The 70,768-nt window shown below is 46.6% G+C and overlaps 2 protein-coding genes across 8 annotated transcripts; one reads left to right on the forward strand and one right to left on the reverse strand.

Moving 5' to 3' along the window:
* Window positions 1-4,615: 4,615 nt before the first annotated feature.
* On the reverse strand, window positions 4,616-17,873 carry RWDD4 (RWD domain containing 4). 7 transcript variants are annotated; one of them, XM_081084589.1, is made up of 8 exons: window positions 17,574-17,862; window positions 12,812-12,892; window positions 12,200-12,309; window positions 11,973-12,120; window positions 10,816-10,933; window positions 7,651-7,700; window positions 6,808-6,879; window positions 6,026-6,254 (listed from the first exon to the last, which is right to left on the reverse strand). In XM_081084589.1, the coding sequence occupies exons 1-7, from the start codon at window positions 17,595-17,597 to the stop codon at window positions 6,847-6,849; spliced, it is 564 nt and encodes a 187-aa protein (XP_080940715.1). In that variant the 5' UTR covers window positions 17,598-17,862; the 3' UTR covers window positions 6,026-6,254; window positions 6,808-6,846. The 7 variants fall into 7 exon arrangements, 5 of the variants coding, with proteins under 5 accessions (XP_080940715.1, XP_080940716.1, XP_080940714.1 ...); XM_081084590.1 differs by having other exon boundaries at window positions 6,026-6,517; window positions 17,574-17,832; XR_013995590.1 differs by having other exon boundaries at window positions 4,616-6,879; window positions 7,523-7,700; window positions 17,574-17,832.
* A 168-nt stretch (window positions 17,874-18,041) lies between these two features.
* On the forward strand, window positions 18,042-50,259 carry TRAPPC11 (trafficking protein particle complex subunit 11). Its single transcript, XM_081082981.1, has 30 exons — window positions 18,042-18,206; window positions 19,803-20,027; window positions 20,792-20,961; window positions 21,798-21,868; window positions 23,336-23,450; window positions 24,514-24,613; window positions 25,225-25,298; window positions 27,709-27,805; window positions 28,823-28,956; window positions 29,928-30,075; window positions 30,795-30,888; window positions 31,557-31,636; window positions 31,734-31,812; window positions 31,894-31,948; window positions 32,266-32,411; window positions 32,826-32,887; window positions 33,004-33,136; window positions 33,706-33,836; window positions 36,737-36,892; window positions 38,835-39,022; window positions 39,122-39,270; window positions 39,417-39,538; window positions 40,161-40,280; window positions 42,609-42,674; window positions 42,766-42,922; window positions 44,871-44,982; window positions 45,159-45,250; window positions 46,212-46,345; window positions 47,785-47,952; window positions 49,322-50,259. Exons 2-30 carry the CDS (start codon window positions 19,824-19,826, stop codon window positions 49,364-49,366), a joined length of 3,402 nt encoding a protein of 1,133 aa, XP_080939107.1. The 5' UTR covers window positions 18,042-18,206; window positions 19,803-19,823; the 3' UTR covers window positions 49,367-50,259.
* Window positions 50,260-70,768: the final 20,509 nt, after the last annotated feature.

The following is a 70,768-nucleotide window of genomic DNA, read 5'->3' on the forward strand; positions in this document are numbered from 1 at the left end:
GCTTGGGCGAGGTCTGCCTCCCCCAACGATTCCCCATTGAGAGCTGCAGTGCTCGAGGCTGAGAGGAACCCTTTCTTTAAATTCACACAGACAGGGTGGTAGGTCACACCTGCTACCACACTGGCTTGGTTCCGACGCCAGTGCCCCTTTCGTCTGCCACGCAGCCCCTAGTTGGTCCCCAGTTCAATCTGGGGCCTTTGGCTCAGGAAACAGCTAAAGACGCTAACTGGTACTGAGTACGGACAAGTCATAATTCGGTCCTTATCCATGCACTCGGACATTTCACACACAGACAAGTGTAGAGGTGGGATGTTCCGACAAGTGGAATTTCTGGGCCAAGGGCTGGTGTGATTGGGATAGATACTGCTAAACTGTCTGTCATCGAGGCTGTGCCAAATTACACTCAGAACCTTCGCCAGGGAGAACCGTTTCCTCACACCTTCCAAAATGAATGGTGTTACCAAACTTCTCAGTGTTTGCCAATCCCATGAGAAAAATAGAATCTTATCACAATTTTATCTTACATTTCCTTTTCTGAAATTATCACATACTCTGCTCATTTTTCTATTAAGTTGTTCTTTTTCTTGATAATTTCCAAGAGCTTTACATGTGTATGCACATATATGTAGAGGCCCGGTGAATGAATTCGTGCACGGGTGGGGTCCCTAGGCCTGGCCAGTGATCGCCAGGCTGATCAGGGCCTGCTGGCCGGGGGGGGGGGGGGGGGGGGGGGCGGGGCAGGGGGAGGGACAATGGGAGGTTGGCTGGCTGGGGGAAGGTTACCGGCCCTGAAGAGGGAGCTAGCCCTTGGCCCCTCGCCGCCGCGAAACCACCATGGTGGGTCGGTGGTGGGCTGATGGGGGCTTGCTGGCCAGGGGGACTGCGGGAGGTTGGCTGTGGGAGCACACTGACCACCAGGGGGGAGCTCCTGCGTTGAGCATCTGCCCCCTGGTGGTCAGTGTGCATCACAGTGACTGGTCGACTGGTTGTTCCAGTCGTTCCGATCATTTGGCTGCACCGATCATTTGGTCATACCGGTTGCTTAGGCTTTTATATATATATATATAAAAATAATGTGCATATTGAAAGTAAGTTTGTTGTTTATCTTATTTATGTAATTTTTTTCCAAAGCAGGCTTTTTTTTTTACTTTTATGTCATCAAACTTAGCATCTTCTCTATGACTTCAGAGTTAAGGAAGGTTGTCTCATCCTGAGATACATTTAAAATTCTTCAACATTTCCTTTTTTCTCCATTTATCTGGAAGTTACGATGATGTAAAGTGTGAGGTAGGAATGTCTTCCCTTTTCTTCCTCCTACGTGGCTATCCAGTTGTCCTAACACCATTTATTGAAGGTACTATATTTTCTAGAGTGATCACATGTCAAATTCCTATACAGATTTAGTCTGTTTCTGCAGAATATTTCATGTCATTGATGGGAGCAGGTGCCAGCACCTATCACTTTAATTCTTGTTGTCCGAAATAATTGGTAGAACTAATCTCATTTTATTACCTTTCTTTTTCAATATTTTTTTCTAGCAATTCTAGTATTCTTAATTTTCCTTAAGAACTTCAAAATAAGCTTTTTTTGGTAAATATATTTTGATTGATTTCAGAAAGGAATGAAGAGGGAGAGAGAAAATTGAGCCATGACCTCCTGGTTTATAGGTCGATGCTCAACCACTGAGCTACGCCAGCTGGCAAGGTTGCTGTGTGTGTGTGTGTGTGTGTGTGTGTGTGTGTGTGTAAAAATCCAGTTGCAATCACTGGGATTACTTTAAATTCCTAGAATAATGTAGGGAGAATACATAATTCTATCAATTGCTTTTTTGCACTTGCTCAGGTCAAAACCTTGGAGTCATTTCTGATGCATGTCTATTTCTCCCACACCCTTTGATTCATCAACCAGGGTGTGGGCTGGTTTAAGCTAAACACTGTTGCGAGCAACTACCTTTGTGGGGTAGGAGTCAGTAGGAAGAGTGTGGCAGAGAAAGTGATCTTTTTATGGTAAAAGCCATGTAGAACTATTTGACTTCTAAGACTACATATACGTACGACTTTGATAAAAATAACGAATTAATAAGGAATTTAAAAACATTGACATACAAAATAAAAATATAGAAATGAAGGGAAATTTAACACAAGGCATTTGTCAGCATGTCGTGGGAGTTACAATTTTCTTTAGCAGATGGCTGGCCACTGGTATAACCAAAACCCCTGATTTCTGTTATCACCAACGTTCTAAATGACCAGCACCCATCAATGTAAAACTACTTCTGAGCAGCCCCTGGAAGGTAAGGAATGTTCTAGTGTAGTCCGTGTTGGTCAAGTGAAATGGCAAACTGGCAAGTTCTAGACGGAGTGATCGTTAGAGAAACAAAACAGAGGAGGAAACGGTTTCAACTTTCATGTGTGAAAAAAGTAACAGGATTGGGTAGAATTTGAAAATAGTGATTTTTAAGATTACAATAGTCAAAAGAATGTAGACATTAATAAAGTGTTTGCTTCCAAAGAAACTTCAGTGGTTTTATTTTCCCAGGATACAAGGGTCCAAACCCGCGCATGTCCCTTCACAGCTAAGGTGACAGTCATTCAGAATAATGCCCCCCGCCCCCGCTCCCCCTCCCCGCCCCTGGCCCCGGAAAGCCAGGGCTGTTTCACTTCGCAGCAGGAGCAGGAGTGAAGTCTCAGTCCACACAGCGAGGCTTACCCGCTGGAAGTCCACAGTGAGGAAACCTTTCTCCTCGTCTCTTCCTGTACTCCAAATTAAACAACTAAACAGTCCTACTATCAAACCATCAGCGCTTTCCTCCCTAAGTTTCCTCCTTTTGTAAGTTGCGCTCTCTTTTGTTGATGGAAGAAATTGGGCAGAGATGGGTTGTTCCTTAAAGTATCGAGTGTCCCAACAGGCCAAATATTTGTGGGAGCCACAGAAAGGGGCATATGACAGGTTCAGAAGGCCTCACAGAACACGCAAGATCACCTACAACTTCCCAGACACCAGCAGCAAAATAGGGAGAAATGGGCAGCTGAAGTATTTCCTGTTTGGTCACCACCATCTGACGATTATGACAATTTAATTTGGGAGCTGGATTTATATAGAAAACCCAGGAAGAAAACAAGTATTCCTCTAGAAATGGTGGGATAATTGAACTAATTTTATAATTCTTGGTCCCTATCTGTAAGAAATTAGCTATTAAAATTATTTATTCAGGCATTAGCTCTTAGATGTTCTCAGTTCTTCAATAAGCAAAAACTATCAGGCAAGGATTTTCATCATTATAAGTCGTTGAAGGATCCTACTCAAAATCAGATGTTTTGGTCCTCTCCCATTACACTATGCAATGTAGCTTTACTGAATTGGTCTTTGGGAAAAATGCAAAATCAATGATTAATGTTCCTGACATGTTGAACAGCACGTGTTGCATTTCCAGCCCACAACCCGGGTGTATACTGACAGGGAATCGAAATGTGACCTCCTGGTTCATAGGTTGACACTCCACCACGGAGCCATGCTGGCTGGGCCTGACACACACACTTTAGATCATACATATATCACTTCGTTGTTGTTCTATCGCTTAATGAAAACACACAAGGTCCGGGTGGGGCACACCTGTAGTCGGAGCAGAGCTCTGTGAAGGCACGACCCACCCAGCTAATCTAAAATGGGGGGCTGGTGAGAAAGGATGCGGAAGGACGGACATGCTAATGCTATGATCAAAATAAGAGCGAGTCCAAAACCCGATTCCATTCCGCAGGGCATTTATACACTTGGCAAGCAATGCTTCATCTGCAGCTTGAATGTCATTCTTTTTCATTTTGATAAGTTCTATTTGGTTCTTTTCCAAATCTACTTGATAACTTTAATAGCTTGTTGTTCCTTACTCAATCTCTTCTGAATAATTGAGTATCTACTCTTGAGGCTCTTACTCCCCCGCCTGTTCCTCCTCAGCAGGCTCTCACAGTGCCTGCGTTGGTGCGCTGTGGGCTGTGACTGTGAGAACACAGTCCGGGGCTCTATGGGCGGGCTTCTTCGGAAGGTGGGTTCTTCCAGAGAGAATCTGCGGTCGTTTCTATGGTGTCAAGGGCGCTAACCACTTGATGCCACTTCAAACGGAACTCCCAGCTTGAGGTGTTTGTTTGCTTTCTCAGACGGTCCATATGGGGAGGAATCTGGGCTGAAATTCGTGAGAGGCACCCTGCTATAAGTGGTCAGGAGAGCACATGCATGCATATTCACATTTTACCCCTCCATCAACAACATTCAAGGTGGAAGCTTCCCTCGGGGGACAGTGCTCAGCCTCAAGCAGGGAGGGATGGTGTATGTGTGATCCCTCACCCCCGACTAGCCCTGGACTTCACCTCCTGCCTCTGGGCCCCTGAGGCTTGAAAATAAAAAGCTGTCCTCAACCTCAAGGGCCCAGCTTTCACATCATGTTTCAGACTGGGTACTCCTTACCTTCCCATCAGCTCATTTAAAAAACATTTTTTTAATCCAATAGCTTGAACAGTTTCTAGTAGGAGGGTACACTTTGCACTCTAAGACTAAGCACGTTTATAAAATAAACAATTCTCCCTCAAGTCATTTGAAATAAAACGTAGAAACACCATTGTGTGTAGTCCAGATTTTATTGCTTATTAATTATGCCATTCCATACAACTTTAAGTAAACAGTTTGAGAAAATATACTGGGAGTGTTGAACAGTGATGGCACTATTGATGAGAGAATGTTCAAGAGTCACATAAGGAGGTAAGAGGCACCACTGCCACCATTGCCTCCCGGAATCTGTACATGTCATATAAAAAGAGTAAAAATAGTTCATTGGCATTTTACTAGCGTTATTCTTTGTAATCTATGAACCGTGATAAGCTTGAACAGTTTCAGACTCTTCAGAGCAAAACAAAGGCTTTTCTTCCACTAGCAGATGTAGTAGCTTCTTTAAAAACAACAGACAAATCAACACAATAAAAAAGTACAAACACAACCCCAAAATAAAGTCAGCATATTTCAGTAGCCCTGAATGTTAATGTTTCTATCATATTACCTCTATATAAAAGCCCAATATGCAAATTGTCCCCTTGGGAGTTCGACTGCTCGCTATGATGTGGCTGACCACCAGGGGTTGGCACGGGCGGCAGTGGAGGTGCTGACAACCCCGATGGGCCTCAACGAGAGCGGGACCAGGGCGGGATGGTGGAGCAGGTGAGTGGGCGGTGCCAGGCCAAGGCGGGTGTGAGCGGGGGCCCAACTGCCCTGCCAATTGCTCCGTAGATGGCAACCAGCAGCAGCGGTGGCAGGGGCTTGACCCTGACGAATCGCCCCGCAGATGGCGACCAGTAGCGGTGATGGGGGGTGGGGCTGCTACCTGGCTCCCAGGTGCTAATGGAGCCGGGCGGGGTGCCAGGTAGGGCTGCGGGGCTGCGAGGCTGGGGGCGCGATCTGGGGCCCGATCCCTGCAGGCCATCCTGAGGGACCCCACCTGTGCACAAATTGTGCACTGGGCCTCTAGTTTCAAGAAATAAAATGCTACTCAGCTTTTAAAAATGAGGTTAAATTTCTTCACCATAATTATAATTATTTCATAATTTAACTGAAGCCAGTGTTAGCTCAGTAAAAACCATGAACACAACTCAGACTGCTCTTATGCTAAGGAAACTTTTGAAAACCATAATTGTTCTTCAACAGCGCAGACCCACACCGCACAGTGCAGCCGAGGAACCAGCAACGTCTCTTTGGGACCCTGCAGCAGCAGCCCTAAGTATTTTTAAAGCTGGGAGCAGAAACAGAATCACTGTAAAACGCACAAAGGCATCAGTAACCCCCTGGAAAAACTGCACTAACGGTTTCCTCTTTTAATGATTAAAAAAACAATCAAGCATGTACTACAGTTCAGCATTTGAAATACTTCTATTATTACGACGATGCTTGGGGTGAGAAATGCATTTGAATACCTGGAACAAAACATGGAACGTGGTTGTATGCTAAGTCATGTACAAGACCTCAGTTACCAAACAACAAACGATATACGATAGCAGATAAACAGGAATTTATTAAGACCACTGGCTCCAACAATACAAAAATTAAAGATTAAGGCATCTTGTACTCCTGTCTTGGTAGTGCAGTGAAGAGAAACGTTTAAATTGGAACCAGCACTTCTGTTCAGATGCTGTCTGATGTATGAGACAGATCCGTTTTTATATTCTCCTCTTCCACACACCATGGAAAGCTCTCATGATCAAACATCATGATCCAAACTGAGAGAAAAGCATAAACCAATATTCACTTATTACAGGGAAGCAGTTCACCCTGGGGTGGGGGTGGGAGGCAGTACAAAGAATATTATGTGTAAAGCTCAAATCCAGGATTTAAGTTTCTCTGAAGCAAGTCATGCCTCAGTAATGGGGAGAGAGAAGAGATGAACACTTGATTAAGAGGAGAAGCTTATGAATCTGGATCATGCTTCAGAATAATTGTTCACTCAGTGCTCTATTCCCTGGGACAGGAGTTTTGGAAAAGTCTTAAAAAAAAAAAGTAATCACATCCATTAGAATAAGATCATATAAGATAACACTGATTACTTATTATTCCTCTTATTCCACTGACAAAGCTCAAAAGGCTTCCAAAGTATATTAAACAGTAACATTTCACCTTTTATTAAGGCAAGTTTGTGAAAATAATTTAATAAAACCAAATCTCTTCATGAACTTTCAGCTGAAAACATTTTTATGTAAGAAACATACAAAAAAATTGTTTTATAAAAAGCCACCTCAATGCCAGAAAAGAGTGACGAGTTTGAACCCAGTTTACTTTTTAAGGATGTTCTTCCCTTGTTTCCAATTCCAAGCGCTATTCATCATCTTTAGTGCCACTTTTGCTTAACTATGAAAAAAGATAAAAGAAATATTCAACAAGTTTAAGCTATCATATTGAGTTATTTCCACTTCATATCAAAGGTAAGCATTTACAGCTCCTGGAACCAGAGACAGAAAGGTTTGGGAACTTAAACCACCTCCAGCTTCCACCCCCTATTTTTGTATTACATACTAGAAGCACAAAGATTATTTTAAACAGTTTTTATGGAAAAGGCATCCCATGGCCCAAACAGCTGACTTTAAAATAAACTGTAAGAATATGCCCATTAGGTCCTCACTAAAACACTATCTTTAACTCTCCTTGGATCATATTAGTTAAGTCTGACAAGATTGGCACTGTGTTAGGTCTCAGTTTAATACATTTGAAGCTACAAATTCGTGCAAGAAAAATACTGAGAGTAGTTGGCAGAAAAATTCAAAATGGAAGTAAACAACAAAAACAGAAAATCTTTCTTGATAACGACAGGAAACTACAACTACGGCCTGACCTAAGTAAAATGCCTAATTTCTCCTAAGAAACCAAAGCATATCTTCCTGTGATGTGTTTCTTCAGTTTCCATATGGTCATTAATTAGAGTCATAGTTTAGCAAGCCCATTCTATGGTGTACGTACACAGACATCACACCTCACTGCAGTTACAAATACTTACATGCTGAGTGTAGGAGAGGAAACAGACGTCCCAGGGAAACCCAGAGGCGGGGGGAGAGAACGGGAGAGAAAGCGTCAGTACTGATGGCAATGCCATAGGGCGTGAGGCGGGAAGTAAGGATTGTGTACCTTCACCACGTCCACCCAGTTCCAGCCTCGAGGGAGCTCCCCTTTGTGATCTAGAGGAGAAAAAACAGGAACTTTGTTTCTAAGACCAACCAGTGATTTTTAAGTGAATATTCGAATACATAGGATGTAGGCCCCATTTGCACAGCAGATGAAGTTTACGTATCGTTACTGTGCCTGGAAGCAGTTTCCTGGGCGCACAGCCAAGAGCTTCAGGGGTGTCCTCTGCCAGTCCCCTAATTTCATTCTAGACAAAATCTGGTCTCGGGGAAAAGTACGGAGGTGAGCGGGTAACGCCAGGGAGAGAAACCCATCCACTTGTCAGCTCCAAGGACTTGCTCAGAGAACCTGCTGCTGTCACAGGGCACGGCGTAGCTCCGCGAGAAGCTGTGTCGCTACTGTTCCATGTGCCAGTGCTTCACTCCAGGAAGCTGTGCTCAAGGCAAGAGGCCTCACGGACAAACGTTTGGCTCAAGATTAAGAGGAGGCCTGGCCAACTTACCAACTCCTGTGTCCTGATAAAATGGTCACCAGTTAATCTGACATTTTTAAACAGGGCTTTAATCTGTTGGGAGTGCTTAAAGCAGGCTGGACTTTTATATAAGAATTTACAATATATAAAGTAAAAGAATTTCATTCCTTTAATAAAATATTCAAATTTAAAGAATTCTATCTAATAAAGAGGGAATATGGTAATTGACCCTCACACTGTCACAAAGATGGCGGCACCCACAGCCAATAAGGAGGGAATATGCCAATTACTGCCCCGCCCTCAAAGATGGCAGCACCCACAGCCACAAGATGGCGGTGCCCAGTCCCCTCAGCCCCACCAGGGCGGCAGGCGCCCCCAGGCAGGCCCGACCTTGCCGCCCGCCTGCCTCTGGAGTCCCCCAGTCCCCTCACCCCCCTGCTTCCCAGGGCCGCCCAAGGCTCAGGTAACCAGGGCCAGCGAGGCTTGCGCTGCCGGCCATGGCAGCAGAGGTGTGATGGGGCATTGCCTTCTCCTGATCGTCAGGTCACCTCCCACCCCTGAGGGCTCCCGGACTGTGAGAGGGGACAGGTCGGGCTTAGGGACCCCCTCCAGTGCATGAATTTTCATGCACCGGGACTCTAGTGGTTTAATAAATAGATACACTTAAACATTTTTCAATTTAAAATGGCTTGATTTCCTTTATGCTTGATATATTTGTATGTCTCATTTTAGAAAATGTACAAAAATCTGTATTTGAAACAAGCACATTAATTTTATAGCAAGGGAAACAGAAAGCAAGCCTTTGATTATTACAGGAGAGAAGCAATATTACTGGAGCTCAATTTTAGATGCTAATGGTTCTTTTCTCCTTCATGCCAAGAAGAGTCTTATCCCCCGATTCCTGGTTAGGAGGGAATGGAGGCAGCTCACCAGACTTGGGAACCAAAACTCACTCACAGTGCCAGCCATGGCTGTCCCATTACAGCTCTATTTAGAATGTGAGCTCCAAGCCACAAGCCCCTGTGCTGTAATCACAGGGAGATAACGGCTTTTAGGCGGGCACCATCAAGGAGATGGAGGTAGGGGTACAGTAAGAAAAGGGAGTGACTGAGGTCATCATGTATGAAAGCAACAGGTAATGAACTGACTGACACAGATGCTAAACATTCCAAAAAGCGATGAACCCAAGTTCTAGAAACCAGGCTGTTACAGCTAACAACTTACTGCTTTAGTGGTTGATGCTGTATTTATGCTGCTTTGACTTTGGTATACATAATGGATTCCCAGACTTTATTTCACAAACCATTACAATTTCAAAAATGTATTTTGAGGGTTAATACAGATTGCTATCTTTTTATTCTGCCACAGACATTAAACAAAATATAGATAACCAGAAAACTACCAGCACTGTATTTTAAAAAGGACACTATTTTAAACTTTATCACCAAAGTAAAAGGGTCAGTTCTCAATAAAGAGCAGCTGTAACCTCGCACCAGTAACACACACATAAAGACGTAAACATATGCACACACGTGTACATGTATATAAATGTCTACAAGCACACACGGTAATATCACTCTATTTAACTAGGAAAAGATTTACAGGTTGATATAATTTGCCAATTTTCAGGTTGAAGAAAAGGGTAAAACATTATTGCTGATATAAGCTGGGGTTTACAATACCCTTCTAAAGGTCCACCTGAAATGACTCTGGTTTAAGACACACAGAATTCCACCTTTTTGCTGCTGTTGCTAATCCTCACCCAAGGATATTTTTCCATTGATTTTTTAGAGAGAGTGGGAGGGGGAGCGACACAGAGAGAGAAACATCCATGTGAGAGAGACACATCAGTTGGCTGCCTCCTGCACGCGCCCCAACAGGGGCTGGGGATCGAGCCTGCAACTGAGGTATGTGCCCTTGATTGGATTTGAACCCGAAGCTCTATCCACTGAGCCAAACCAGGCAGGACAGGAATTCCATTCTTAGATTTCATTGCTGTTGTATAAGTAAGTCAACTATAGACAAAAACATTAAAGTACTTATTGTGCTAAGATCAAATGGTGTACCAGACTTCATTTCATATGAAAGCTGTATTTCAAGAAGTTTTCAATAATACACATATCTGACATAGAGGTAAACAAACAGGAAAATCCCACACATGACAGAGAGGGTACAAGTAGGACACACACTTGTATGCTATTCTTTTTTTTTTTTAACATATATTTTTATTGATTTCAGACAGGAAGGGAGGAGGAGAGAGAGATAAAAACATCAATGATGACAGAGAATCATTGATTGGCTGCCTCCTGCATGCCCCCTATTGGGGATTGAGCCTGCAACTGGGCAAGTGCCCCTGACCGGAATTGAACCTGGGACCTTTCAGTCCGCAGGCTGATGCTCTATCCACTGAGCCAAACCAGCTAGGGCCCGTATGCTGTTCTAATGCTCCTGAAAGTCAGGACTGGTTTATAGTTACTTTGCCGCTCATCTACCTTCTTTTCACATGGCTCTCTCTTGTGGGGAAGGAGAAAGTATTTTCAATACACATCTGTGCCCTGACAGTCTCTGATCCAACTGTCCCCAGAATAAAGAGTGGAGACTAATCCTCTAAATGGAAACATAGTTATTAAGTACCTACAGCGCAATAAAAAGCAACACATTCCTTTATGTCATAAAAAGAAAAAACAAATACAAACCTGTTTTATCTGCCAGCTTGCGTTTCTGGGCTTTTGTAAGCTGTTCCTTCTTGTCTTTTTTCTTACTGGATGGGGCTACATTAGGAGTTTCAACTGAGAGGATATTGCTTATGGATGTCTAGGGGAAAAAAAGAATTCTTAGACCCATGTCTTAAGCTTATTGAATTACACAAAATATGGCTACATCCTGAAACAGGTTAATAATTTTTAGACTTGTGAAGTAAAAGAAACCTCCACTGTTAGATTCGTTTATTAGTACAGGCGAACTAGTGTACTGGATTCACTAGAATGCACACTGATGGGCACAATACTAGTGCGACTGTTGCAACCAGGACCCTCAGCAAGAAGATCTGACACCAGCATTATGCAGAAGCTCTGAAGTTCCATGGTAATTTTACAATTTAGTTAATTTGCTATTACTTGGAAATTTAAATAAGTCTTTAGAAAAATACTTAAGAATACCCTACTTCCCTGAAATGAAGGAAATATTTAAAATAGAGCTGGGCAAACTGCTTCTCTAGCTGTCTCTCAGTGTTCTGTGCTCTGCTGGGCACGTGGAACCCAGAACCGCTCAAGTACAGGACGTGGCCTTTGCTGTCAGTGTACAGCTTGGTTCACGGACAAAACTCAGCACTGGCCACAGACATTTTTTAGTGCAGGACGTGGTGTAAAGGGGCTAATACACAGATGCTCATGGTCATCAAAGATGCTTCTTCCCTAAAATAATTCTAGAAAAAAATGTATACTTTTTCCATATAATAAAGTCTCCTTAAACTGCTATACCTTCAAACTGACCGGTGGCAAGACCACTTACAATGAAATAATCCTCATAAAAAATGTCATACATATTTTAGCTCTACGTAAGAAACCCCCTTTCTGAGTTTTATGAGGAAATAAACTTGAAAATATGGATTCTACAATATCAGTTTTGGTGGGTACATGAAGTATTCTAGTCTTATAGGAAGGGTAAAATCTGGAGAGTAAAATTTTTAAAGTTACATGGAAGCTAAGAAATCTAAAATTCATTGCTCTTATTTAACTCAGATATAATTCACTTTAAACCAACAATCTCTTTCCAATTAAAAAACTAGTTCAAATTAACTAACAGTGAAATCGAAACAATAAGAAAATGTGGCAAAAACAAACGGCACACTCACCGCAGAGTTCACGGGATGGTGATTCTCCATGAACTGCTCCTTGTTGTCCTTGGCGTACTCGAACAGCGTGTAGGTCATGGCAGTGCCGAGGTTGGCTTCCACCGCTTCCTGTAACTTGGCTAATATGCTCTCCTTCACGGCTGAGGATCTGGAATGCACAAGAAATATATTGCTAGCAGAAAAGCAAGAGTGTAAGAAAACCCCAATGAAAATAAAACCCTACTCACATGGTGTTGTTGAAGAAAGCGTTCATGGATATGATTGGAGGGGTCTGGGGATATGTTTCTGTCCAGGAAACCTCTATGAGGAAGGCTTTGGGATCACCATTTTCACCTATCTGAAGAAAAGGGAACTCTCAGGCTTGTAAAAAATGATGCAAAGACAGAATATTTAATTATGATCTTTAGAATGAATCCCTTCCAATGCTCATGGTCAGGTCAGTGGTTAGAGCATCAGCCTGCACACCAAAGGTCATGGGTTTGATTCCTGGTCAAGGGCATGTACCTGGGTTGCAGGTTCGACATCCTCCCTCGTGTGCCCTCCCCTCACTAGGGAGCATGAGGTAGGCAACCAATTGATGCCTCTCTCTCTCTCTCTCTCACCCCTTCCCTTCCACTTTCTCTAAAAATCAATGAAAAAAATATCCTCAGGAGAGGCTTTAACTAACTAACTAAATAAATAATTGATGTCATGGTGATGTGTCTTCATTTAAATGCTTTAGAAAATCCAAAAACATGATAAATCCAAACCACTAAATTTAAAAACAAAATCAGCATTTATAGCAACCTTTAGTCTTCTTTAGTAAAGTAGTAAATGCTCCTACTCATGTCATGTCTTACCCTATATTGAAATGAAACTGGACTTAATTCCCGGAAACTTTCATCTCCTTCATATATAGAACGTAATGCTTCCAGTTCCATCTGAAAGAAATGAATCAAGTGCATTTTGTTTAGTGGTACAAATGGGTTAGAAATAGAGGGCCTGATTCAAGCCCACTTCACTATGTAAAAGTTGACTGACGTATTTGGCCTTAGATGTTTATAATATACACTAGAGGCCCGGTGCACAAAAATTTGTGCACTCGGGGAGGAAGAGGGGGGGTCCCTCAGCCTGGCCTGTGCCCTCTCGCAGTCTGGGACCCCTCGGGAGATAACGACCTGCTGGTTTAGGCCTGCTCCCAGGTGGCAGAGGGCAGGCCCAATCCCTAGGTGCAGCCCCTGGTCGGGCTCAGAGCAGGGCCGATTGGGGAGTTGGGGCGCCTTCCCCTGTCATGAACAGAGCAGGGCGGATTGGGAGGTTGCGATGCCACCCTCAGTCACGCTCAGGGTAGGGCCGATTGGGGGGTTGGGGCACCGCCCCCTGCCACACTCAAGGTAGGGTCGATGGGGAGGTTGCAGCGCCACCCCGTCACTCACAGAGCAGGGCCCATCAGGGGGTTTGGGCGCTGCCCTCTATCACCCACAGAGCAGGGCCCATCAGGGGGTTGGGGCGCCGCCACTCTCACACTCAGGGCAGGGCCGATGGGGAGGTTATGGCTCTACCCCATCACACACAGAGCAGGGCATGTGTGGGGGGTTGGGGCGCCTTCCCCTGTCATGAACAGAGCAGGGCGGATAGGGAGGTTGTGGGCCCGCCCCCTGTCACACACAGAGCCGCAGGGCGATCAGGGGGTTTGGGCGCTGCCCCCTGTCACACTGATCCCGGTGCCGGGAGGCATATTACCCTTTTACTATATAGGATAGAGGCCTGGTGCATGGGTGGGGCTGGCTGGTTTGCCCTGAAGGGTGTCCTGGATCAGGGTGGGGGTCCCCACTGGGGTGCCTGGCCAGCCTGGATGAGGGCATGATGGCTGTTTGCAGCTGGTCACACACCCTTCAGGGTGGGGGTCCCCACTGGGGTGCCTGGCCAGCCTGGGTGAGGGGATGATGGCTGTTTGCAGCTGGTCACACACCCTTCAGGGTGGGGGTCCCCACTGGGGTGCCTGGCCAGTCTGGGTGAGGGGCTGAGGGCTGTTTTCAGGCTGGCGGGTGACTGAAGCTCCCAACTGCTTCTTTTTTTCTTTTTTATTCTGGGCCAGCTTTAGCTCTGGCTCCAGCTCTGAGGCCTCTGCTGCTGAAAGCAGGTATCTGGTTTCCTTGGGTTCTATAATCAAAACAATGTATAACTCCAGCTCTGAGATCCCAGCCGGCTGAAAGCAGGTTTCTGGGGTTTTGTTTAGCTTCTATATTTGTTACAATGTTTCAAACTGCAAGCTCAGAGGCCAGCAAGGCAGGTGGGGAACGTTGGAGTCCTCCGTCACTGAACCAAGCAAGCCTCATGTTCGCTTCCAGCTGCCTGGCTGCCGGCCGCCATCTTGGCTAGCAGTTAATTTGCATATCGCCCTGATTAGCCAATCGGAAGGGTAGCGGTTGTACGCTAATTACCATGTTTCTCTTTTATTAGATAGGACTAGGGGCCCGGTGCACGGAATATGTGCATGGGGGTGGGGGTGGGGGTGAGGGGTGGGTCCCTCAGCCTGACCTGCACCCTCTCCAATCTGGGAGCCCTCAGGGGATGTCCTACTGATGGCTTAGGCCTGCTCCCCATGGTTCTCTGCTCTCTGTGGACCTGCCTGCTTGATGCCACCGCAGGCCCTGGTGTCTGCTCTCTGTGGGGACCTTGCGGGGGACTGCTTGCCCCTCACTGCCACGGCCAGGGGCAAGCAGGGCCCTGCTGTCTGCCTGCTTGCTGCGGGGGACGTTCCCGCCCTGCCCCTGGCCGCTGCCAGCTCAGAGTGTCTGTGTCCTGGGGATGTTCCCACCCCACCCCTGGCCACTCGGCACCTACACATGCAAATTAACCCACCATCTTTGTTGGTTAATTTGCATACTCACTCCTGATTGGCTGGTGGGTGTCGCAAAGTGATGGTCAATTTGCATCTTTCTCTTTTTTTAGTGTAGATGGACATACCAACACAACACAATAATACTGATACTAATCCTTCAAAATTATGTGCCAGGCACTGCGAAGCATTTGACAGTGTGTTACCTCACTTAAGTCTCACATCAGTCCTGTGAAGAAAATCTCACTATTTTCCCCTTCCAAACGGGGGTGGGGGATAAGATTAGGTTTAAAGCAATCCCAGAGCACGTGCCTTCATCACTCTGCCAAAGAGTAGCTTGGACAGAGTGTGAAAAAGCATTACTTACACATTTTATACTTGTGACCCTCCCCACAGAATGATACACAACTTGTAAAAACACTGAAGGACAGTAAGAAGAACAGTAAAACATTTAAGGACAGAAAAAGGTTGGCAAAGACCTACCCAAGATGGGAAAAAGGGTAGTAAGAGTAATCCCTGCCTGGAAATATGTCTTAGGACCGTGTGGCTTAGAGGAGAAGACTCGCTGCTGTTATGATTACTGGTGAACACTTGAGAAGCAAGGAGAGACTGCACTTGATACATATTTTAGTTTAAAAAACACGCAAGTCATGAATTCTACAAACTAAAGATGGGAGGATCTGATCTATGTGGACAACATTTTAGAACAGGTTATTAAAGAAAGTGGTTTTTTTTTTATTATTGATTTCAGAGAGGAAGGGAAAGAGCTAGAGAGATAGAAACATCAATGATGAGAGAGAATCATCGATCGGCTGCCTCCTGCACATCCCCTACGGGGGGCTGGCAGGGGGGATCGAGACTGCAACCCGGGCATGTGCCCCTGGCCAGAATCAAACCTGGGACTCTTCAGTCCACAGGCCGACGTTCTATCCACTGAGCCAAACCGGCTAGGGCTAAAGAAAGTGTTTGAGAGTAAGAAGTCATTCCTAAGACCTAGCAAGCACATGAAAAACAACGTCTATGTCAACAGTCCTTCCTAGAGAGGGTCACCTGATTACAGGAAGGCCCCACAATTTCTCTCGCTACTTTCACAGAAATTCAAACTAGAGTCAAGAATAACTGAGCAGCACCCGGCCAGTGCGGCTCTGTGGGTTGGAGCATCGTCCGTAGGCCACAAGGTGGTGGTGGGTTCGATGCCCAGGTCTCAGGTCCGTCCCCAGCCGGGGCGCAAGTGCGAGGCAGCCAACCAATGCGTCTCACATTGATGTTTCTTTCTCTCTGTCCCTCCCCACTTTTTCTCCCTAAATATCAGTAATAATAACAACAAAAAAACCCCCACTCAGATTAGATTGGAACAAACGTACTCAAAATATAGTGCTACTCCGTGGATCGTTCAGCCTTCCTATATTTCCACTACTGACCTGGACAAGCACGACAGCTGAGGGCAGCCTTGCCAACTTAGCGGGTGACAATTCGATGGGACAACGAATCAGGCAGGTGGCAGGACGAAAATTCAGACAGTCCTTGCCAGACAAGCTGGCAGGGTGACACTGGGGAGGGTAAAGTCCTCCGAGGGCGAAAGGCCAACGGCACTGCATAGACTAGAGCCACGGCGGGCCGGGGTTAGCTGACCGTAAATCTAACTGCAGAGGACTGTGCCCCACCCCTGGGAAACAGGACACAGACAGGCGTGTCATCCGCCCACGAACACATGAACCCAGGGGAATCTTAAAAAAATGGACACCGAGAAAGGCTCAAATAAACCCACCGAATGGCCCACGGGCCAGACCTGGAGCAACATTACACCCTGCGCTCCACGCTTCCCAGTGAGAACTCTCCATGCCTTGGCTTAGAGCAGCGGTGCTCAACCTGTGGGTCGAACGACCCTTTCACAGGGGTCACCTAAGACCATCGGAAAACACATATATGATTACATACTGTTTTTGTGATTGATCACTATGCTTTAATTATGTTCAATTTGTGACAATGAAATTGGGGGTCACCACAACATGAGGAACGGTATGAAAGGGTCGCGGCATCAGGAAGGTTGAGAACCGCTGGCTTAGAGGATCCCCTGGCAAGAATATCTCAGCAAGGACCCAGGCGCCCGCTGGCTAGCGATCCACAGGCTCCATGGCCTCCATCAGGCACAGGCGCTAACTCTCCTCCACCGGGTTCTGAACGAACAGGGGCTCCCGGTTGTTTCGGAAACTCCGATCGATCGGTCCTGACTGCCGCGCCGTAGACCTCTCTCCATCCGCCCCATCACAAAATCAGAAGGCCCCCTCCCCCGCTCCCCGATGACACGGAGCATCCCCTTCAACGGGGTGTGTGCTCAGAACCCACAGCTGCCAGACGGACAATTCCAGCCAAGAACCGGCCAGACCCCGGGGACACCAGCGTCATGTTTCCCTCCATCAGGGATTGAACTCTACCACACGCCCGTGGCTGTGAGTCAGAGGCGATCGGGCTTCATCAGGCACAACTCAGCCCACAAGCGTCAACCGTGCGGACCCAGGACACGCATCCCCGCCGCCGGGGAGACAGGGCGACCCCGGACCGACCAGACGGACACCTGCGGGGCATGGGGCGGCCAGAGGCGGCGCGCGTCCGGCCGGGCTCGCAGGGCACCGGTCAGCCGGGGGCATCAGCCTCACTCTGTCCGCCGTGGGGGCGAGGGCACGTGCGGGGTCGTTCGTCCGGGCGCCGGGAGGCAGCCACGCTCCCTCGGGCCGGGCACCGCGCCTGCGCGCGGAAAGGGGCGTGCAGGGCGGACTCACCTCCTGGTCCTCGTTGGCACCCATCGCGCGGGGCGCGGGCGCCTCCCGGGCGGTCGGGCGGCGTTCGCGACCACGAAGGGAAACGCGAGCGGCGGCCCCGAGGCCGGGACGTCCCTGTTCCGCGCCCTCGGCCGCGGGAGGCACGCCCTTCGCCCCGAAGACCGCAGTCACGCGCACCCCGGGCCCTCGGGCCGCGCGAAGCCGCCCGCGGAAGGGCTGAGGGCGCGGAGCCCGAGGCCGTGGCTGGCGGGGCGCCGGTGCGTGTGGAGAGAGACAGCCGAGCCTTGAGGAAGAGGCCCCGCCCCCTCTTTCTTCTCGCTTCTCCTATTGGCTTCGCCTCGCTCCGCCCAGCTCCAGCACCTGTAGGAAATGGAGCGCCTTCCCTACGTCTTGTGGATCAGCGTAAAGTTCCCGGGTAGCGATTGGTGGAGAGCGCTGTCACTCAGGCCCAGAAAGCGCTTCCTGTGCATGCGCAGGTGGGCGGAGGGACGTCCTGCTCGCTGGAACCGGCTGTGAGGCGGCGGCTGCAGGAACTGGCCTGGCGGTCTCAGGCTCCCCTGCCCGCTTCCCCTCGTCCTCCCCGGCTGGAGGCGACCGGCCACAGCTGCAGTGGGCCGCTTGCACGCGGCCTGGGTGAGTCCGGGCCGGAGACCTGCGGGCCAGGCGACACCGCCGCGGGAGAGCGCTGGCTCCTAAGGCTGATGTTAGGGCCTGCGTTTTCCAGCGGTGTCAGCGGGTGCAATGCTGGCGTTCCTCGTTTAGCCCCTGGGCACCTGTTTCTAGGGCCTCCGGGTTTAAGGGGGGCTGGGGAGGAAGGTAGACCTGCTTTTAGGGCTCAGCATTGCTTCTCCGCCTTTCCTGACGTACGCGATCCTGGGGCGGTCCCTTTTCTTAAGGCAGTTGTTGGGTCACATCCTCAACATCAGCTTTTTTTTTTTTCTCTCCCCATTATCCAAGCCTCAAACTGTCGTTCCTATTTTGGTCGTTTTGTAGTTGGACTTCTTTGAATCTTATCCTCATTCGCCTTGTGCTGCACCCTGAACCTCCATTAATTAAAAAATAGTGACCACATGCATTTACCTTCCACTTTGAGCAGGTCGCCTTCCTTGGCATTGCGTCATCATTCTTTCCGAGAGTCTTCCCTGTTATCGTGCATGCCGGCTCCCACATTATTCCCTTGCACTACGTGGTCCCCGTCCAGGGTGTTCGCTTGCTACTTCTGCGCCTCCGTCCATCCGTCCACGCCCGTGGCTTCCTCTAGGCGAGGCTGTCATCGAGGTTCATAGGCCTCTGTACCTGCCCTTTGCCATCCCAGTCCTTTGCTGCAGAATAAGCACGACCCATTTCAAGTGCCAATGCTGTTAGGATAGAATGTGCAAGAATTTCAGGTACAATTTTCATTATTTGGGACAGAGTTGCAATAATTTAGAGCTGCGCTGCCCAGTATAGTAGCCATATGTGGCTACTGAACATTTGAAATAGACTAGACCAGATTGAGATGTGCTTTGAGTGTACAATACACACCAGATTTTGAATACTTGGTACAAAAAAGGAAAATATCTTGATAACAACTTTTATATTAACGTTGAAATGATAAGTATTATTTTGGATATATCGGTTAAATAGGATATCATTAAAATTAATTCCACCTATTTCTCTTTTCTTGTGTGACTGCTAGAACATGCATGTAGGCTACACAGTAGGGTTGATTGAATCTGCTGATGTGGTACCCGAGATACGGAGGACCGACGAGATAATTAGCACATCATTTTAATAATATCTTAGGAACTCAGAAATTAGATGTTAGCAATTAGAGAAATTATAGATAATTACAGTTTTTGTATATCTATGTCAATAATTTTTCTTTATAGCTGAAGTAGGTCATGAGACCTATTTTAATTTGATGGCATTCTGCTTTCTTGCTCTGCTCATTCCAAAGTTCTGTATGGATTTTTGAGATGTTACTGAAAATACTGATTCGTTTTAAAGTTGACTACCTTTGTAATATGAAAGATTTTTTAAAAATACAGTACCAATAGTTACCAAATGTCAATAGGTCAATTTAGGAATCAAAGTTTTAAAAAACTTTTGATTTCTTTTGTATTTGAAGACACTTCAGAGTCTTTTGCCTTTTTGTAATGTTTTCTAAATGGTGGCGATTCACATATTAGAAATGGATTTGGGATTTTAAAAAATGAGCTAATGAATGTGTCAACATTTGTATTGTAGGCCTTTCAGAACGCCTTGAACATGGGGCCCACACAGTGGGACTTCCCTGTGGAGTTATGCTGTCGGCCGATGGCCTTTGTCGCTCTCACCGGCCTGGATGTGGTGTATAATGCTGTCCACCGAGCCGTCTGGGATGCTTTCTGTGCCAACCGGAGGGCGGATCGGGTACCAATTTCTTTCAAGGTGCTCCCAGGGGACCACGAGTATCCCAAATGTAGACCCAAGGTAACGGCGTTATGATTGCATGGGGGCTTTCCTTCTCCCTCTCCCTCTCTGTATGTGCATATATCCTTGTTGTTCCTACTGTCTGAGCTTGAAAACCCCTGAGTTTATTAAAGGGATGGTTACAGTGATGGGTAGAGAAAACCCTGGTTTTTGTCAAGTCTAATACACTGCAGGTGTGTTTAATAATGGGTTTTTTTTTTTTTTTTATACAGTGAGCCTAGTTTTTTCTTTTTTCATCTGTTTTTAAAAAACCCCAAATCTCCATAAAGGCCTCTCTATTTGGGAAGGTTTCACATTCCCCGTTCGTCATTACCAGTATTGTAGGACCCATGGTCTTCACAGTTTACAAGTAAAGCGAAATGCCATCTTGGCAGTATGTCTTGCAACAAATGAAGCTATGTTGGATTTCAGATAATAGTTTATTTGAGCAGCTTTTACAAGAACAGACACTTGAAATGGTGAGGAATATAAGTCAAATTTACCTGGAAAAGGGCTGTTTGCTTCCAGGGTATTTGAGAGCCTTAATATCATTAGAAACACTTGGTTTTGTTCATGCTTTAGTCACAGCGCTGGGGTTGAGATCCCATCTCTACTACTTTCTGGCTATTTGGTCTCCGTAAGCTGGGATTTCCTCATCTTGTTAACAATGGCTTGGGTATACACTGAGTGAGTCAAATGCCCATAAAGTGCCTGGGGCTCAAGAACAGGCAGTTTCCGCTGCTGTTGTCATCAAGTAACTCTTCACCTTTTGCCAATATTTGCAGAGAACTTCCTACGAGTGGTACATTCCGAAAGGGATCCTGAAGACCGGCTGGATGAACAAGCATCTGAACCTGGTGCCAGCCCTGGTGGTTGTGTTCTACGAGCTGGACTGGGACGAGCCGCAGTGGAAGGAAAAGCAGTCCGAGTGCGCCACCAGAGTGGAAATAGTCAGGTCTGGTCTTCGCGCTCGTCAGGTCGGCCCGTTAGGTTGATGGCCACTGGGCACTGTTTAGGCTGCAGTGGTCACTTTGGGGATTGCTGAACTCCAGTGAAACGTGTTCAGTTCCAAACAGGAAGCATTCACATTAACTTAAATAATGCTGAGCAGGATGAAGAAATTAGAAGACGAATTGGTCTGAGTGCTTTTTCAAATGCTTTTTCTTGCATTTCTATTTTTTGAAGATACTGTAATTTGCTCGTTAGCCTCATAATACTTTTGCTGTATCACCAGCTCAGTTTCAAAATAATTCTTTTGAATGACTACTGTAATGTATCACTATAAGGATATTGTATTATAACTTTTACACAAAAGTACATATTAAACTTTTACTTTCAAACATACTTTTGTAAGGACTCAAAGCTTGATGTGAGATTATATTTTTGAAGTTGAAATCATATGTTTCTTTGTATGCAGGGGAAGATTTCCTCTAATCTTGTAGATTTTTTAGTTGAAATTTCTTTGAATTATCAAATGTATTTTATGTAAGGTCTTGAATACATACATGTATTTAAAATATGTTTTTATTGATTTCAGAGAGAGGGAGAGTGGGAGAGAGGGATAGAAACATCAATGATGAGAGAGAAACATTGGTCGGCTGCCTCCTGCACGCCCCCTAGTGGGGATGGAGCTCCAACCTGGGAATGTGTCCTGACCTGTAATTGAACCATGACCTCTTGGTTCATGGGCTGATTGATGCTCAACGACTGAGTGACACCATCTGAGCTTGAATACTAGTATATTTCTAAAAAACAATTTAATTATTTAATGTTATAATTTTTCCATTGCAGGCAGAGTTTACAAGGGAGAAACACAAAAGTTGCAGTGGTTCTGATTCAGAAGAAAACCCCGTTGCCCCCAGGTATCAAAAAGTTAATAATGAATTAATTGTTTTATGCCTCCAGTTCTTATTACCAAGAAGAATAATTGTTAATGTCGAAATCTTTTATGCATTCAGTTATGGGAAAGGTAGTGTACTAGTAACACATGCATAATGCTTATTGTAAAAATTTAAGAATATTTAAGAGTGCAGATCTTCTTAAGTCCTGCTCCCTGTCACTTATCTCTTGATGTAGGCATATAGCAATTGACAAAACAGTTAGCACTTGATTTTTAAACAACGTTGTTTACTTACTTATCTGAGATTTGTTTAAAATTATATTCCTCGTGTAATATTTTTTTTCTTAATTTGCAATAGGGCCAAGAAAAATGCAATAGTATTTTTTTTTAAACATTTTTTAAAATATATTTTATTGATTTCTTACAGAGGAAGGGAAAGGGATAGAGAGTTAGAAACATCGATGAGAGAGAAACATCGATCAGCTGCCTCCTGCACACCTCCCACTGGGGATGTGCCCGCAACCCAGGTACATGCCCTTGACCGGAATCGAACCTGGGACCTTTCAGTCCGCAGGCTGACGCTCTATCCACTGAGCCAAACCGGTCAGGACAATAGATTTCTAATTTCTCATTAGAAAATGCCTAGGTTTTGCCCAGCCACAGTGGCTTGGTTGCTTGAGCATTGTCCCATGCACCGAAAAGATGACAGGTTTGATTCCTGGTCTGGCCACAAATGTACTGAGAGGCCAAAATATTTTTTGTTTCGGTGTTGAAACTTGTAGCATCCTGAATCCACTTTCATGAATTATTTCTTCCAGTTTTAGTTACGGTTTTTGAAATAGTAATGTGGCTTCTGTGTTGGCATAACTTAGTGTATCTTGGCTCAGGAGAAAATTCCATAGTATTTTCCTGACAGATAATGTACTGTGTCACTTCTAAGAACCTGCAGTGCTCTCAAGGGTGCCAGGAATCCCACTGGCATAGTGACAGTGGTTTGGGTTTTTATTCTTAATTAGAGGCCTGGTGCATGAAATTCATGCACTGGATTGCGAGAGGGTGCAGGTTAGGCCAAGGGACCCCACCGTTGCACGATTTGGGCAGACGAGGGATGTGGGAGGTTGGCCAGCTGGGGAGGGACCGCAGGAGGGCTCCAGGGTGTGTTCAGCCCATCTCACTCAGTCCCAATTGGCTGGACCCCAGCAGCAAGCTAACCTACAGGTCAGAGCGTCTGTCCCCTGATGGTCAGTGCACATCATAGTGATTGGTTGACTGCCCCCTGGTGGTCAGTGCACGTCATAGCGAGCGGTTGAGTGGCCTTACCGTATCATTAGCATATTACGTTTTGATTGGTTGAATGGCTGACTGGACGACCAGACACTTAGCATATTAGGCTTTTATTATATAGGATTATATTGCTCAGGTTTGGGGAAATGCTCATTGGGAAGAATGCATTAATTATTTTTTCTATCTTTGTGGGCCGTGTCAACAGGAGAGGATGTTATGGCTTCAGAAAGGGCTGCAGCTTTATGTAATGCGTGTGAACTCTCAGGAAAATCTTTGTTTGTCCTGCCCCACACTGACCACCTTGTGGGTTATATTATAAGGTAAATGAAGGTCTTTGAAATATTTTTCTTTAGATTGTTTATTAGGCATTGAGAAATTGGAGGTTTAGACCCATTTATAAAAAAAAAAAGTAGATGTTCTTGGGGAAAAAATTCAAATGGTGTTGAGGATATGAGATAAAAAGTAAAATCCCCTTAGTCAACTCTTTAACTTTCTCCAGTTCCCTGGGATAACCACTGTCAACATCTTACTACACTTGATCTTCACCAAAAGGCTGAGAAGTGATTCCACTAGCAATGACTTGTTTCCTTCCTAAAAATGTCTTTCTTTATAAAAATAAATATAATCTTACAGCATATACTGAACTGCCATGTAACATCACCTCATTGACATCATATGTACCTCTAGGTCAACTTCATTTAAAAAACTTTTCCATATTTTAAATTGTACTTCTCAGTGACTACCATATGGCCTTTTCTGACATATTTTTCCTTTTATATGACAGTGTCTCTATTTCTGGCCCGTGTTTTACTTCATTTTCAATGTTTATGTATGTCCTATCTAATAAAGAGGGAATATGCTAATTGACCCTCATACTGTCGCAAAGATGGAGGCGCCCACAGCCAATAAGGAGGGAATACGCTAATTGACTGCCTTGCCCTCAAAGATGGCAGCACCCAGTGTCCTCAGCCCCACCAGGGTGGCAGATGCAAGGCCAGGCCCGCCCCTAGGCGCCTGCTCCTAGAGTCCCCCAGCCCCCTCAGCCCCCCAGCCACCCAGGGCCAGCCTGAGGCTCAGATAACCTGGGCCGCCTGAGGCCTGCGCTGCCGGCAGTGGCAGCAGCAGAGGTGTGATGGGGCGTCGCCTTCCCCTGATTGCCGGGTCGCTTCCCACCCCTGAGGGCTCCTGGACTCTGAGAGGGGGCAGGCTGGGCTGAGGGACCCCCCTCCAGTGCATGAATTTTCATGTACCGGGCCTTTAGTATTTAAATAATGTTTGAAAAGGGTCTGAGTCCCATCATATCTTAGCCTGCAGATAGAGCCTTATCTCACAAATTATGTGACCATTGTCCAGTTCACAGAGCAACTTTCTGTTTTTTAATAGATTAGAAAACGCCTTTTATGAACATGCACAGACCTATTACTACACAGAAATCAGAAGAGTGAAATCTCATAAAGAATTTTTGAATAAAACAACACACCAGGTATGTGTTTTTCCCTTAAGAAGGAAATAATAAAGATTCTAGAGCAGATTAATTTGAGGGAGATAGTGAATGTTTTTAATACTTCGATGTTTTTAAAGGGCTTCAGTACTTTTAAAGTTTTTTTTAAGCATTTATTTATTTACTTATTTATTTTGTTAATCCTTACCTGAGGATATTTTTTTCATTGGATTTTAGAGAGAGTGGAAGGGAGGGAGGGATGGAAGGAGAGAGACAGAGAGAAACATCGATGTGAGAGAGATACATCGATTGTTTGCCTCCCAAATGTGCCCGACTGGGGCTGGGGATCCAGCCTGCAACCTAGGTACATGCCCTTTACCAAAATCGAATCCGTAACCCTTCTGTCTGCAGGCTGATGCTCTAACCAGGCCAGGGCGTTTTAAAGCATTTAAGAGCTAATTAGTTTTTGTATCCTTTGCCCTTAATGTTCTTAAATGTAGACTTTTATAGCCTTCTTAACTATACTTATTTGTTGGAATAATTTTTGAACTTTGATTTTGAATATTTTCTTTTGTGTCTCAATAAAAATTATTAAAAATTTTATATTTTTAAGAGAATATGTGTAATGATGTTTTTTTCTATTCTTTTTTCAGCTTTTATTTGTTAGACATCAGTTTAAAATAGCTTTCTTCAGTGAGTTGAAACAAGATACACAAAATGCACTGAAGTAAGTTTCTAACAGTTGTCAAACTAAATTTTTCTTATCTTGATGTTAATAATACAATATTAATGGCAACTTCTGAATCACAACCAAACTAATTTTAAAATGTTTATGTTAATTTAGATTCAGGTATATAGTACTTAGTTTATCTAGATATGAGTGGAATATTATATTTTTAGATTTAAAAAAATTCTGTTATTGTAAGTAAATTTCATAGTTATAAGGCTTTCTGGTCTACTTTCATTAAATGACATGAACTAAAGAAACAATATTAAAATATTCCCACTTTCTACTTATTGTATATTCAGTAAAATGCTGTGTTAAGACTGCTTTCTTCCAAAGTTAAATATACATATAAACATTATCTAAATCAGACTATGAATTTGAGTTGTATAGTGCATTTACTCAGTTAAGCTATGATTTTGTTTATATATTTGTGTTTTAATTGATTTTATAGAGAGGAAGGCAGAGAAAGAGGGAGAAACATTGATTGGTTGCCTCCTGCAACCTGGGTTTGTGCCCTGACTGGGAATCAAACCCACAAGCTTTTAGGTATACAGGACAGCACTCCAGTCAAACCACACTGGCGAGGGCATGATTTTATTTTAATTAAAGTTGTTTTTTAGTTTTTAATGCCTGACAATAGCATCATTTTTCATTCAATTCTCTGCTTAGCGCTTTCATGAGCAGTTGGGGATGTGTTGGCAGAGGGTAAGCCTTTCATTCCTTTGCCACAATTTAATAAAACATGATCTCTTTCTAGCTTTGGCAGTGGCAGTATAACAGAGGGATAAAAACAGCAGTATATTCTCAAATTGAGGACAGGCTAAGTGTACAGGGAGAAAAATAGAGAAATAAATAAAAACATGTCTATTTTTCAGAGGAATATTGAAGATACCTCTTTTGTGTGATTATTGAGGCGCTAAGTACCAAATTGTTCTCTAAATCTCAACAAATTCAGATAATTAGAGCTGAGTTTACTATAGTGTATTTTGAATCCAGGGTATTAGTTGAAAACCTTCCATTCCAATTCTGTCCAAAAGCACTGCTGGGAAGAAAAGTGTCACCTGGTGCAGTTAGGAGCAGTTTCTTTGGAGAAGACTGAGATTTCCTCCTGGCCGTCCATGTTCAGGGAAGGCCTCCTACGGCCAGGCTCTCCTGTGTCCCCCGCGCTCTCCCTCAGCGCCAGCCGCCCTGGAACATTTCCCCTCTCCAGCCTGCTCCCGAGACCAGTGATACCCACCTAACTTGGAGAGACACTTGGGTTTAAACGCTACTGACCTGTGCTGCCCTGATAACACCTTTCCTAGAACAGTTTCTATTTGCTTGAGAAGTTTGTGTGATGCTTTTAAGAAATAACTTATTTTTAAATAATGCTAATTTAAAAACAAATATTGATTTCAGAGAGGAAGGGAGAGGGAGAGAGATAGAAACATCAGTGATAAGAGAGAATCATTGATTGGCTACTTCCTGCACGCCCCCTACTGGGGATTGACCCCACGACCCAGGCATTTGCCCTGATCAGGATCACTGTGACCTCCTGGTTCATAGGTCAATGCTCAACCACTGAGCCACACTGGCTGGGCAACAATACTAATTTTTAAATGTAATTCTGGACAATTTTCCAGTTTTCTTTAGTTTTTCAACTTTTTTCCTATCAGTTATTGACAGATGTTAATGACAGAGCAAAGTGCATGTGATGGTACTGTTCTTTTTTTTTCTTTATTGATTAAGGTATTATACATGTGTCCTATTGCCCCATTGCCCCCCTATCCCCTTACTCATGCCTTCACCCCCCTGATGTCTGTGTCCACTGGTTAGGCTTATATGTATGCATACAAGTCCTTTGGTTGATCTCTCCCCCTTCCCCCTCACCTCCCCCTACTTTCCCTCTGAGGTTTGACGGTCTGATTGATGCTTCTTTGTCTCTGGATCTGTTTTTGTTCATCAGTTTATGTTGTTCATTGTACGTGATGGTACTGTTCTTAATGAAAAGTCATTGAAGGTTCTCACACATTATTATTAAATATATTTTATTGGTTTCAGAGAGGAAGGGAGAGGGACAAAGAGATAGAAACATCAGTGATGAGCGAGAATCATTGATTGGCTGCACGCCCCTACTGGAGATCAAGCCCACAACCTGGGCATGTGCCCTTGACTGGAATCGAACCCGGGACCCTTCAGTCCGCAGGCAGACGCTCTAGTCACTGAGCCAAATCAGCTAGGACTCACACATTATTAATTCATATATCACTTTTCAGGAAATCAGAGCTTAATATGTATATGTTGTTGAGCTGTTGAGTGCTAAGAAATGTCAACTCTCCATTCTCTTTGTTATTTTAATAATTTTGTTCTTAGGAATCTTTTCAAAATTAATTTATAGCGTAATTACTCACTTCCCTCATGTTTTTCTTAGGAATTATCGGACCGCCTATAATCTTGTACATGAATTGAGAGCCCATGAAACGAATATTCTGGAAATTAAGACCATGGCAGGATTTATAAACTACAAGGTAAGAGTTCTAATTCCAAATAAAGAAAATTTGTTTTTAAGTATCACATTATCTTTTTAAAGTTTAAAAACCAAAATCAGTTACTTGTTCTGAAAAGTATTAGATTAGTAATGTACCTCCTTCATGTCCTTTATCTCAAGGACACCTGGTGCTTAGCAGCCTAATTGTAATGCCTGGTTTGAGTTTTATGGGTGTCAGAGTCCTAAGGGGGTCTTTTGTCTGTTTAAGTGGGAGCAGGAAGGAGGGAGAAGAAAGCTGCCTGTAGTATTGAATTTTAAAAGGTTTGACATGTTAGAACCATACAAGGCTTCCTTGGTTTCATGCACAGCCATAGGAAAGGTGTATCTGTTCACCGTAGTGGAAACTTTTATTCATATTATTTACGCATTTTAAGTTTATCTGTGGTAGAAATAGATGCCCCCAGAAGGCAGGTGAGCGCTGTTTGTTTTGGTTAATCTTCCCACACCCAGTATTTTAAAGATGGCTGGCGCTGGGCTGGTGATGTGAGGGCAGATGGCAACTTTCATTCATCGTTTCTGTAAGTGTAAATTGGTCCAACTTCCATAGAGAATAATTTGCAATGACTGTACAAATTTCAAGTGGATGTTGCCTTTGATCTTAGCAATTCCATTTCAGGAAATTTATCTGACATGTGTGCTAACTTGCAAATCATACATATGAGGATATTTATTGCATCCTGTAGTAGGAAAAGATTGGAAACCCAGAAATAAGTGACTGGCTAATATAAATGATAACTCCAGGGTTTTTTTTAAGGTATAGAATAGACTCAGTATAATACTGAGTAATTTTATTCATTTATCAAAGGGGCATAGCCTCTGGTTTTAGCATAGAGAAAATCTATATTGTCATAGAGAAAATCGATTTTATCTCCAAGAACTTCAGAGAAGGAAGCTCCATAGTCCTTGAAGGTTAGTCTCAGTGTTTACATATTTTTAAATGAATATGCCTTTGACTTTGATTTTCTTTTTCTTTTGGGGTTGATTTTACATTTTGCAGATCTGTAGGCTGTGTTTTCAGCACAACACCCCATTGGATGCAATTGCTCAGTTTCGAAAACACATCGACTTGTGTAAGAAAAAAATCGGAAGTGCGGAGTTGTCCTTTGAGCATGCTGCATGGATGTCTAAACAGTATGTTTTCAATTGTACTTTTAGGATGCCTTTTTTTTTTTTTTTAATACTTGGGAGGGGGAAATGGAAGACATCTGTAATACTGTCAACAATTTAAAAAAATACGTGTGATATGGAGGGCTAGAATTGGCATGGACTTTCATTTAAATTGAGCAGAGTTTTATCAGTAAGTAGGTTTTTAATGGTCTTGCATAAGTATGTTTCTAGTAATCCTATATAATAAAAGGGTAATATGCAAATCAGCGGAACGGCAGAACCACCTATCGTTATGATGCACAAAGACGCAGGAGCTGCCCCCTGGTGGTCAGTGTGCTCCCACAAGGGACCGCCGCTCAGCCAGAAGCCGGGCTCATGGCTGGGGAACATGGCGTTGGTAGGAGCCTCTCCCGCCTCCGTGGCAGCTTTAAGGACCCCTCGGGGGATGTCTGACTGTTGGCTTAGGCCCACTCCCTGGGCTGTCAGACATCCCCCAAGGGATCCCCAACTGTGAGAGGGCGCAGGCCGGGCCGAGGGGACCCATCCCCCCCCTCCCCCCAGGCACAAATGTTGTGCACTGGGCCTCTATTGACTTTCTAACATGTGTCTAGGTACTGAGAATGTAGCAGCGAACAAAACAAAATCTCTACGGACATGGAACTTCCTACTTGAGACCCATGTTTAAAAATTGCTAAAATGAAGTTCCCAGAGTCACGGATGTATTTGATGGTGGCAATTATGTTGGCATCTAGTTTGGCAGGATATTATAAAGGGTTGCAGCTCAGAAGAATGGACTTAGATACAAAATCTGTTACCTGTAATTGATTAGTGTGTATTAGTGTTTATGCAGGAAGTCCCACTTACTTATAGTTGATCAGTAGCACTATTTTAATCCAGTCTGGTGAGGTTATGGTTCCAGGATGAATAATTATAAAAGTAAGCTTTTTCTTTTTCTTTTCATTCTTTGTTTATTCTTTGATTTTTTTTTCTTTAAGATTCCAGGCCTTTGGAGATTTATTTGATGAAGCTATTAAGTTAGGGTTGACAGCTATTCAAACTCAGAATCCTGGTTTCTATTACCAGCAGGCAGCGTACTACGCCCAGGAGCGGAAGCAGCTCGCAAAAACCCTCTGCAGCCCTGAGGTAAGTTACCGACCCCCATGCCATCTGCCGTTTGGGAAGTTGGTTCCTCTTCTCTTGAAAGAGATAAAACTAATGGGTGTGGGCAATTTTTTCCGAGCCTTTGAATATAATCGGCTCCATTTCGCCTGTGAAGCAGTTTTTCTTTGAAGAACTGACTTATGATTGTCAATAAGCTAGTGACTTAGACAAGAGAAAATTACTTTAAAATAAAAGCCACAGCTCAGCCGGTGCCACACCAAGTCCAGTGCTGCATTTCTGTGCGCGCGGCTGTCGGAGCCGGAAGGGCACGCAGACGTGAGCACCATTCTGACCCACCGGAGAGGATGCCTCTGGACTTTTCTCTTCCCGAGGTTTCCCCGAGGGAGGACTCTCAAGAATCTGAGACATACTGTTAATTGCATAGTTTCTTAACGTGACATTTCATTTTACCTTTCTCTTGGATGATTGTATTTAAACACCGGTTTCCCCATAAGCACCTTTAAAATAAGCACATGGTGGGAAGTGTGTGTATATATTTACATTCATATAGTGGTGTCAGTTTATTTTCACTTGGAGTTCCGTTTTCTTCTCAGAAGGTAGGTGAATATGATCAGCAGTCCCACTTTGTATTTGAATGTGTTGGTGTTTGTGTTATGGACACTTTTCCTCTGTCCGATGAGGGAGAGCTGGCTGTGGTGGGTTACATGGACGCCTGTCTCGGGTCGTGTTTTCATCCGCAGGCTTCGGTGACGTATCCCAGTCCCGACCCCTTGGAAACACAAACAGGCGCTCTGGACTTCTACGGACAGAGGCCCTGGCGGCAAGGCGTACTAAGTAAGCACTCCCCTCCCTTTCTCGCAGCCTCAGAGGGCAGGTGGCTCTCATGATTTTTCTCTTGGCTGCTTTAGGCAGAGCAGATTACGTTGAGGTGAAAATGTGTGTTTTTAAAATACTTTACAAAAGATTTTTCGTTTTTTAGTTTTTAGAGTGTTTGTATCACTACATCTGAGAATAATTTAAAATTAAAGATGGGATAGGATTAAGATATTTGGACATCTGTTGCCTTAACTTTAATGGTTTGTTTGATATTTTAAAACAGCATTTGTATCACCTTAAAAATAATCCCTCTGCATCTTTTTTTGTGTTTTATGCATACTTAATTCAATTGGAGCAATTTCTGTGGCAAGTGTTGAGAAATCATTTCCTTTCATCTCCAGGAAGAATATTCTGTGTAGAAAATGATGCTGGTGTTACTCCTCAGGTGGCTGATTCCACCTGGCAAAGAATATTGAGCTCCGTGACGTTCTCTCTAACGGAGGTCACAGAGAAGTCGCCATGCTAATAAAGCTGCCTCTGGCAATCTTTAAAGTTCTAGAATGTTTGAGAATTGTAAATTCATTATATTGAAGGAAAGGATTCGAGGAGTGTGCACACCCCCTCTTCGTGTGGAGGAGTTATGTTCAATGTGCTTTCTAAAATGGGTTGGGTCTTACCTAATACAGGTTTTGACCTTTCGGATCCTGAAAAAGAGAAGGTGGGAATTCTTGCCATTCAGCTGAAGGAGAGAAACGTTGTTCACTCGGTAAGTTTTTCCCCAGTGCCAACTATTTTGTACCGTATTCAAGTAAAACATGGGATTGTTTTTGTTAGGACGTCTCACACTTTATCTTTTCTAACAGGAAATAATAATAACTCTTCTAAGCAATGCTGTTGCGCAGTTTAAGAAGTATAAGTGTCCGAGAATGAAAAGTCATCTAAGTATGTATCCATAACATGCCACAGTTTCATCAAGTTGGAATGCTTTTACATTATGTACATCAAATCTTTCTTCCTTTGTAGTGGTCCAGATGGGAGAGGAATATTACTACGCAAAGGATTACACCAAAGCTTTGAAGTGAGTCATGTTCACTGTATTTTTACAAGTATTATGATTACTTTACAGCACAATTAGAAATTTGTACTGAAGGATTTAATATTTCCCTATTTATTTCTACTTCTCTTACACTCCATTTCTGTGATATTTTTTTAATTACTATCTGCTATACAATCCTTTTCAAAGTCTTAGGGAGCTTCAGATTTAGCTAAATGTGAGAATACTTGTTAAACTATTTCAGTAAGATTTTCTGAAGTTTGGGCACTTTATTTTCTCCCGGAACTCTTCCCACCCCCATCCTATGAAGTTGTTCAGCCTGTCTTTCCATCATCTTCCAGGTTGCTGGACTACGTGATGTGTGATTACCGGACCGAAGGCTGGTGGACTCTGCTCACGTCGATATTGACGACAGCTCTCAAGTGTTCCTACCTGATGGCCCAGTTAAAAGATTACATTACTTATTCCCTAGAACTCCTTGGAAGGGGTAACTTGCTGTTCTTCCAGTTAAATTCTGAATTTTTAAGATTATTCAGCAACTCGAAGCTTCTTAAGATTGGAAGAATGATTATGTCCAATATCCGGTAGTACTTTTGCCGTGTGCAGGTCACTGCAAAGCGAAGGCATTCATACCTTTTGTGGAATTTACAATAGCTGAGGGACTTGTAGTTGAGAAAAACAAAATTCTTTTGCCTCTAAGGCTTGTCAGAAAGTAAGTTTTCACATAGACTTCAGTGCAAGTATATAAAGTGTGGGGGTTGGCTTTAGAAAGCTGTCCGTCAGTTTTCTGCAATCGTGCTTAGCAGAGACATTCTGTGACGTTTTAGTGCCCTCATGGGGGGCGGTGGGCGGACTTGCCTGTCTTACAGTTCCGGTTTTTTCTCCTCTTCCTTCCTATTAGCTTCAACTCTGAAAGATGACCAGAAATCTCGGATAGAGAAGAACCTCATCAATGTTTTAATGGTAGGTTGGAATTCTTCCTGTAAAGCGAGTTCCAAGGCTGTGTGCGCTTCGATCTGAATCCTGCATGTGTGTGTTCTGTAACCAGCTGAGCGAGTGTGTAACTCTGTGTTGTGCAGAACGAAAGTCCTGAGCCTGAGCCTGACTGTGACGGCGCCGCGGTGAAAACTGCCCAGAAGCTGTGGGCGGACCGGGTCTCCCTGGCCGGCAGCAACATGTTCACCGTCGGGGTGCAGCACTTGGTGCCATTTGGTGGGTAGCCATCATCTGCAGTGTTATTTCAGGGAAAGTATCCTTATTTCTACACAATGAATAGGTGCAGAATAATAATTATAGAAATCAAAGAATTTCCAAACTATAGTCATCTTATAAATAAACTAATTTTATTTATTTTTCCCCATTGATGATCAAAATTTTTAATAGTTTATGTCTTAAGGTTACTTTGTTCAGTTGTAGTTCAGATGTTATTTGAAAAACATTTGAAGAGTCTTATTTGAAACACATGTGCTTTACTGTCTAGGGCAGGTATTTTGGAATAAATTAAAAGCAACAAAATGGTTCTTTTTCCTTTAAAATACTATGTTACATGTCAGGAGCAACGGTGTTTTTAAGATTAATGCTGGTTTTGGAACTGTAGTTTACTTAAATTTGGTTTGTTTTTAAAAAGTGAGTTCCCTTTGTGTGCATCGAAGCACTTCCCACATAGCAGCCGGTGAGAACATGCATGTGGGTGCGTCCTTCCCGCAGAGCGAGGATCGGAGAGCCGTGTGTGAGGGCCCGGATGTGCTGGTGTGTGACTCGGTCCCTCTGTTTCTTTCCAGTGCAATGCAAAGCCAAGTTTCACGCCCCCAGTTTCCACGTTGATGTGCCTGTGCAGTTTGATATTTATCTGAAGGCTGACTGTCCGCATCCCATCAGGTTCTCTAAGCTCTGTGTCAGCTTTAATAACCAGGTAATGGTGCCTGCTCAGGGCCTCACCACGTGTGAATCTTACTGCCGCTCCCGTGACGTTAGACGGAGTGAGCTTAGCAAGCTTTAGGTCTTAATGACTTTGTGGGAAATTAAACAATGTGTGTATTTCTCAACTTCTATATCAGCAATTCAAATTTAACATTTTCCTACTATTTTTGTTTTTCACTCCATGCTTATGAAATCTAAGAACTTTTGTCTATATATTTTTGTAATATGTAACTTGAATTCCAAATAAGATATATTCAGAATGAATATAATTTTCAAAATCATTTGCTCTGCATATAGCATTGATATTAGTTTTTCATTATTAAACTACTAGAGGCCCAGTGCATGAATTCGTGCATGGGTGGGGTCCGGCCGGGTGCCTGGATCGGGGGTGGGGCTGGCCGGGGGTGGGGGGACATGGGAGGTTGGCTGGCCAGCCCTGCCCCCTGGTCGAACTCCCGGTCGAGGGGACAGTTGCATATTAGCCTTTTATTGTATAGGATTATGTGCTTGATGTTGAAGAAATTGAGGTGGGATAGATATAAATGAAGAGTAAATATGTAAACCTGTGCCCCTCCATGTCCCTCCCCGGAGCTCACACTGTCTCCTTCTTGAATAGTCGCATTTTCAGCAGCTTTTCTCTGCAGAATGGGGACTGCGCTGTATTTCCCACGTGTGAACACTTGTGTGGTGCGATAGTGTCCAGTCAAGTGCTGTGTTACGTTCTAACTTTCAGTTATAAGCTCACTTAGTAGATAATTACCTCGGTCACCTGGAAAGCATATGGAGCCTTTAACCAGCAAGCACTTACTGAGAGTGACAATATTCTTGATATCATGGTGAACCTGAGAAGTTGGAGAATTTTAAAGCAAAAGCTTTAAGAAATTTTATTCCAGTAACAAAACAGGGGAAGAAATGTTATGGAAACCAACTGGAGGTCTTTTCTGAAGGCAGGTGCAGAGGCCACCTCCCCTGATGCACCTGACCCTTCCTGTGAGGAATTGGAGAGGAGCTGGTGGTGGGAGGTGAGGATACAAGACATTCAGTAAGGCTGGGTTCCTGAGTGTAGACAGAGGACAAAGAATGGGGTAGGATGAGTAAAGGGCAGGGCCTTTGTAAAAAGAGCCAAAACATTTTATTTACTTTCTGATGAATTAATTTTTATAGCTTTTTTTTTTTTTAAAATATATTTTATTGATTTTTTACAGAGAAGAGGAGAGAGGGATAGAAAGTTAGAAACATCGACCAGCTGCCTCCTGCACGCCTCCCAGTGGGGATGTGCCCGCAACCAAGGTACATGCCCTTGACTGGAATCGAACCTGGGACCCCCCAGTCCGCAGGCCGACGCTCTATCCACTGAGCCAAACCGGTTCGGCTAATTTTTATAGCTTTACTGAGATAGGATATAAACTGTGTAACTTCAAAGTGTACAACATGATGCTTTTGTCCCCACGTGTATTACGACATCACCTCACGTAGTCCCCGTGTGTGTGTGTGTGTGTGTGTGTGTGTGGTGCGCACACTGAGGACCTGCTCTCTCACCTCTCCGTGATGCGTGCAGTGTTGTTCATTATTGTCACCACGCTGTGCGTGAGAACTTACCCGTCAATAATTGGAAGTTAGTGCTCTTTTTTTTAATCCTTATAGTTAAAAGTCTTACATCTGTCCCAAGTTAGTGCTCTTTGACCAGCTTCTCCCCACTTGCCCCACCCCTTGGTAACCACCATTCCGCTCTGTGTCTGTGAGTCCTGTTTCCATGGTTACAGATTCCAGCTGTAGGGAGATGGTGCACTGTCGGGATGGGGCATTTGCATGTGCTGCCTCACCTGCTTGGCCTGGCTTCCCTGCTCTCTGTATCTGCTCAGTTCCTGGTGTTGTAGCCCCTTAAAGCCTCACTCCCTCAGGGACACCTCCCTGACCACGTGACCCCTGAGCTCGCCAGGCTCCACAGCCCTGCCCAGGGCTTGTCACAGGTGTGGCTTCGCTGTGGGGGATTGATTGTTCGGTAAGGACTGTTTTCCTTTCTGGAACGTGAGCTCCACAGGACAGGTAACTCTTGCTCGCCAGGAAATACTCTAAATCCGGAATTAGGGTCAGTGTAGAGACTTGTAGTTTCCTTTGCTCCTATCCTACTAGCCTATTTCTTTCCTTTATTAAATAACAAGCATAGACTATTTCTGTAATGAAAAACTAGTAAAAATATTAAAATGTAAAGCAGTTAGTTTTAGAGTTAGATTATATTCTGAACATGTGTTATTTGAAATTCAAGATACAAATCAAGGAAAAGTGATGGCTCGTTCTTAGATTTCATAAGCGTGGACTAGAAATGAACATTCGGGAAAGTAACAGCATAACCTGTGGGAGTTTTCTGAGAAGATACTCCACCTGCTGCGGTGCAGGCAGCTCCTGGGCGCTCTCGCTATCTGAGGACTGGGTGGGAGTGGTGCGTCCATGGGCTTATCCAGGACGTGTCTGCGTTGGCGCATCTGGAAGAGGAGCCGCTGTGCGAAGGCAGGTGGGCGCGCAGCTGGGTGCTGAATCTGGGTCGTGTGGGACTACCCCGAGGCAGGTGTGGATGTGAGCTTCTGGCTGGGGAAACAGGACAGAATTGGAAGCGTCTGTGGGAAATGGCACAGAGGTGCAAGCGGGAAGACAGGAGACTGCAGCGCAGTGAGCGCACGGGGAAAGGAGAGCTGAAGGCCCAGCACGGACACTGCAGCCTGAGCCGGTGCGGAGACGCGCCTGCTTTGCATAAAACCTTCCTTCCGCTGGCAGCCCTTCCTGAGGCACCGCTCAGTGGAGGCAGCCTTACAAGCGCCAGCTCACGCGTGTTCAGTGTAAGCAAAGCATGATGTTGACGTCATACACTGCGGCTCTTGCTGACCTCTTTTTCAGGAATACAACCAGTTCTGTGTGATCCAGGAAGCGTCCAAAGCAAGCGAAGTTTTAGAAAACCTGACTCAGGGGAAGATGTGCTTAGTTCCTGGAAAAACGAGGAAGTTTGTGTTTAAATTTGTTGCAAAAACTGAAGATGTGGGAAAGAAAATTGAGGTTAGTTGTGAAATTTATTTAAGAGAGATTTTAAATGATACAAGTATATGTGTGTGCCACAGAAAATTCAAGTGATACAGATGTTTATTAAGTAAGTGAGAAAGCCTGCCACTTGGACTTGCCAGGGAAACCATTCATAATGGCTTGGGGTTCCCTTTCACTGAGAATACACTGTGTAGTCAGTGGTTGGCTTTTTTACTTCATAGCGTATGTTAGACGTCATTTCCTGTTAGTACATAAGACCAACCTTATTTTTTAATGTTGGCATAATCCCCTAAGGAATTATAAACAAAACATATAATATAGCAATTGTATTTTGTATGATGTGACAATTCAGTCATTTTGATGTTTAAACATTGCTGATTGTGTATTTTAAAGGTAAAAAAGGAAGATATATATATATGTGTATATATATATATATATATATATATATATATAAAAGGATTCATTTAATATAGAAAAATACCACATGATCTCATTTATGGATAATAAGGCCATTATAAACTGATGAACAAAAATAGATACAGAGGCAGAGCAGCCTCGAACAGACTGTCAAACTACAGCCAGAAGGCTGCGGGGGTTGGAGGGTAGGAGGGGGGCAGGTAAGAGATCAACCGAAGGACTTGTATGCATGCATATAAGCATAACCAATGGACATAAGACACTGGGGGGTAGGGGAAGCTGGGGGATTGTCAAGGGGGGTGGGGGGAAAGAGACATATGTAATACTCTTTGTAATACTTTAAGCAATAAAACAAAAATATAGATAATTAAAATGCCTTTCAGGCATATACAATGAAAGTAATGTTTTATTGAGCATAAACTCTGAAGCCAAACTAAGTGGGTTTAAATTTCAACTCTCCAGCATATTAGCTTGTGACCTTGGGCAGTTCCTTGACTTCTTTGTGTCTCAGTTTATTCATCTGTAAAATGGGGCTAATAATAGGACCTACCTCTTAGTGTTTCGTGGGCATGAAATGAGTTAGCTAATGTAAATTGCTTGGAACAGTTATTCGTATGCAGTAAGCACTTATTAAGCGCATGCTTTCCATGGTTTGACTGAGAACCGTCGGCTAATGTCAACTTGGAACCCTTTCTAAGATGGAAACTTTAGACTATACTACCAGTACTCCGATAACAATTTCTGTGAGTCTTTTGAATTTATTATTACCCAATATCCAGAGATTTTGTATATTCATTTAAAAGAAATCTTCATGATTTTGACTAAATCCCTAATTACTTATTTTTTACAAGGTACCTAAGGAAACCTATTAGACGTAAATCGTAATGATATTATTTTGAATACATTTGTTGGTGGATTTAGTTGAAAGGAGCATTTGTTCAATTAGTAAAGAATTTCATTGCTAATACCAGAGATGTCTTCAGGAAAAATGTGTGGAGTTAGGTTATGAATATATTAATGGTTATCAAAAACATTCATTTATTTCACTCAGCAACCACTGATTGAGCACCTGTTATGTCAGGCACTATGCTAGGTGCTAAAACCATAGCAGTCAGTGTCTTAGCTAAAAAGTCAAGTTATTCTCTGTTTAAAGGCAAAGAATTTTAAACCTAGTGTTAGCCAGGGTCCCAGCTCATCAATGGCCAGGGTAAGACTCTAACAGCAAGTTTCTCTGTTGTTGCCTTTTTAATTGATTTTACTGAGAGGAGGGGGAGGGAGGAGGAGCGGGAGAAACATCCATCAGTTTGGTTGCACCCGGACCATGGGATCAAACCTGCAACCTAGGTGTGTGCCCCTCCTGGTGTGCGGGACGACACTCCGGCCAGCGGAGCCGCCCGGCCAGGGCAGCGGGAGTCTGACGTCTCTCGCACCTGGGTTTCTGCATGGACTCCACAGGCCAGCAGCCTCCGATCGCGTTTGTGGAGGGGGGTGGTGGCGAACAAGAATGAGCTGGCCCTGCTGACAGGCCTCTTCCTTTCAGATCACCTCCGTGGACCTGGTGCTGGGCCACGAGGCGGGAAGGTGCGTGGTTTTAAACTGGCAGGGCGGAGGCGGAGACGCCGCTTCCACCCAGGAAGCCCTCCAGGCCTCGCGCTCTTTCAAACGACGGCCCAAGCTCCCCGACGACGAGGTGCACTGGGACAGCGTCCTGGTCCAGGCCAGCACCATGTGAGTCGGGCTTGCCAGGTGGGCGCCTTGCGTGTCGAGTCCCTGTGAGGCTCGTTTGTCTCTAAAGCGACCGGTTCCTCAGCTGCGGTTTCCCCACAGGGTCATCTCCAGAGTTCCAAGCATCTCGGTGCGCCTGCGGCACGACCCTCCTGCCCTGACGAACGAGATGTACTGTTTGGTTGTGACCGTTCAGTCCCACGAGAAGACCCGGATCCGAGACGTGAAGCTCACTGCCGGTTTGAAACCCGGTACGCATGCCTTTTCAGTCTGGTCCGTGGTGTGGGCTCTAGGAGGTCTGCTTAAAATGGCCATGACGCAGTGCACTGGGTGCAGTGTAGACTGTGAGGATAAGCTTTGAATTCTCCGGATTCTAAAACAATGTTAACCCTTTTAGGACAGGATGCCAATCTAACTCAGAAAACTCAGGTGACGCTTCACGGGACAGAGCCGTGCGATGAGTCCTGCCCGGCCTTGCTCACCGACATTCCCGTGGAGGACCTGCGTCCCGGGGAGCAGGTGATTGGGGACGGTGCCGGGAGAAAGGCTGCTAGCTTGTAGTTTAAATGGAGTGAGTCTTCGAGCACTTCGTAGCATTCCCTGAGACAAGAAACGTGACGTCACTTATGCCTGTTTTATGCCAATTTACACAAATGTGTAAATGTCTTCAGGTTTTGCACGAGGGATTTTAGAACAAATGACCTTAATACAGAGATTTAGTTGCCTGATAAATAATTAAATAACACTGTGTGTGTAACTTAGTGAAATAATTTTTCAGTCAACTTTTGATTCCAAACCAAACACAGATTTCTTGAAGAGCTGGGCATGATGGTAAAAAGATGGAGTAATCATGATCCCACTCTGAACCCTGTGCAGGAACAGCCTGTAGAAAGTGTTCCAGCATTTAACCAGTTGCTACAGTAAAGGATAAAAGGTGGGGACATTATCCCCGAATATACAGGGTTTCCCCCATAAATGTATGCACACTTTAACAGCTGATAGCTCAATTTCAAAATGTATTTTAAATAAACACTGTCTTTATAATTATTCAAAGTGTGTGTCTACATTTTGGGGGACACCCTATATATCAGATGGAAAGCTGTAATAGTAATTACGTTAAAGTACTTTTATTTTGCTGCAGCTGGAAAAAACATTATACATCCGCTGTGGCACAGTGGGTTCCAGAATGTTCCTCGTGTATGTGTCTTACCTGATCACTACCACTATTGAAGACAGAGAAATCGTCTGCAAGTGTCACAAGGTATTTATTGTTTTTCGTGGCTCCTGCAGGAGGCGTCATATTGTTTCATTTACTTGTCGAAAAGCAGGTGCTCATAGTCTGTTTCAGATTTTCATTAACATCGGTTGATTTTTTTTTCTCACTTACATTGATCATAAACAGTACAATAAGGCATTCATTGCTCAGACATTAGAAAATTGGCAGGCATGGCTTTTCACGTAGAGAATCAAAAGGTTTGAGCACTCATGCACACAAATCTTGAGAGCTTACACCTGTCTGCTATTTACAAAGTCACACATTAGATAAAAGCGGTGAGTTGGCTGGTGTAGGAGGTTTTGGAGGAAGGGAGGTTTCCCTTATGAGGTATTTTTCTGTTAAAATAGGTTCTTAGGAAAGTCGGTGTGGTAAGTGCGCACCGAGGAGAGTGACAGCAGGGAAGCTGTCAGAGTTCACGGCTCAGGCAGCTGCTGTCGACTCTGATGGAATTCTTAGTGGTCTGCTTTCTGTTTATAGAGCTGGGGGCGGGGGGCATGTTTCTATATAGATTTAACCTTATCTTATGTAATGCTTACATCTATTAGTGGAAAACTATAGTATTTAGTATCTTACTCCTGGCAGCCTTGTTGTCTCAGCGTTTTCTAGAAATTGGGTTCTCGGCTCAGCAGGGCAGTTGGCCTAGTTACCTGGGGATTTGTCGTTCAGTCACTGCAGAGTCTGGGCAGTGGGCTCTTTATAAGTTACTGGGAAGCAAAACCATCCCAAGGAAATCAGGAGTATTTCCCAAGTGGGAGGAGGAAGGCATGGAATATACTGTTAAAAGTTTCATCCAGCCCTGGCTGGTTTGCTCAGTGGATAGAACGTCGGCCTGCAGACTGAAGGGTCCCGATTTCTTTCTTTAAAAAAAAAAATCTTTTTTAAAAATTGATTTCAGAGAGGAAGGGAGAGGGAGAGAGAGATAGAAACATCAGTGATGAGAGAGAATCATTGATCGGCTGCCTCCTGCACAACCCCCACTGGGGACTGAGCCTGCAACCCGGGGAATGTGCCCTGACTGGGAATCGAACCGTGACCTGGTTCATAGGTTGACGCTCAACCACTGAGCCACACCGACTGAGCTCGGGGGTCCCGGCTTCAATTCCGGTTAAAGGCACGTACCTCGGTTGCAGGCTCGATCCCCGTCCCTGGTCAGGGCTTGTGTGGGAGGCAACCAATCGATGTCTCTCTCTCACATTGATGTTTCTCTCTCTCTCTGTCTCTCCCCCTCCCTTCCACTCTCTCTAAAAATCAATGGAAAAATGTCCTTGGGTGAGGATTTACAAAAGGAAAAAAAAAATTTTACTCAGCTCAGCGATTTTCAACCTTTTCCACCGCGTGGCACACAGAACCTAATTGCTAAGATTCTGTGACACCAAAAGCATATTTTTGCCAATCTGACAAAAGCATAGTTTTGATTCACACCAAACGGCTGTTGTTGTTTGGCTGTTGTCATTTTTTAATTCTTCAATCTGAGGGAAAAGCGGTCAGTGTCCCTGACTAAACAGTCAGGTGCTGCATGTTTTAAACACGCTTGCGGCGCACTGTTGACAGTTCCTGGCCTCGCTGGATGCTGCCAGACGCGCCCTGGCTGGCGGGTTAGGTGGTGAGGGTGCTGCCTCAGCACTGCCTCCTACCCTGGGAGCTCAGCGAGCCGTGCAACTTCTTCCGGCCTCAGTTTCCTTGCCTGCAAAATCAGAACGTTACAGTTCAGTGCAGCGCTTGTGAGCAGGTGGAGCATGTGGTTAAAGGCAGGCTCCAGGGTCCGATTGGGTTCCGTTTCTGCCTTGGTCTCTCACCAGCCATGTGACCGTTCCATCTTCACGTGGCGGTAATAACGGCATGTGTTTCCTTGGGTTCTGAGCGTTGCATTATGCACGTGTGGTGATTAAAAGACGGCGTCACAGTACGTCATCATCACTGTTGCTATGTTACTCACCTGGAGTCGAGGCGACAGAAGAAGACCCAGATGTTATGCTCGGCACCGCTGGCGTTGTGGCCTGAGGCCCGCCAGTGTCCTCCTCACCTCTGGCTCCTGCTGTGGGACGGTGACAGTGCCTGCCTGCCTACTCTCACCGGGTCCTGAGATAAATAATGCGCAAGCAAGCGCTCGCAGTGTGATGATAATATGCAAGATAATTTATTAGAAAAAGAGTCCGGTCTCTCTACATGGATTTTTACAGATATCTAAGGGGGAAATCCTATATAAGTTGGGACTGTTTATTTAGACTGTTTGGTATGCCTTCTGTTTTGAAAACTCTACGGACGCTTACGATTTAGAAAACCATTGCATGTGCCTTTCACATTTTCCTGCAGGATGAAACCGTAACGATAGAAACCGTCTTTCCATTCGACGTAGCAGTTAAATTTGTTTCTACAAAGGTACGTCCCTATGAAGCGGATTGGAAATCACTTAGGTTCTAGGAATCAACAGGAAAAATAAAGCGGGCTTATCTGTCTTCATTCGTGACAGTTCGAGCACCTGGAGAGGGTCTACGCCGACATCCCCTTCCTGCTGATGACGGACCTGCTGAGCGCCTCCCCCTGGGCCCTCACCATCGTCTCCAGCGAGCTCCAGCTCGCGCCCACCATGGCGTCTGTGGACCAGCTGGAGTCCCAGGTGGACAAAGGTGAGACTGTGGCTCATGCACTTAATTAGCAGAGAGTTAGGTGTGTGCCTGTGTGCATGCACATGTGTGTGTGCATATGTGTACTTAGCAATGTAAGAGTTAGCTTTTGGTAAGGAAAGGAACTTGAGACTTACGCTCACAAATACATTTAGAATTAAGGTATCATTTACAATTTTAGTATACATTTTTTTAAAAACTCAGATTTTTGCTACTCTAAGGAAGTTACTTTTTTAAAAAGGTACTTGAAAATATTACAGCAGGTCCGCGAATGACATGGTTTCATTCAGTGTTGTTTTGTCATAACATTGATGAGGTGCCAAAGGGACTTAACTCTTGTTTCTGTCTGTAGCCTGTGTTTTGGTTCTATGGCGTCTCACTTAGAGCGGCCGTTCCCCTTCTGCACACCTCCTGCACCCTGCTTCTCAGCCCCGATCTCGCTGCATCCTCACAGTTCATCAGCGTTTGTTCCATCAATGAACAGTATCTATTTTTTAAGGTCAAAAGTCCCAAAACCAAGGACTGCGTGTCTGTAGGCTCCAGGGAGATCCTTCCCTTTGCCTTTTTCTGTTTCTGGGGCCATGTGGATTCCTTGCCTTGTGGCTCCTCCTCCATCTTCAAAGCCAGCTGTGTCTCGTCTTCAGAAACCTTTCTGTGACCTCTGCTCCCATTGTCACATCTCCTTCTCAGACTCCCCGGTGCCTCCCTCTCTTCCAGCCCTTGTGGTTACATTGGGCCCTCCTTGGTGACCCAGGATAACCTCCCAGTTTCAAGACCCTTAATCCCATCGGTGAGGTCCTTTTCGCCATGGGGTTGACATTCAAAGGTTCTGGGAATTAAGTGTGACATCTTTGGGGGGTGGTGACATTATTCAGTCTGCCGCCTCCGAGAACACCAGCACTGGTGCACTGTAAAGTTTGCGTTTGACACACTAAAAATCACAGCTGTCCTAGGCCATAAATTTGACCTTAATGTTAATTGTTCAGGAAGTCTGTGATCATTTTGGTTTTAACTTCTTAGAATTAGGGAGGACTTTAAGGGAATTAATTTGAACACCTCAGGTTTTTTTAAAAAGCTATTCTAGCAGGGTTGAATTGATGTGAGTTGTACTAACTGGTCCTAGTCCTTAAAAATTAATTAAAAGTAGTTAATTCAAGTGAAGATTGATGCAGCTTTTTTCCTTTTCGTTTCTGGTATCTACCACAATCACAACCATCAATTCATCACAGCCTTCTTCATGGGAAACCCATAAAAACAGTTACTAATGTTCAGGGACTTGGCTGTCGTTCTCGGGTGTTGCTCCTAGATTTGCTGAGGTTGGCATTAGATGGCACTGTTGCCAGCTGGCGTTCACAGGAGCGACACTGCAGGCCAGGACATGCGGAGGGTGGGCAGGGCTTGGTTTAGACGAGCCTTTATCTAGTTATCAGGAGATTTGCTGTAAGTTGGTGAGAGGAGCGCATCCTTGCACGAGAGGTAAGTAGCCACGTTGGGCAATAGTGAGTCACTGTCTGATGTATCCGTTTCGGTGATCTCAGCAGTATGTGCTTATTCAGACAGTCGGAGTCTCCTGGAATGCCATTCGGACCACTTTAAGGAATAACTAAAATTACCCGTTTTTGTATTTTTGTGTTTTTTTCCCTATTGGGAAGCGTTTCCTTTGGAGACATGAAGTCATTTAGAGAAATAATAATAATCACCAGAGGGTGTTATTCTGACTCCAGGCTCCTCCCCTGCACTAGTCCCCAGGGGAGTGTCACAGACAGGCAGCTGCTCGCCTGCTTTTATTGCTGGATTAGAAGAGACACGGCACAGGGACGTGCGGACGCCTGTGAGCCGCAGTGTCCGGGTCTCTGAGTAACACGTACCCAGGATCTTCTCGCTGTTTCCCGGCGGGACGCTCTGCTCACTCGGGAGTCCCTCTCAGGGGCTGAAAGGCTCGCGCTTGTAGTTGTCTTGCAGACCGGAGAGAGCGCGAGCGAGTGCTTCTGCCTGCGGTGCCCGGCGGCGGGGAGCGTGGAAGGCGGAGTGGCCACGGGGCAGTACGTTATCTGCTGGAAGAGGTAAGCGATGTCAGCGCTGTTGCTCTTCACCGTCTGCTCTTCTAACGGCTTAGTGGTTCCCTGTTGGATTTCTGCACGTCAGGAGTAAACCTTAGCCAGCTGGTGACTGTCCACGGTCCCTGTTTTGATTGATTGACTTTGCACGTGACATGTGACTGAGGTGCCCTTCTCCGCAGGACCTCGGCCGCGGACAGCCTCCCTGCCATCAGCACCGCCATCACCCTGCCGCACGTGATCGTGGAAAACATCCCCCTGCACGTGAGCGCAGGTAACGCATGCAGGCCCACGGGCAGAGGACCCCAAGGAGAAGGGTGTTTCGGCTGCTGAGACTTAAAATCTTTCGACTATGAAAATACCTGACATTTACCAAAGTGGGCTGTGAGCAGTCTTGTTTCATGTGCCTCTACACACTCCTCCTACCCCATCATTTTGAAGCAAATCCAGATATCATTTCATCTCTAGATATTTCAGAGTGTATCTGTAATATTAGTGGTTATTTTTCTAAACCTCATCAGAATACCATTGTCATGACTTCAAAAACTGGCAAAATTGTCTTAATATTATTGAATTCTAGTGTTGAAATTTCCCTGGTCGACTGAATGTTCCTTATGTGCCTGCGGTCTCTGCCATGCATAGTTTTGCAACTGGGAGGCAGGCTGACTCTTCCCCTCCAGGGCCATCGCCTTCCACCCGTCACCTCCCCTCGGCCTTGCTGTTTGTTTACCGAGGGGCCCAGTCATTTGTCCTGAGGAGCTTGCTGCAGGCTGGACTTTGCTGATTGCACTGCATTATTGCTAAGTGTTTCTGTGCCCTATAAATTGGTAGTTGGATCTGTAGGTGTGGTCAGATTCAGGTTTGGGGCAGGAATACTTCATGTTCCATGGTATGTGCCCCCATCAGTGGCACGGGATGTTGCCATCCCTTTTCGAACCACGGTTGATACTTGGGGAAACCTTTGGTAGATTTTTAAATTATTCCTAAAATATAATTCACCTCCGACAGCCAACACCCTTTCTAAGTCAGTCACTTTCAAAGGAGATGTTGAATCGTCTTCCCCTGTGTTTTCATAGTCCTGTGGCCTTTTTCAATCAGGAAGTTTTATTTAGCAAGAGCGCAGGGATACTGATAGTTTAAATAAGCCCGTGTCTTGTAGAAGGAGAGTCATTTGCAAGAAGACCCCACAGAGGTTGAGCTGTTTTCTAACCCAGAGGATCGTGTCCTCCCTGCAGACCTGCCGTCGTTCGGCCGAGTCAGGGAATCGCTGCCCGTCCGGTATCACCTGCAGAACAAGACCAACCTGGTTCAGGACCTGGAGGTCTCCGTGGAGCCCAGCGACGCCTTTATGTTCTCGGGCCTTAAGCAGGTACAGTTCGCATCTCACTGGGATGCTCCTGTAGACACCAGGTGTGGCAGGGCGTGGAGAACTGTGCATGTCACGTGGGCTGATAAGACTGACCGTGGACCTGGGATTCTGATAGGAGTGCATCTTCAGTCTCTTCTGTGGATTGAAGACATTGTTACAGAGGCGGGATCAATGGGCAGACCTCACATTACGATCACATGTATAGGTCCTTTCTCCTTGAAAACAAGAGTTCACAAATCCTTGGGCTGTATAAGGGGATTCCTGAAAATCTTAGATTTCCCTTTAATGACTAATGAGTGTGTGTGTGTGTGTGTCTGTCTGTCTGCTTTTGAGGCCTGGAGGCATGACTACCTATATTAAAATGCCTAATTCTCTTCAGCACTGCTAGTGCAGTGTTTTGTCGTCAGTAAGTACTTTTTATTAATAGGACATAATTAGAGGAACAAATGTGTCATAACACCTGGAAGTACATACCCTGACTAGTCATCTGTGCCCTGCGTATGCGAAATAGAACTATATATGATGCATACTGTAGTTCATACACTAATTTAAACTTTTACACAGTAAGTATAATCTTAGCTCTGGTATATTGGTGCACATGTACATATATTATCTGTGGCATGGACCTGCATGCACTCATTTGCAAATGAGTAAGCTTTTCTTGCGTGTCTTCATCTTTTTCACATATTAACTTAAAAATAATTGGATCATGTAAAATTCCAAAATCTTACCAGTTTGTGTTCTTTTCTAAAGTATTGTTAAAAATTTGTAAACATCTCTTTCCCCCTGAAGTTACTCACCTTAACAAAATTCCTAAAAAAAACCCACAAGAAACAACTAGTGTGTCTTATGTTGACGTCATGTTTACAAAGATAATTTTCTGTAAATTATCCTTACTATTTTGTGACTGCACTCTGCCTGGCCTACGACACAGAATATATCACTCCGTCGAGTGTGCTCATTTTTAAGCTGGTATAGTTGCCTTTTAGGTCTTGGTAGACAGAAATCATGTGCATAGTTTTTAATATGTTTTTATTAATTTCAGACAGACACAGGGAGAGGGAGAGCGAGATAGAAACACCCATGAGAGATGTGAGAGAATCATTGATCGGCTGCCTCCTGCACACCCCCTCCTGGGGATTGAGCCCACAACCCCGGCATGTGCCCTGACCCGGAATCCAGCTGGGGACCTCTTGGTGCGTTGGTCGATGCTCCACTCCTGAGCCACAGCTGCCAGGCTCATGCATATGTCTTACACACGTATCATCCGTGTGGTACTAATTCAGCCTTACCTTTTGGAATCTGTGGAAGATGGAATGGGGGAGAGAAAATATTCACCAGAGAGATTTGGGTGTCCAAACATTTGTAAATATTCTAGGGGTGACGACAAAGATATTGCAGATCTGTGTATCTGATTATCTATGACTTTTGTGATTTAGATTCGGTTACGGATCTTACCTGGCACCGAACAGGAAATGTTATACAACTTCTATCCTCTCATGGCTGGATACCAACAGCTGCCATCTCTCAACATCAACTTGCTTAGATTTCCCAACTTCACAAACCAGCTGCTCAGGCGTTTCATACCGACCAGTATTTTTGTAAAGGTAAGGCTTGGACATCTGCCTTTTAAATATACTGTCTTGAAAACAAACAAAAGATTTGTTTTCCATGTAAACATCGCTAAACAATAATTTGAGACTCACAGTGATAGTTGTGATTTTTTACCCTCTGAATTTGGCAGTATTGCTATCCATTTCTATAAAGTTACTATATTTATAGAATCTAATTAAAAAAATGTTTACTCTCTTAAGTAAATGATTTATCTTTATAGAATCCTTAAATGTGTTTTTTCTTTGGCTTTCATAAAGTATGTTTTTAAATTATAGTTAATTGTAACTAATTTTTAATCCAAATGGATTAACTTTCTAAATATGATCACTGAATTCTCCTAATTCTCTCGGTTTAATGGTGTAATACCGAATTGGGGTCTTTTTTTATTGAATTTATTGGGTGACATTGGTTAATAAAGTTATGTAGGTTGAGTCTTTTCTGAAAATGGCCATCTATTGGGCACTGTGCTGTGGTTCACTGTTCTGACTTACTCCAGGTTCCTGCAGTAGAAGACGGTGGGTGGTCATAGTGTGTGACAGGGAGGTGGCCACACAGGTGGATCGTGTAGCTCGCGCTTCGCCTCCCAGTCAGCCACTCGCAGTGCCTGAGCCGAGGCTGCCCCCCGAGAGTCTGTGCTCCCCACTAGGCAGATGTTATCAGCATGTGTGAGCCCCTCTCCTTTTCCATTGGTGCCCGTTCGGGGATGGCAGGTTCCACTGCACAGTTTCCCTTTTCCTGTCTGTCAGGTTTGGGGGAACTGGGCCTTGTTCCTGCTACCTGGGACTTGGTAAATTACAAGTTAGTTTCTGCTCATGTGTCCTTCATAATTTCTCTAGCTTTTATTTTTCTAGGTTTACACACTTTTTTGCATCTGCAGAAAAATTGCTTTATTAACCCTTCCAAGCTTTTATCCTATTCCATACTTTAAATTGTTTAAAACGAAATGAAACAGAAAAGTCATATTCATGATTTTAGATCTCTAGTGTCTAAATAGTTTTGGATTCACAGCGAAATTGAGAGGAAGGTAGAGATTTCCCATATACCCTCTGCCCCACCAACAGTGGTGATAGATTGGCAGTGGCGCTAGAACACCAGGTGGCTGAGGTGGGGTCAGCAGGTGGAGGTGCCTGATCAGCTGGGGGTGTCTGCGGGGGTCAGAAGGAACCGGACCTAGCACACAGTTGCCGGCCCAAATTCAAGTGAAGAAAGAAGCCGAGATGAAAGGCAAATACATTTATTTTGGTATTTGCACACGTTTATACTGTTTTTGTGAACAGTTCCAAGAACTTAAAAATCTTTTCAATTAAGAGAGCTTATGGGTCACTACTACTCTGTAAACCATCTTGTTTTCTCACTTCGAAGCCACAGGGCCGACTCGGGGACGACGCCTCCATCGCCGCTGCGTGACGTTCCTGCCGGGCCTGGCCGGGCTCGCAGACGCTGGACAGAGCTCCCTGAGACTTTCATTCCGAGCTGTAGCATTGATCGTGGTGAACGTTAATCTTTATTTTTTAATGGATGTTATACCAACTATTCAGAGGAACTCGTGCATAAGAGATGAGCAAAGCCTGTCCTCTGCGTAGTTTCACTAATAAATCTTTGAAATCTGTCAGTGCGACGTGACAGCTGTCAGACCGTTATTGGTGAAAGTCACTTGTGAACAGTAAATTCTTTTCAACGCAGTGAAGTGCATGTGCAGCTTCCGGAAAACCCAGCCCTAACGGAGGGCACGGGAGGGGCACGCACCGGGTCCTCAGGAAGCTCTCCATCCCCCGCAGCCCACGGGCTCACCCCGAGGTGGTCATCCTCACAGCTCAGTGTGTGCTCACGGCGCGGACACAGCTGAGCAGCCACCGTGACCGATCAGAACACTTGCCGACAGCTTCCATCGGAGCTGTCTGAGCTGTCTCGCACGTGGCTTCGCTGACCACCAAATCCTGTCAGAGGGTCAGCTCCCACCCAGCGTGGCTCGTCTGTGGGGCGGGTTTGTGTGTGTCATTAAGACCCTTATCTGTAAGGGCCCAAACTGCAAGGACCTGGTTGTCAGCGTAATTCCCCAAACAGGAAAGTTTTTAAAAAGATTCAAGGTCTAAATAAGAGCTTTTTGTTACGTTGTGCAGTTTAAAAACAACCATTTAGGTTCTTTAAAATTCATGTAAATAAAAATCACATTGTGAAAATCTCTTTGTTTAAATATTTTAATTTAAAACTACCTGATTTCCTGAAAATGTTGATTATTTAAACGTGTGGGAGTTATAAAAAGGAAACTGGTGTAAATAAATGTGTTCTCTTTCAACGTGCCTGCAGATATCTCTCATTCACTTTGAGCTCAGTCTGCGACACGGCTGTGCCCTGGGACCCTAGCGCCAGGCGCTACAGAGCAGGGGACCGGCTGCTTTCAGTGTCTCGCGTCACTCGAAGGAAAGGTTCTTGACTTTGGCTTGAATTGAGTCCTTTCTTTCACGGCCAGTGTTACAGCTCCACCCACAGTATTAAAAGTCTTCCAGTTGGTATTCTCCCCGATGATACTGTTAAGGATGCCCAGTTGTGAGTTCCACATTGGCATTGCATGAGAGGCAGTACTTTTAAGGACAAAACCCAGCAAATGGAAAAGGTAAGCTCGGACTTCTGAGGGGAGGGTTCACACAGGCAGTCCCAGCAAATGCCTTTCGGAATCTCCCTTCTTGACCAAAAGCCCAGAAAAGACCCTAAAGGGTCCTGGCTGCTCGTGTGAAAAAGCCTCCGAGATGGAGTGTGCTGTCTCATGGTGAAGTGAAGAAGCAGTAACGACTGACTTTGAGAAGCAGGTGGGTGCGACTCTAGTGATCAGAGACGGCTGAACGAATGAATGCAGGACACCAAACACAGAAGTGTGTGTGGTCTGGCTGTGGGTTTGTTCTGAAACATTCCTAACCCGCGATCCTCACGCCTGCCTCTGGTGGGCTCCACCACCATCCTCTCACCGGGGCAAACAGCTGCCTACAATCCCCTGAAAGTACAGAATGCCATGTTTCCATGGGAGGGCAAAGGAAGCCATAGCTGAGTCCTATTCAGGTTTTCTTCAAAGATCAAATCTGGGAGAAACCTTCCCTTCCGCTCAGTGGACTTGACCTGAGAATAGAGAGGTGGTCTCAGGGCCCAGCTGTTTCTGCTTCCCACAGTGTTTCACGGGAGGCGGGGCAGGGGTTTGTGTGATGGGACCCAAGTCAGAACTGCCATGCACACCCGGTTTCAGGTTGTGCACGCCACGCAAAGTATGGTAGATTCTATCTTCTCCCCAGCCATTGAAAGCATGCAAACCCACAGCAACCTGGGGGTGGATGCTCAGCCACGGAATTCACCCTCCCCCTGGATCAGCACGCCTGGCAGAGGACTGGTGCTGACCGTCCGTAGTCGGTTGGTCAGGATTTCTGTTCCCAGACGGTGGTCCCCAGCACTTCCTGAGTGCTGCAACCTGCCAGTGTTTGTGTGCTTACCTCGTTTAATACTAGTAAAAGCCCAGCGTGGTGTCGGTACTGTTACTGTCCCCCTTTTACAGATGTGGAAACCGAGGCACGGAGAGACTAAGTGACTTGCTTGATGTTCTGGGTATCTATTGCTGCAGGACAGATGGCCTAGAACCGTGGTCAGCAAACTGGCCTCTTGAGTGTGGCTCTTCCACAAAATACCACGTGTGGCGCGCACGTACAATGCGATTGAAACTTCGTGGCCACACTCAAGGGGCCAAAGAGCCGCATGTGGCTCGCGAGCTGCAGTTTGCCGACACTGGCCTAGAACAACAAGCATTCTTGGCTGGTTTCAGAGCAGCGGTTCTCAACCTGTGGGTCACGACCCCTTTGGCAATCGAATGACCCTTTCACAGAGGTTGCCTAAGACCATCCTGCATATCAGATATTTACATGACGATTCATAACAGTAGCAACATTACAGTGATGAAGTAGCAACGAAAATAATTTATGGTTGGGGGTCACCACAACATGAGGAACTGTATTAAAGGGTCGCGGCATCAGGAAGGTTGAGAACCACTGTTTCAGAGGGTCAGGAACTCAGGAAGGGCCTGGTGGGTTGCTCATGCGGTCGTCCCACAGCCACAGCCGCGGGAGTGTCTGGAGCGCCTACCGGGGGCCGGTTCCGGCGCTGGTTGCTGAAGCCATGACGGGACCGGTTCCTGAAGACCCATGGCCCCGAGGAGACGGCGTGTAAACACTCCGCCAGGGTGACCAGCGCCCCGGAAGCGGGGGTGAGACAGGAGGCTAAGGGGATGTCTGCGATTTACTTCCAAGGGCTCCGGAGACAGACGCGGGGCAAAGCAGGTTGGGAGGAATGTGTCGGGCGATGTTGGTACTTGGTGAAGGTGGGCAAAGGCGCGTGGGAGCCTCATTTCACCGTACTTGTCAGTGTGTCTGAATGTTTTCACCATGTGACAGCAGCCACAGTGGAGGGACCGCAGGGGGGAGTGAGGAAGCAGCGGGAGGCAGGGCTGCGGGCGGGATGTGGGAGCTGTTTCCTGTCCATCGCGCGGGTCCTCCGTTTCTCTGGTCTGGAAGCGCATTCCCGTCCTCCTGGCGGATCCTGTGATGTGAGCTGAGCTTGGGGCACCCCTACATGTTTGCAGAACAAACAAATCCAGGAAGCGCTTCCAGGTGATGAGGGCCGTGCTGGCCGCATCCACCTGCCAGGGCCGGGGTGCGTGCTTCCCGTGTCGCTGGACCGGCCCCCGCTGAGTGAAGCCGGCCTTGTCTTCCTGCCCCAGAGGGTCACGTTCGGTGATAAGAGAATGGGTGGTGGTGGTGGGGGTTAGGGGGGGACTCAGAACAGAAAGAAAGCAGCTGCTATCACCACCGCTGTTGCTGGGAGGAGCTTTCTCTGTTGGAATTGGAGGATTTGGGGATGAAACTCGTCTCTTTTTAGCTTTATTATGCTCATCAGATTGGAGATTATAGTCTGAAAAATGTTCGCTGTTGGGTGATAATCAACATCATTGTCTCAACAAAGGGCTGAATCCCAAAACCAGATTTAACAGAAAAAAGAAGCCCTGTCTCCCTGTCTGTGTTGGAGAGGAAATGCTGAATTCTGCAGGCCCAGGACGGAGGAGCCCTGCGATGGCTCACGGTTTTTACCAGAGCTGACCGCTGCTCAGACTACATTTACAGTGTCTTCTCCACCCTGATTGCCATCCTTTACTGCATTTTATTTTTTATTGTAAAAACTTCCAAACGTACAGAACAGTAGAGACTGTAACACACTCAGGTGCTTGTACTCAGCTCTAGTAGCTGCTGGTACTTGGCCATCTACTCGGCCTTGTACCTACAACTAGTCCCTGCTTATATAATTCCACCCATAAATAAAAGGACGTCTTAAAAAGGTAGCCACAATGCATTATTAATATAGGGTGCCCCAAAATTCACTCAAGATTTGAATTTTGCATGAGCATTAACAACAACAACAAAATAAAAGCCTAATTTTACTTGGATATTAGAACAGATTCTAGTATCTGTTGCCCTTTGACTTCAATCCCTTCAATTTGATAAGCATTCCCAAGTACCAATTATGGCCCAGGAGCAGGGACAATGAAGACCAATGAGGATCACGGCTTTGTGTATGTGCCAGCAAAGCTGTGGAGGCCATTTACCCGATGTGCTATTCCATACATAACCCTATACTGTATACTTTCTGAATCAATAAAAAATTTACAATTTTTAATTATAAACCTGTGCTTTCTATCAAAATTACTTCTTGCGTGAATTTTGGGACACCCTATAAATTATCGATAATTCCTTACTGAGTGTAATTCACAATATAGATCCAATCTTCCTGACTCAGCAGTCTTTCCTAGTCGGCCTGTTTGAATCAGCATCCACATAAGGCCCATCGTTATGTCTTCCAAGTCTTTTTAAAGTTTCGTTTACTGTAGGACAGTCCCTGCTCCCTTTTCATCCCTTGTCATTGAGGTGTTGAAGTGGAGTCATTCTTTAAACTTTTCCACAGTCTGGTGGCGGCTGATTCTTCCCAGGGTGTCACTGGGCCTGTGTCCCTGGCCCCCGTGTTTGCTGTGGACTGGAGTTAGGGAGCATGGCGTGCCTGCGTCCCGGGGTTCCTGCCCGCCTTTCCTTTTTGCGGTTATATCTCATGACGGCATGCTACGCATCCCACTGCCACACACAGGGTCTGGTTGCCTCGCCTCTCGTGGGCTAGGACTGCTCCGTGGGTTCGAGGATGACAGCCTAATCCCTTTATGACATGTTTTAGCTAAACAGCCATCTCGCAATAGTCTGCCTCAATTCGTTAGAAGTTGCAAAATGTAACTTTAAAATGCTCTTCTGCATTCATTGGCTGCAATTATTCTATGTAGAAACTCTCCCCCTCATCTGTCAGATCCATTAAGTCACCCTAAAATAGAGTTTTTAGGAACTTAATTCTTCCTCTTCATAATTTTCAGAGCCAGGAGTTGGCGCCGGCAGCTCTCTTGAATGCAGTTCAGATTTGGTTTTGCTTGTTTTCCCCTTTTCTATGAAATAATCATGAAAGGAAGGCTGGAGACAGGGACGTGGGGTTGGTGGGACCACATTCCATTTGCTAAGACCAGTAACTTTCCCCTCCGGACTTGCCAGAGAATTCCCCTCCGAAAAAGCTCGCCTAGTCCTTTAAAAACTCTGACTGCCCATCCCTGGGTGCTGACGCCATGTGGGGGCTCAGCCCCTCGGGTTTCCAGGTGACCTAATAACTTCACAATTCTTTACCCCTTTCGGCCTCGTGCGTTCCTCCTTCACTGACCCTGAAACAGGAGCTTTAGGGGAATATAGGCAGGTTTAGGGAATTCTTAGAACCGGGGTCCATGGAAAAACACAGGGCTACAGACTGGGAGAAGGTACATCTCCGTAACACAAGGAAGCCAGGGGCAGTTATATTTCCATAAGACAAGGGAACTGGAAGTAGCCAGGTCTATATTTACAAAATAAAGAAGAAGGGAGAAAGCCAAGAAGGAATGGAGGGACTAGGAGAGAGGAGGGCCTCAGGAGTCACCATAGTAACCAATTCGAAAGGGAATGTCGACCAATCAGAGGGGATGTCAGGACACAGGAACGGCAGCCTTGATACTAGTAAACCAGGGAAGCAGGAAGTCGGTGGGACCCTTTCCCCTCCCCAGTGGGAGTCTGTCCTTGTTCTTCAATAAATCTCCACCTTTGCTGTACCACCTTCTGTCTGTGGGTTCATTCTCTGACTCCAGTGGACAAAGAATCCGGGTTCCAGTCCAAAAATTCCGTTTCAGCCCCAACAATTACAGGGTTATACATGTTCCGAAGGGGTCGGTGCAGGGGCCTGACAGGAAGGAAAGGTGGAATTACGTTTAATCGGTTATGTTACACTCAATCTTTACCAACAGGTCCTCATCGGCGGAGGGGTTTCTCACCGCACACAGAGTTAAACATTGTTCAGGACACTTGCTGAGGACGGTGCGGCAGAGGGGACGCTGCCAGGGGAGCGAGGACTTAGCAGGGAGGGCTCAGTGGACGGGCGTTGCTGAGGACACAGCAGGGCAGGGGGACGGGCTGAAGGCGACCAGGGTGGTCAGAGACCAAGGCCTCTTACTCAAACGGGATTCTCCAAGGGCAGGGAGGGAAGGCCAAGGTCAGGCCAGAGAGCAGTGGGCTCAGGAGCCTGGTCCACGGAGAGCGTCTGTCAATACACAGAACGACCCACCAGGCCCTTCGGTTTCCAGGATGAGGCCTCCTCTCGCAGACCGTGGGGTGCTGACTGTCCTCGAATCCCTGGGCGGGCAAAGCCTCTCTTGCCCACGTTGCCTGGTCTCCTGCCTGGAAAACGGACCAGCTGCCCCTGTGCGCGTGGCTGGGCTCCCGGGCACGGAAAACCCCCACCACCCAGGACCGGAGGGGGGACGGGCTCTGCTTCGTGGAGCAGAACGAAATCCCCAAAGTGGTCCGACAGGCTGGGCGGCTGCAGGACAATGAGCCTTTTATGCTTTACGATGGGAACCCAGCCGGGAAGGGAAAGGCTCCCGGGGACCTGGCTGTAAAGGCTTCAGGAGCCCCTGCTGGCTGAGTGCGTCCCCCGCTCCCACCCGGTGCAGCGCCCTCACCCCGGCCCCAGGGCCCCTGGCATCTCCCCCTGGCTGGGCTGTGGGAGACCCGGACGCCCACCCTCACAGCCCCAGGGGACGTCTGCCCGGCGGGTGATCGCCTCTCTCCTTACGGGGCGCAGCCACTCAGAGAAGGGCCATGGCGTTTCCCAGGCATCCGTGCAAAGCGCCTTCACCTGGAGGAAGGTGGCATTAAACCCACAGCTTCTTCCCAGAAGGAAACATGGTCCGGGAAGAAAGCTGAGGCTGCCCGCCACCTGAAGGTGCCCTCCCACCCTGAGCCCCAGCACCCGCCCCCCACCCCCCCTTTGCCTCCGGCCTCAGCTGCCCACCGAGGGCAAGTGAGAAGCTCCCAGGGACAGGCACCAGCACCCGCAGAGCAGGCGGCGGGGGACAGAAAGGTGGGTGGCAGGGCCTCCTGGCAAACTGGGCGCCCCTGGCATTTCCGCTCCCAGGGGAGCCGCCCCACCCGTGTCCTCCTCCATTCTTCTCCGCTGTTTGGCTTGGCAGGTCCTCAGCGCTCCCCGCGGGGCCTGAGCCGACAGACAGCTCTCTCTTTGTAAGGAGGGCCCCCCTCCCTGGCGGGTTCCCTTTATTCCGAACGTGTAGCCCTGGGCACGGAGAGATCTGTAGTAACGGGGAGATGGGCGCGATACGCGGCGAGGAGCGAGCAAGTTACTGAGCCGCACGTGGGTGCGACGCTGGTCTGCGGCTACACAGACTCACACCCCGGGAGGACCAGGCGGGCGCTCCCCAGCTCTCCTCTCGGGCCATTGGATTATAGGCGATTCTGTCTTCTTCCTTTTATCTGTTTTAAAGTGTTTTCTGTAGTAAATGTGTTCTTTTCTATTAAGAAAAAAACGCCGGTTTGGCTCAGTGGATAGAGCGTTGGCCTGCGGACTGGAGGGTCCCAGGTTTGATTCCGGTCAGGGGCATGTACTTGGGTTGCGGGCACATCCCCAGTGGAAGATGTGCAGGAGGCAGCTGATCGATGTTTCTCTCTCATCGATGTTTCTAACTCTCTATCTCCCTTCTTCTCTGTAAAAAATCAATAAAATATATTTTTAAAAAAATTAAAAAAAAGAAAAAAACGATAAACGTTATTTTTATTTATTTATTTTTAATTTGTCTTTATTGTTGAAAGTATTACAGATGTTCCCCTGCCCATTGACCCTGTTCCCCCTGCACCTGCCCCCCGCCCCCCCCTCCCCCTCCCGCCTTCACCACACTGTTGTTTGCGTCCATGGGCTTTGCATATATGCATATAAGTTCCCCTGTTAATCACTCCCCACCCCTCCCCCAGCCCCCCCCCCCCCCCACCTTTCTCAGATTCCTCAGTCTGTTCCATGCTTCTCTGTCTCTGGATCTACTTTGTTCATCAGTTTCTTTTGTTCATTAGATTCCACATATGAGTGAGATCATGTGATATGTATCTTTCTCTGACTGGCTTATTTCACTTAGCACGATGCTCTCCAGGTCCCTCCATGCTGTCTCAAAGGGTAAGAGATCCTTCTGTTTTACAACTGCATAGTATTCCACGGCGTAGAGGTACCACAGCTTTTTATCCACTCATCTCCTGATGGGCACTTGGGCTGTTTCCAGATCTTAGCTATTGTAAATTGTGCTGCTGTGAACATAGGGGTGCATACATTCTTTCTGACTGGTGTTTCAGGTGATCAAAGTAACCTTTAAAGGCACGTATCCCAGCAGCAGTGGGAAGAGAGTCAGGGATGGGTCCCGTGCCTGGCCTGCCCTGAGAGGCCTGGACAGTCCCGTGGAGGTGAGGGTGTGGAGGTTGGGCAGTGCTCCAGGAAGAGGGTGGGACTGCCCAGTTCACATCCCGCACTGCACTCTTCCGTCCTATCGGGAAGCCCTACTCAGGGGGCCTGGCACTGTGGCTTGGGAAGGCCCACGTGTCTAGAAACGGGGCCCTGAAGTTCCCTTCTGGCGAAAGTGTTGTAGGTGGGGAGGGCTCCACGTCCCCACCGGTTGCTGGGGAAAGTGGGGTTATTGGGGTGCTGCTGGAATAAGAATTCCTAGAGCCCCCACAGGAGGCTGCGGTATTGTAGAACGCGTCATTTCTGTGGAACTACACCCCTGAGTGTGCAAGGTCCCTTTTCCCTGGGTCCCACCACGAAGTGCAGCTGTGACTGCAGTACGGCTGGAATGAGAGTCGGGCGCAGCGTTTTCGCTCCGTGTTGCATCGCCTAACCCAGCACCAGGCTGGCTTAGCTCGTGTTCCCCGCGGCCGCCCACCGGTCTGTTGTGTGTGGGGTCTGCAGGGCCACACGGCTAAGGAGGGAACAGAGACACGCAAGGCAGAGAGGGCCCTGAGCTTTCTGCTCACATCCCCGGAGAGGCAGGACCTGCCCGCTCACCCTCAGGAACGGGTCACACAGCTCTCCTAAGGCCTGTCCCATCAGAAAATCAAACTCTCTACCTCCGAGGAAGGCAGAGGGAGTCGCACAAAGAGAGAAAGGAACCCCTGGCTGGTTTTGGCTCAGTGGATGGAGTGGCAGCCTGTGGACTGAAGGGTCCCCGGTTCGATTCTGGTCAAGGGCACATGCCCCGGTTGCGGGCTAGTTCCCAGTAGGGGGCGTGCAGGAGGCAGCCGATCAATGATTCTCATCATTGATGTTTCTGTCTCTCTCCCCTTCTCCCTCTCCTTCCTCTCAGAAATCAATAAAAATATATATTTTAAAAAACAGAGAGAGAACACAAGAAAGAAATCTTTTGGCGAAGTTGTTGGCTGAGGTTTTAAAGCTTCTCCTTTGTAGTCTGATCGGAGAATCCCAGAGCAGTCCAGGAGGTCTGCCACCCACAGAGCAGTGTTCCCTGAGGCCAGAGCAGGGGGCTCTCAGGGCGAAGGCAGGGCCTCGGGTCTTCAGTGGCACGTCCCGAGGGCAGCTAACGTGAGTAGGAGAGTCGGGGCTGGGGCGTGGGGCAGGTCGGGGCTGGGGTCCCCCGTCGGGGAAGAGCAATGTTAGCAGATGGGAAGTCAAGCTCTTTGGACTTGTCCAGCAAAACTGCTTTGTTCCTCTAAATCACATCCACCTGCCCTGGGACCACAATCGCTACCAAGGCCAGCCCCACCTGAACTTCCGATTGTGGGTCCCTCCCACTGTGGGATTGTATAGCCTTCCTCCCCAGCCTTTCAGAGAGGGGGACTCTGCTGTCCACCAACATCCAGGGGCGTTCTAAAGGGACTGGCAGGGCAGAGGCACCCGAAAGGGCCCAGAGGAGTGGAAGCAGACGTCCAGCCCCGACTCCCTGGGGCTTGTGGGTTTTGTGTATTCGGCTGTGGCAGGTCCTTTTTGCCACCAACTGGGGCACCAGCTCCTTGTCCGACCTTTATCTCTGATTCTTGTCACCGTCTCCTCTAACTGCCCCAATCCTGTTACGCGAGGGAAGGTCTGACCCCGGGTCTGCAAATCCGGAATGGCCAGTGCTGAGTGCAAAGGAGGGGCAAGAATTTGGAAGAGTGGCTCCAGGACCTGGGCCTGGGAGTAGAGAACAGTTCTGGGCCTTGTGCTAGGCATGGCGCTTCTCTCTGTCACCTCAGGATTAGGGTTGCCGATTTAGCAAATGAAAGCACTGGATGAACTGAGGCACAATGCAATGCGGAGGAATCTTGAAATCATGTGAAGTGAAAGAAGCCAGTCTCGAAAGACCATGAGTGGTGTGAGTCCACGTATGTGAAATGTCCAGAATGAACAAACCTATAAAGACAGAAAGTAAATTAGCGGTTGCCTAGGGCTGCGGAATAAGGGGGCAGGGATGGGGAGTGACTGCTAATGGGCTTCTTTTTGGGTGATCAAAATGTTCTAAAAGTAGATTGTGGTGATGGTTGCAAAAACTCTGTTACTCTACTAAAAGCCATTGAATTGTACAATTAGAGTGGTGGGACTTTATCATACATGAATATCTTAAGAAAGCTGTTTTAAAAATACATATCACCAAGTTAAATTTTAATTTTGCATAAACCATGAAAAGAAATTTAGTATAAGTATATCCTACTCAATATTTGGGGCATATTTATACTAAAAATATTTTCGTGGTTTATGGGAAATTCAAATGTAACTGGATGTCCTCTATTTTATATGGTAACCCTACTTATAATTCAGGTAAATGTCTCAGCACGAATCCACAGCCCAAAGTGAGAAGAAGTAGTTCACGAGATGTCATTTAAATGCGATTTAAGGGAGGCCCTTCCATAATCGGGCATCCAAATGCTTAGCAATTAAGCAAGATCAAGAACTTCTGATTTAATAATAATCATTTAAAAAAAATCTAATCATAACTGCCAAGGCAGAGAGATTCAGAAAGAAAAGAAATAGTGTTTAAATTGCATTACTAAACATTTCCAAAAAAAAATATGGAAAATGTTTAGAAGTCAGAAGAACTGGATATTTTATAAGAGCCTCCTAATCTTTGCATTTTATGAATCTTGCCATTGGATTAGAAACAGTTTGAAGGAAGATCACACGTGTGAACCTTAAATGCTTTTGACTTATCCAAGTATATGAGAAGTTATTATAAAATGTTCCATAATGATTGTTACACAATGAGATTTACTGTAAAGGTTGTCATGTTTTACAAAAGAAAATGAAGGCACCTTCGAAGAAAGTGTTTAATATATATATATATATATATACTTGTTTTGAAGGGGTGCCTCAGTTTGTAAGTGCTGGTTAGCAGACTTCTCTACGTTTGCACTTGCATAATTGCTATCTCTACAGGATGGCCACACCCCTGCTTTGATACTGGAAAATCCAGCATGAAATTGCTGCAATGGCACAAATCAGTGCAGGCTTATGAAGCAATGAACCAGCAGGTTGTGCCTGCGAAGCTGTCACGCTCCTAGGACAGTGGTGGCAGCAGTCAATGCTCTTTTTATACCTTGCGACGGGGAAAATGTAAAACCGCAATAAATTGCTCCGAATTTAGTAATTTGATAAATTGGGATTAAGATATTGTTGGGGTTACATGGTGTGGTAGACAACCAAAAGTTAGTTTTTAAAAAAATTTTCAAATAAATAATAGACGCTGAATGAGCATCCTCTCTGTATGATAACCGAACTTTCCCACTATGATATTGGTGTGATTAAAAAAAATGATTTTTTTTCTCAATGAAAATAAAAATGATAGATCAAAAGAAGTTAAAATTATTGGCAAATTTCATGTAAGTTCAGAGAAAGAGACCACATCTTTCCCCTTGAATAATTTCATGGAACAAAAGTGATATCAACTACGTGATGGATGTTATACATGATGTAAACGTTGGGCAATGATTTTCAGAACACTTCCCTCTTCCTACTTTTACCTAGACTTAAAAAATTTTTTTTTTCATTTAGTTCCCACAGTGAGATTCAGATTCTTAGATTCATGGCGAGTCTGCATAATTGTTCTCCGTTTGAGAGCTAAGGTCTTTACATTAAGAGTAAATAAAAAAGAAAGTATGTGATTTGTTTTCATAATAAGAAGCAGAATTTAAGCAGATGAAGAACATGCTGGGCCTGAATCTGCTTAAAAGAAGAAAAATTCAGGCAGCTGATTTTATTCTTTAGATCAATAGGACTTTTTCTGCTAAAATTCCAGCACTGTACTGTTTTGGGAATAGCAGTGGGGAGAGTGCTTGAAAACCCCAGAACTGGCGCTGAATCCAGGCCCCTCTTGCTTCCTCCCGGTCGAGGGTTGGGTCACATGGTCTGTTGGATTCTGCTTCCAGCGTGTTAATTAAAATCACCACACAAATGAAGACGTTTCAACTTCTTGAACGGACAGAAACAGGAAATTTGGTGTCACGCTGAAAAGCCACAAACTGGTGGACTCCATAAGCCCGTGGAACGGGGGAGAAGGGACTAGTTCCACCGTGAAAGAACAGCTGGAAAGAGAGGAAGGTTTTTATGCTTGAGCTGCTACCTGACTGTTAGAATCTCATTCAAATCAACCACATCTCCCAGGCAAGACGATCTGCAAATTGCAAATGGCACGCAAGGCTGGGGAAAAGGAGCCACGATGGTCATGCTAGAAATCGGCGTGAAAGCCAGAGTTCCACCTCACCAGCACTGACTCTCAGACCCGGGTGAGGAGAACACCCGTTCCTTTTCATTTATTCTTGAAGGCGGGGTGTCTTCGAGACCAGCGCCACCTTTCCCATCGTTCGCTGTGTCCCGAAGCCTCCTCTTCGCTATTTCTTTAATGTTGTCAGAGACTTAGCGTCACTCCCAGCCACGCGGGCTGACACATTGAATCAAGAATTGAATGTCCGTTTCAATTTACATTACATAACACAGGCTACTTTATATTTATACAAATAAACTCAGTCCAATCCAACGTTTTATTCCTGCCGCTGTGATTCCTTTATTGGGAATGTCCCCCAGGTTTCTGTTGATATAAATCCGTTCTTGGGCGTGTACGGCTCCCTCACAGGCCGTATTTTGTACCTGTTGGGGCCTGTTGGAAATGTTTTTAAAATTTATTTTTCAATTACAGTTGACATACAATATATTAGTTTCAAATGTGCAGCGTAGTGATTAGACATTACATACCTTATGAAGTGATCACCCCAAAACACCTAGTGCCCATTTAGTACCATGCAGTTATTATAACATCACTGACTGTACTTTGCATCCCCAGAACTATGTTTACAAATGCCCATTTGAACTTTTCGTTCCCTTTCACCTTTCCACCCATTCCCCCCAATCCCTCTCCCACCTGATGAATATCAATTTGTTCCCTGTATCGATGAGTTTGTTTCTTTGTTTTTTAGACTCCACATGTAAGTGAAATCACATGGTGTTTGTCTTTCTCTGTCTGACTTATTTCACTTAGCATAGTCTCCTCTAGGTCCATCCGTGTTGTTACAAATGGCAAGATTCCGTTCTTTTTCCTTGCTGAGTAATATTCCGTCGTATATATGTACCACCGCTTTTCTTTTTAATCCTCACCCAAAGAGTGAGGATATTTTTCCATTGATTTTAGAGAGAGTGGAATGGGGGGGGGGGCGGGGAGAGAAACATCAATGTGAGAGAGACACACATCAATTGGTTGCTTTCCACATGTGCCCCAACTACAGATAGGGGTCAGACCTGTAACCCAGGTAGGTGCCCTTGTCTGGAAATCGAACCAGGGACCCTCTGGTGTGCAGGCTGATGCTCTAACCACTGTTCCATGCTGGCCAGGGCTACACCACAGCTTTTTTATGCATTCATCTATTGGTGGGCATTTAGGTTGCTTTTATATCTTGGCTATTGTATATAATGCTACAATCAACATAGGAGTGCATCTATCTTTTCAACAGTGTTTTGGATTTTTTTCAGATAAATACCCAGACGTGGAATTGCTGCGTCATATGGCAGTTCTATTTTTAGTTAATTTTGGAGGGAACCCTGTATCCCGTACTGTTTTGCACAGTGGCTGCTGGGATTTGAATGGGTTTACCCGTGGAGGCCTTAGAAGAGACCATCCCTGACGCTGGGAAACTGAACAGTGAGATGCAGCTGAAAAGGGCTGTGGTGACTGTTAAAGGATGGATGACTGTCGATGCTGTGATCGCACGAGCTTGTGCCCAGTGGCAGCCAGGAGGAAGGAAAGTGAGGTGTGACATGGGTTCCGTGGGGCAGACTGTGACCATGAGAGCAAACCAGGCTGTCTATCCCTCACTGCCTCCCGCCAGAGGGCTCCGCCGCGTAGCTGCGCACTCGCACTCGCCTGGCCCCGAACCCACAGCAGCCGGAGGAGGAGGTTGGCGGGACCTGGAGGGGCAGGCGCCTGGCTGCTGCCCCACGCCAGGGGCACGTGGGCAGATCAGCTCCCACGCGTGGCCACACGCTGCTCAGAGCCCTGTGCTGACCCTCAGGGCGGAAAGACAGGCAAGAAATCCCTTGTGACTTCCAAGTATCGCACCCATTTCTCTCGTGGTCAACCCCGACTCGGAAACATGCGGGGAGAGATGCTGGGGGTGCGTCCCAGCTCAGCTAAAACATCACAGCACAGTCACCAGAGAAACAGAGAATCAAGATTGCCTGTCGCCGTGGCGTTGACATTGTAGTGAGGAAATGGATTAAGGATATATACATATACATGTCTCAATATGTTGTGTACGTGTGTATTATTGCAACCTTCTGAGATAAGTACTGATATTACCTCCATTGCACAGATGAGCCACTGTAGAGCCAGCTTGAGCATTTTGCCCTCGTCTCACAGCCAGTGAGGCCCAGATCCCAGCCCTGGATCAAGGCGGTGAGTGACGGAAGCCCATGGCACTTCCTGCTGCTCTCCGGCTTGTTCTGCATAAAGCCTTCCCCAAGCTCTCTCCTTGCAGGTGCGAGCTCAGGCTGTAGCAGCTCGCTGCCTTCACACGGCTCTGTCCTTTAACTGTGCTGTACCTACCGATGATGATCTCTAACTGCATAGAAAATGGGTAGATAACACGCATGTGTCATGCACACGTTCGATGCACACTCACTTCAGGGGCTGACGGTGCCCATGGAGCTGGCCCCGGTGACTTCCTGTTCTGTTGGCTTCATGCCTTGGACAGTCAGAGCAAGTGTGTGTATTCCTGGCCTGAATCTTTTCTCAACTGCTTTTGTCACGTCGTTGAAATGCACTGCAGGAAAGGGGAGAGCAGCCAGGGCTCCTTGGAGGGTCCCCCGTGTGCCAACTGGTGATCGCCCCATAACCCTGACGGGTCAGGGCCAGGATCAGCCGGGGAGAGGGAGGGTCAGTGTGAAGGGGTCAGATGGCGCTGGGCACAGACCTGCTCTGACGGAGGGTCTCCCCGGAGGGTTATTACGTGAATTCCTGCAGTTCGTTCAGCCACAGGGAGGTCTGAGAGACTTGGAATTTCAGGCCTCAGTCCCGTGTTTTCGTGTGCCCCCGAATGAAAGGGACCTTTGTTGACTTTAAGATTTCTTTAACATTCAGCCGCTGGTTCCTGACGTGGAGGGGAAAGAGGCCCCGCCCACCTGCCATCATCTTGGCATTCGCCGTGTCGGTTCCTGTGGAAACACTGATCGGGACCTTGTTTTGTGGTTGGTTGGGTTTCCCTTGCATGACCATTAGGTCTGCAGTATTTCCTCAAATATGTGAGAGGAAGGGAGTGGTGATTTCCTAAAGGAAAGGATTCATATTTTTAGACTGAAATCTGCTTTTACAAAGCTTTTCTTTGAGGACAAAAAAAAAAAAGCATGAAAAGAAAAAGAAAGCTCTGAACAACAGAAAGTACCTCTTAAACCGTAGTTAAGTCAGCAGAGTTTATGCAACACAGTGCAATGTAATGAGAAAGAGATGAGCAATTGTGTTTTAAAAGATGACCAACACAGTATTTCTGGATTGTAGAGCACCCTCCCGAACCCCCCCTGTGTCCTGAACTCTCTTGCTTTAGGCTCATGAGTGAGCAGAGCCCGGGAGAGCCAGTCCGTGGAGCGAACGACAGCGTCGGTTCGCGCTGTGAGTCGTGGACGGGCGGAGGGGGTGTGGGGAAGAAGGCGGAGAAGCTGGGAGAGATGCTGTCCTATGGCGACACCACCCAGCTGTTTGTCATCACTCATGACAGGTTACAGCTCCGGGGAGTCCTGAAGGCCGTCCGGTCCAGTGTTGCTCGTATTGCTGGCCTGGAGGTGGGCCCAGGAGCGCGCGTGCTTAACATGCAGCCCAACGAGTTAGCCCGAGGCCCCAGGTGGGACAACGGCCTGCCACAAAGAGCAGTCGGGGATCTGAGAGGCAACGGGACCCACACCGGCTTCTGATTTAAAGCAGAACCTGAGACAGGCGCTGAGAGCTGTGGTTCTCAACCTTCCTAATGCCGCGACCCTTTAATACCGTTCCTCATGTTGTGGTGACCCCCAATTTCTTTGTTACAAACTGAACATAATTAAAGCATAGTGATTAATCACAAAACAATATGTAATTATATATGTGTTTTCCGATGGTCTTAGGCGACCCCTGTGAAAGGGTCGTTTGACCCCCAAAGGGGCCGTGACCCACAGGTTGAGAACCGCTGCCTTAGCCTGACACTGTCCATCTGGATGGAGGGGGTCACAGGTCATGCGGAGAGACTAGCTGGAGGAGAGGAATTTTCTTTTCTCATTGTTTTGTTTTTTAATACTCGCCGGGGATATTTTTTCCATTGAGTTTTAGAGAGAGTGGAAGGGAGGGAGAGGATGAAACAGAAGGGGGAGGGAGGGAGAGAAACATCGATGTGAGAGAGACACACCGGTTGGTTGCCTCCTGCACATGTCCTGACCAGGGATAGGGGAGCAAACCCACAACCCAGGTACGTGCCCTTGACCAGGAATCTAACCTGAGACCCTTCAGTGTGGGGGGCCAAAGCTCTAACCACTGAGCAAGCCAGCCAGGGCTATTTTCTAAATTTTTATCACAAAAGTCTCAAACATTTAGGAAGATTAAAATAATAGTATATTTACCCTCAGATATCATCTATGTAAAAGAATTTTAACCACACCCCCATTTTTGCATTGTGTGTGTGTGTGTGTGTGTGTGTGTGTGTGGTCGGGGGTGCAGCTCCTCTTGGATTGCAGGGTGTAAGATGGAGAATGCCAAGACGCAGAGAGGTGAGAAGTCACTCCTGCTCACGGGTGGGGAAGGGGGACCAGCCCCGAGGCCCCTGGATCTCAGACTCTGCTTCCCCCTTGGACGTAGCCTGCGATTAGCTGCTGTGAGGCACGCCCAGCACTTTGATCACGCTTTTGACATCCGGTGGTTTCACGGAATGCATATGACTTCCATGTCGTCCTCCCTGGGGTCAAGGAAACAGGAAAATAACAGGGCGAGGAGACGACGAGGGCGTGGATCTCCTCAAAGCAGCGTGCGGCCCTGGAGCCAAAGCTCAGAAGATGCAGCGCTGCTCCTCTCCTGTGACCTTAGGCTTCGTTTGAAGTTCTGAACAGGAGAAGCTGGAAAAATTAACTCGAGGCTGTCGACTCTCAGGGAGCGCCAGGCACTGCTGGGCCCCACGCTCATCCTGTCCACACGGGACCCTGCGGAGCCCAAACCTGCTTGCGCCTCTCTGCTCTGGGCTCTGGGACACCTCCTCCCATCTTTACCCCAGGCCGGGTGCCCCGCCCCCCTCCCCCCCCAGCCTCTGCATCCCCACCCCCCCACCCTCTGCACCCCCACCCCACCCAGCCTCTGCACCCCCATCCCACCCAGCCTCTGTACCCCCACTGCACCCCCACCGCACCCAGCCTCTGCACCCCCATCCCACCCAGCCTCTGTACCCCCACTGCACCCCCACCGCACCCAGCCTCTGCACCCCCATCCCACCCAGCCTCTGCACCCCCATCCCACCCAGCCTCTGCACCCCCACCCACCCCAGCCTCTACACCCCCATCCCACCCAGCCTCTGCACCCCCATGCCCCCTGCCTCTGATCCCCCACCCTACCCAGCCTCTGCACCCCCATCCCCCCAGCCTCTGCACCCCCACCCCCCCCAGCCTCTGCACCCCCACCCCCCCAGCCTCTGCACCCCCACCGCACCCAGCCTCTGCACCCCCACCGCACCCAGCCTCTGCACCCCCATCCCACCCAGCCTCTGCACCCCCATCCCACCCAGCCTCTGCACCCCCACCCGCCCCAGCCTCTACACCCCCATCCCACCCAGCCTCTGCACCCCCACGCCCCCTGCCTCTGATCCCCCACCCTACCCAGCCTCTGCACCCCCATCCCCCCAGCCTCTGCACCCCCACCCCCCCAGCCTCTGCACCCCCACCCCCCCAGCCTCTGCACCCCCACCGCACCCAGCCTCTGCACCCCCACCCCACCCAGCCTCTGCACCCCACCCCACCCAGCCTCTGCACCCCCACCCCCCAGCCTCTGCACCCCCACCCCACCCAGCCTCTGCACCCCCACCCCACCCAGCCTCTGCACCCCCACCCCCCAGCCTCTGCACCCCCACCCCACCCAGCCTCTGCACCCCCACCCCCCAGCCTCTGCACCCCCACCCCCCAGCCTCTGCACCCCCACCCCCCAGCCTCTGCACCCCCACCCCACCCAGCCTCTGCACCCCCATACCACCCAGCCTCTGCACCCCCACACCCCAGCCTCTGCACCCCCACCCCCCAGCCTCTGCACCCCCACTGCACCCAGGACTCCTCCTTGGTGGCACTTTCCCGCGGGCTGTCAGTTCCTGTTGATCGGTTTCTCGCGGGAGCCACGCGTCACAGTGAGGAAACTGCTTTCATCGCCTGAGGAGGCAGCATGAGCTCAGCCCGCCACCTGCAGACGCGCAGTCCTGTGTGTGGAACGAGCCGGCAGGAGCCAGAAGCGCGCACAGGCCTGGGGTAGCCGGGCTTCATGCACGCGGAACAGTGCGGCGGGTGCGTGGATTTTACTTGGCGGTTTGTTGTTCAGGAGTGAGAGGCGAGGGAGGGAGGTCGGCAGGTAGATGGGGGCCAGGGGACACCAGCTTCCACGCGTGCCGTTAAGACGAGGCCTGCGCAGGTTGGAAGGCGCCGAGGGGCTCGCGAAGGAGCTCATGGTGGCTTTTTCCCAAACAAAGACTGAATGGAGCTCTGAGTGGAGCTCGGGGCTGTGGTGGCAGGAAAGCAGGGGACAGATGGCGATGGAGAGAGCACAGGGCCGGGCGCACACGGGCAGGGCCGGGCCAGGGCTCTAACCAAGGGCAAAAGTGATGAGTTCAAAACAAGCTCAAATTCCATGTTCAGCCTGCGCAGGCCTTTTCCAGTCTCTAAGGAAGAGGTTAAAAAACAAACAAACAAAAAAAACACCCCAAAACCTTTAATGTATTTTTTAACTTAAACATAACATAAAATTTATTATTTTCTTACTTTATTTTTGTTGTTGACACTATTACAGATGTCTCCATTCCCCGTCCCTTTGCTCACCTCCACCCAACCCCCAACCCCTAAAATTTATAGTTTAACCATTTGAAAACTGTTTTGAAAATCGCAGTAAATACACCACATAAATGTACCATTTTGAGCCTCTTATAAGCATACAGCTCCGTGGTGTTAAATACATTCACATTGTTGTGCTACCACCGCCATTGCCTCCGGAACTTGGCTCATGTTTAAATTGGGTTGTTGTTGCTGCTTAATTGTAGGAGTTCTTTATATTCTGGAGATTAAATTTCCAAGAGTTTTAGCCAGTGTCCTCTTAGGCTTGGCCAAGGGTTGATCTAATTAAGATATACTCATTTCTCCTTTTCGCCCCAGGAACAAGTCCAGGCTCATCCATGGGACAAACCAAGCCCTCGGCGCACACTCCAGGCACACCAGCTACTCACACGTTCCTCAACATGACTGCACCTTCCTTCTCCAGGGCTCCGGGACAGCCTCTGCTTGGGCCTTCTTCCCCCAGCCATCTCCACCCTGCAGTGTTTGATTACTTTCCTTTTATTTAATATTTACTTTAAAATTTTAATTATTATTTTTTAAAATATATTTTTTATTGATTGCAGAGAGGAAAGGAGAGGGAGAGAGAGATAGAAACATCGATGATGAGGGAGAATAATTGATCAACTGCCTCCTGCACGCTGTGGGTCGAGCCCGCAACCTGGGCATGTGCCCTTGACTGGAATTGAACCTGGGACCCTTCAGGCCGCAGGCCAACACTCTCTCCACTGAGCCAAATGGGCTAGGCTTGATTAACTTTTCAAAATCCATCTCAAATGCAAGTCTTTCCACTTCCATTCAGAATAATTTCTTTTCATTTCTGGAGTAGTCTTCAAACTTTTTGGTCCAACAAACCCTCACAAGGTTTTGTCTAGGCCCTTGCAGATGATCAAGTTGACACTCCCAGTTTTTAAATCATGTTTAAATAGTTGCACAAGATTTCATTGCCAGATTATTATACAACAGGCAGTTTAAAATACAGATTGTATCTCTTTTAAATGGAATCTAAGCGGCATTGCAATTTGATCTTTGCCTTTAGCCATTTTAAAAAAAAATGCAAGAACAAGCTTTTCTTTAATAGGAACAGAATGAAAGTGATAGAAAGCAGCAAGTGTAGATGTAGGCAGGTTCCAGAAAGAGAGCCGGCCTCTGCTTCTCTGATCGTGGCTTGAGGCAGCAGCAAAGCCACAGACTGTGTGTCAGAGGGCAGAGAGAATGTGTCCCCTGCCCTCCTCGTGCCCCAGGGAGGCCCCAGATCCCGGAGAAGAGATGGCTGTGGGATGGGCTGCTAGATAGTGGCAAAAAGTTTTCTACCCTCAGCATGTCACAAAATCAGCAGGATGATTCTCGCGTGCCCACAAGGAGCCCAGGACTCAGGGAGAGGACCCCCCAACTGGAAGGAGCGTGTAGATTAAAAGGAAACTTTTTCTGTAATGACCCGTGTAGACCAAAGGACAGGGGCCAGGCAGGCAACGCCTGTCTAAGCAGATGCCTGTGTGGACAGACGACTCCGAGGCCTGGTGACTCTCCTCCCCTCTGGACGCCTTGGAATCACGCATGACCCCTGGTACTCCCACCCAAACCTACACACAACCTCAGCAAAGGGCTGAATGAGATCAAGCTTCTAATGTCATGGTGATGGTGCAATGGTGGCTTGAAAGATAAAGTACTATGGGTTAAAGAAGAAGAAAGCTACATGTCTTACACATCTCAGTGTACAAGAATAAAACACACCGAGAGACAGACTCACCACAGATGTATAGAGCATTTTATTCTTGCTCCTCTAATTAGACCTGATTCTTGCTCCTAGAATGGGGGTCGTATCTGCATTAA

This window comes from Myotis nattereri (assembly GCF_964212035.1).
Source record: "Myotis nattereri genome assembly, chromosome: 2".
NCBI lineage: Eukaryota > Metazoa > Chordata > Mammalia > Chiroptera > Vespertilionidae > Myotis > Myotis nattereri.

Excerpts from the sequence above, each read along its gene's own strand:
- RWDD4 (XM_081084588.1), bottom strand. The coding sequence starts at position 17,597 with ATGGGTGCCAACGAGGACCAGGAG. Across the intron at positions 10,934-11,972 it reads ACCATCCCGTGAACTCTGCG|ACATCCATAAGCAATATCCT; the intron begins GTGAGTGTGCCG and ends TTTTTCCCCTAG. Across the intron at positions 7,701-10,815 it reads CAAGCTGGCAGATAAAACAG|ATCACAAAGGGGAGCTCCCT; the intron begins GTTTGTATTTGT and ends TTTCTCCTCTAG.
- TRAPPC11 (XM_081082981.1), top strand. The coding sequence starts at position 19,824 with ATGGGGCCCACACAGTGGGACTTCCCTGTGGAGTTATGCTGTCGGCCG. Across the intron at positions 39,271-39,416 it reads CACTGCCGGTTTGAAACCCG|GACAGGATGCCAATCTAACT; the intron begins GTACGCATGCCT and ends TAACCCTTTTAG. Across the intron at positions 46,346-47,784 it reads TGTTCTCGGGCCTTAAGCAG|ATTCGGTTACGGATCTTACC; the intron begins GTACAGTTCGCA and ends TTTGTGATTTAG.